The 72,089-nt window shown below is 32.2% G+C and overlaps 2 protein-coding genes across 3 annotated transcripts; both read left to right on the forward strand.

Annotated features, from left to right (window-relative positions):
• The first annotated feature begins 11,147 nt into the window (after positions 1-11,147).
• Positions 11,148-31,521, forward strand: LOC143047429 (transmembrane protein 272-like). Of its 2 annotated transcripts, XM_076220489.1 has the most exons (7): positions 11,148-11,319; positions 17,099-17,174; positions 18,896-19,012; positions 20,453-20,512; positions 25,286-25,489; positions 26,746-26,979; positions 31,157-31,521. In XM_076220489.1, exons 2-6 carry the CDS (start codon positions 17,102-17,104, stop codon positions 26,937-26,939), a joined length of 648 nt encoding a protein of 215 aa, XP_076076604.1. In that variant the 5' UTR covers positions 11,148-11,319; positions 17,099-17,101; the 3' UTR covers positions 26,940-26,979; positions 31,157-31,521. The 2 variants fall into 2 exon arrangements, with proteins under 2 accessions (XP_076076604.1, XP_076076605.1); XM_076220490.1 differs by lacking the exon at positions 26,746-26,979.
• A 9,386-nt stretch (positions 31,522-40,907) lies between these two features.
• Positions 40,908-44,729, forward strand: LOC143049106 (uncharacterized). The gene is made up of 4 exons (XM_076222874.1): positions 40,908-41,128; positions 42,467-42,547; positions 44,112-44,225; positions 44,624-44,729. The coding sequence occupies exons 1-4, from the start codon at positions 40,942-40,944 to the stop codon at positions 44,629-44,631; spliced, it is 390 nt and encodes a 129-aa protein (XP_076078989.1). The 5' UTR covers positions 40,908-40,941; the 3' UTR covers positions 44,632-44,729.
• Positions 44,730-72,089: the final 27,360 nt, after the last annotated feature.

A 72,089-nucleotide genomic window follows, 5' to 3' on the forward strand; every position in this document is an offset into this window, starting at 1 on the left:
ATTGGCATGTCTCCGAGGAATTATGAAACTTATGTTTAAAAGTTTCAAATAGGAAGTCTTTGGTATGACTAAAAGTCAGTCTGATGACGGAAACATTATCCGGACGCCTTTTTCCTCCTTTTTCTCCCATAATAACTCAAACTGATAAGTCATAAGAATGGATGACAAATGCGACTATGCATGGTACCTATAGGACACAGAGTCATGATGATCAATTTATAACGGGAGAAAGAGAAGCGACACACAAAATTAGATCTTCTCGTTTAATAGTATAGATAGGTTTATTGACATTTTTCGTTGTTTAGAGTTTGGTTGAAAGTATATGTAAACTGTTGTAGGATGAAACTTTGTAAAAGATTCCATGTCTAGAGAATTTCAGAAACGATATCAAAAGTAATAGGTACTCGGAGACAGGACAATTATCTAAAGCCCTCTCCTTTTTTTCCAAAGTCCGTTGGTTTTTTTTTTTGCCTTCTCTTAAATTCGATGAGTTTTCGCGTTTCTGTATATACTATGAACATACGTATATTTATTATAAATAAAGTGTATTTGGTTTTAACTATTAATTCCAAGTTTCTTCTCCACGGCGATGACTGTTATATTATATAGAGTCTCTTTAGGATTATAATCATAGTATACATGGAGAATAATTAGCATGTCTCCGAGGAATTATGAAAATTATGTTTAAAAGTTTCAAATTGGAAGTTTTTGGTATGACTAAAAGTCAGTCTGATGACGGAAACATTATCCGGACGCCTTTTTCCTCCGTTTTTCTCCCATAATAACTCAAACTGAGAAGCCATAAGAATGGATGACAAATGCGACTATGCACAATACCTATAGGACACAGAGGCATGATGATCAATTTATTAAGGGAGGAAGAGAAGCGACACACAAAATGAGGTCTTCTCGTTTAATAGTATAGACGATAGGTTTATTGACATTTTTCGTTGTTTGATGTCATAAAAAAATTGACATTATACATTTTCGACTGTTCTACAAAGGTTTTTCTGGTTTGTAATGTCTTCAACATTGTATATATTTTATTTCCTTTTGTGTCCTTATTGCACTTGATGACAGGTTTTGCAGAAACACGTTTTGAACATACAGTCAAATAATACTTTTTTCCAACAACTCGACATGTGTCGCATGAAGATCAGGTTCTGTTTATCCTTTTCTAGAGCACCTGCTCACTCATTAGTTTTTTATCTCGTGTTTTGTATACTGCCTTTTGTCTTTTGGTCATTTTAAATGTTTGCTGAAGAATTTACTGTTTTGTTTCAATTTGATTATTCTATCGCTCCTCTTGATTCTAAGTTTTTTTCCTGTACTGTAATTTTTGACAGATTTACTATGAACAGTGCAAGATATTACGTCTCCCAATAGTTAACGTTGTCATTCGATATCCACTTCAAAATACAACCGTAGATATTTAAATTAAGGATTTCAAGATTTTAGATAAGCGAATTGTTTTAATGTTGCTTTCGATGTTTAATACGAAATTTTGAATTAATGATTGAACTTGTTTGAGCTTTTTGAACTTGACTTTACGTTATAATTATCTACAAGACTTCTCTTTTGTGTCTGAAACGAAGAAAAGAAGAGCTTATCAAACTGCATTAAGATTGATGATAAAAACCATAAGCAAAACGTTTGCACAAAAATGCATATTATAAGAAAAACTACGAACACTATTAATGACAATAAAATTGAGAATGGAGAGGGTGAATGTGTGAAAGAGACAATAACCCAACCAAAGAACAGAAACAGCCAAGGTCACCAATGGGTCTTCAATGCAGCGAGAAACTCCCGCACCCGGATGTGTTATTCAGCTGGCCCCTGAATAAAAATGTATACTAGTTCAGTGATAATGGACGTCATCATAAACTCCGAAAAATACATAAGAAACTAGAATAAAAAAAACATTCAAGGCCAGAAGCTTCTGATTTGGGACAGGCGCAAAAATTCTGCGAGGCTAAACATGTTTTTTGAGATCTTAAATATGGTCCACAGAAAGCAAGTGAATAAAATCCAACAAGATACCATTTTGTTTTGTTTTATGCAACTTGCTTTTTCTTGTGTGAATTTCTACAAATAAATTCTAAGCGGTTTTATATATTATAATGTTATTTTATGAGAGATCTCTTTGTTTTCGAAACAAAGTAGCCTTATATCTTTGACACAAAACCAACGAAAGGATAATGTTGTTGTACGAGAATGATATGTCCACTCATTAGTACAAAGTCATTTAATTTGTAGTATAAAGATAATAATATATGCTATGAATACCAATGAGACAACTCTCAACCAGAGACCAAAGGCCTTATAGGTTAACACCTAGAGGTCAGCGGACGTCCTTCAACTATAAACAAGATCCATACCGCACAGTACGCTATACAAGGTCCCGAAATGACACTTTTAAAGTTTAAGTTTTAAGTAAGTAAATAGCCAATGACAACTTATAAAATATCAAGGTGGTCTAAGACTGAATATTCTCTGTTTTACAATAGACATATGCGTACATGTTTATCTTATGTCAGGTTCTTAATCGGTTTTGAGTCTATAAAAGTTATGAATGATTGAGAGTCTATAAAAGTTATGAAAAGATTGAAATATAGTCTTCCAAAGATAACACATAAACGCCTACTCATTACAGTGTAAGAAACCACAAGAACATTACTAAACAACGTTAAAGACTTAATTCAGTCATAACATCAAAGGCTTGCATTCCTTCTAAAATCGCAAACAGTTTATTTGATAAAAGAAAAAAAAAAAGCTGCTTTTAATTAATACTCAGAATTATTTAAAGCATTTTGATCCATCTAAATGAGAATAACACTTAATATTTCGTATAAAGGATGCGATTTTCTGGATGAACCTTCTCACAAAGCGAATAAATTAACATATTTGAAAGCTATGTATGGGTTTATAGTGTATAAATGTATAAAAGTTAGGAATTTATGACCAAAATCGGACATAACAGAATAATCGAAAAAATTAAAGTTTTTCTTTGCCTCAAAGTTTGGATTTTCATATAATTTCTCAAGCATCACTAAAGAAATATTGTTGTTTCAATATTGTGCATAACAGTTGTTCCAATGCGTTATTAGTTTCTTCATAAATTAAAACGAAGTATTGAAAACAAAACATACAGACTACTAAGCTGTTGACAACCACGGGAACTTACAAAAACTTGTATCGACCCGGTGTTATTTATTGCAAATGTATTTCGTAGGTCCAAAGCGGTTATATGGAAACCAAAAATCCTTACACTATAATCTCTGTGGCAACACTTTCGAGAACTTTCCCAAATAAAAGGCAAAGTCATGATTTGTGCATGCAAACACGACAATGAGCAATGTTGCAAATAAATGAAATACAATTTAAAGTTGATCGTGAAATATCGTTTAATAAATTGTATTCCTATAAGAGATATTAAATAATGAAGTATTTATATCATGCTTTCTATTTTTTGAAGAAACAAATCGTTGAAATCTTTATTTTTTCAAATCAATATTTTTATCCTGATGCATGTTAATATATAATATTTATGAATAATGGTTATTAATTTCATAATTTTTAGTCTATAATAAAAAAAAAAAAAGTCGACAATTAGGTCTCTTAGTTTTTAAAATTCAAAAGTCCCTAATCAATGTAGAAAATGGTGGATTGCACCTGGTTTTAAAAGCTAGCTAAACCTCTCAATTGTATGTCAGCTGCATCAAATTCCATTATATTGACATTGATTCGTGAACAAAACAAACAGACATAATAGGTAAAAATGTCAAAAATAGGGGTACAGCAGTAAACATTGTGTTATAATCTGTATCACAATAAAAACCAACAAATATTTAACAAAGAAGCACTAAAAGGCATATATCAAATTTAAAAACCTCATTCATTGTTTTTCTTATTTTTGTATAATCTATGTATGCTAAATCCACCTAAAGGATTAAAAGATTTTAATCCTAGAACCGAATGGTTAGTTTACATAACTCTGACGTAGAATCGCGCGTTTGAATAATTATCAAAGGTACCAGGATTATATTTTAATACGCCAGACGCGCGATACGCGATACATAAGACTCATCAGTGACGCTCAGATCGAAATAGTTAAATAGCCAAACAAGTACAAAGTTGAAGTCAGGACAAAAGACATCATGTAATTATTGGCCTCGTTTTCGACATGTTTTCCTCTGAACTATATTAAACACCACCTGGCAATTTGCGTTACATTGACGAATCAACAAACGTTTTGTTCTAACCATTTATGATGAAATCATTTGTTTTGACAACTTTTCTTATAAAAAGATATAAGAAGATGTGGTATAAGTGCCAATGAGACAACTCTCAATCCAAGTCACAATTTGTAAAAATAAACCATACTATACATTTGCAACCCAAATAATGTAAAAAATGGCATCCTGTATCAAGCTTTTATTACTGTATGCACGAACATGTTTGTGGTATTTTATGTGGTATATTTGCCGTTGTTACTTAAAACTCAAAGGGAATTTAAACTCACAGGTCGATTACAAACTGACAACGCTTTGGCGTAAAATGAAAAGACACATATAGCAGTCAAAAACACAAACCGACTAAGCAAATAAATACAACAAATCTCTTGGACATAAAATATAGTTAACTATAGACATCTACTTTATTTGCACTTTCGCGGATAGTTGTCTTATCGGCAATCATATCACACATCTTCTTATTTTTTGTTTATATATACGTAAAAGTGAAAGTAATTTGTGTTTTTTGTTGTTAATTATGCAATTACTTCAAGTGAAAAGACTGGAAAACACGTGTTATGTTTTATTCGTAGTATGTATAGTAAACAACTGAAGTTACCTCCCATTAAAATGTTCATTTCAATTATTTTGAAATATTTAAAAAATAAACATTTTTATTCTATTAAACTTATAAATTCAATAGAGTGATATTTTGTTTATACAAATGAAAGAAACATATTAACGAGTTGCATTCTTTCAGAATGTTAACTGCAAGAATAAGAAATAAAAAATACCGCAACTAGCATTATTTTTATTTTTATAAAATGATTCATTTCAAGTTATTGAGTGCGCCCTTACCTAATGAAGGTATCTGAAGGTAAGTGCGCCAACCTTTTCGATGTTCTGGTAGGCAGTGGTGTTCTCCCCTATGGACTGTCATAATGTACAGCGCCGCCGTAGGAGACTTCATTACTGCTTTAGCCGTGCACCTTTACAAGGGGTATTTTCAGATGGGTTAGCAATGGCCCTAAAGAATTTACTTCGAACGGATCTCTACCTATCTTTTTACTTTTTCAGCCTTTCTCTTTATTATTCTTCCAATCTTCCTTTCAATCTCTATCCTTTTCACTCACTGTATATTTTTCACACGCTCTCTCTCTCTCTCTCTCTTGATTTCAGTTTTTCTTTTCTCTCAATCTTTCTTTTTCTCTCAATCTTTCTTTCTTTCTCTATTTCTAGTGCATGTGAGTGAGAGTGAGAGAAAGAATGTGAGAGTGTGAGAAAGAGTTAAGAGAGAGTGTGTAAGAGAGTGTGTAAGAGGGTGTGTAAGAGAGAGAGAGAGTGTGTAAGGGAGTGAGAATGTGTAAGGGAGTGTGTTGTAAGAGAGTGTGTAAGAGAGTGTTTGAGAGAGAATATTGTGTGAGAGTTAGTGTGAGTGTGAGAGAGGGTAAGAGAGAGGTAGAAAGACAATGTGAGAGGGTGAGAGGGAGATGAGGGTGTGAGAGAGGGTGAAAGAGGGCAAGACAGTGAGAGAGGGCGACACAGTGCGACAAAAGGTGAGAACGCGTGTGAGTGGGAGAAAGTAAAAGAGCGTGAGAGAGTAGGATATATGGAAAATCCGACAGTATGATAGAGATTGTGGCGAGAGAGTGAAGGAATGGAAAACAGAAATGAGTGAAAATGGACGTTTATAGGTGGATGAATTAGTTATCAAAGGTACCAGGACTATAATTTAGTACGCCAGACGCGCGTTTCGTCTACATAAGACAGACGGAGGGAGTAGACGGAATGATCATTTTTTTGTACATATGTTTGTTTATTGGCATTATTTTGGTAACTAATGAAGAGACATTTTATACATCCGAAAAGATCTTCAATTCTTTGACTTGTTTCAAATCGATATCGTCAATCCACTTCTTATCTTCAACCCTGCATTCTGTAATTTTATTCAGCATTTTGTTTTAGATATATAAAATAAAGAGAAACAGGGAGAAAAAGTATAAAAAATGAAAAATACTATTGAACCTAAAAGCTAAACCTTATAGTAGTTGCTCTTGAATGACTGTTTTATTTATTTCTGCGGGTTTTTATTTGCTTTTATATTTTAAATATGTATTACTTGGCATTCTAACTTAAAACAGCTGAAACAATCAGCTAGACATAATCAACATGATATATACAGTCGACTTGTTCTAAGATAATTGCCTTTCTTTTACTATATTTGCATCTTTGGTGAAAAATGTATATATTATAAAAGTAAAAAAAAAAAGAAACTGTACTCGATATGAATCTGTGATGACATTTATCAGTGAGCATCCCAGGTTCAGTTATAACGTTCTTCAGGGACACCTTTTAAAACTTTAGGAATACAAATACTTTAAACTTTAATTAACTCCATTATACAACTATAAGAGAAAGACAGGATCGGCCATGGGTTTTTCTGTATTATTTTCAATAATCCTTTTCTGTTTCTTTTTATATTGTAACTGGATATAAGAAGATGTGGTTGCAGTGTAAATAAAACAACTCTCAATCGAAGTCATAATTTGTATAAATAAATCTTTATAGGTCAAAAGTAAGGTCTTAAGCATGGAGCCTTGACTCACACCTAAAAACAAGCTATTAAGGGCATCGTAATGAATAGTGTAAAACCGTCCAAACGGAAAATTCAACGCTGTATTCATTATAAAAAACGAAAAACAAGAAACAATTACTGATTCACTTAAAAATTGTTGGTTTATTTTAGAAGATATGCTTTTATAATACCATCTTAAAAGACGGGATTCTCACCTTTTTGTCTTATTTAATATTTCAATTTCGGCTAGAAACAGTGTCAATTTAGATTTGCTGGTTCTTGACTTTAAAAAAAAAACCGTGTAAAAGCAACTATTTGTCAAAAACGTGTCAGTGTACTGTTGCCAGGTGCTTTGCATTACTGTAATTTAGTTTTCTTTGAAAATATCTTCTTATAGTAAAAGATCAAAATGGAACTATAGTGATATGATTATATTCGAGAAAAGACAAAATTTACCATGGTAACAAGAAGAAAAATAGAGACCACTAAATCTTCATAAAGATAAAATTTCAAATAATACTATTAATTTAACAATAGCAGACAAATAAACAACAGCATTTGTTTCTGGAGCTGCTGCAGAGTTAACACCTGCTTCTCAGCATACACCATCAGTTTTCAAATTTCCTGTGTCTTTTAATTCCTTTATGTTTGTCTAATCGATTTCTGCAAAACAGCAGTCTCGCAAAGACTAATTCACAAAGACCTTTGTTAAGAAAATTAAGCTCAAAGAATATTCAAAATAGCTGACAAAATTAAAAATAGAATACTGTAGACAGAAAAGGGAAGTATGATTCACCGAAAGTATACATTGATAACATTGAAAATATAATGTATGTTGTATTTGCTTTTGTATCATCATAATGATTTACAGATGTCATGTGACATCAAGTCTTATATGCTTCGGAAAATACATTAAAAAAAAGAAATAAAGATAACAAAGGTATAATCAAGAATCCTAAGTTCACTAGTAAGAATGAAAACAGTCTACAAAACACTACAGAGAAAAATAAAGAATGATAAAAAACAAAGTTGCATTTCAAGCACGGTTTAAGGAGGTAGACCTAGGTTAAGGGAAATAACTCTTAAAATCAACAGTACGTTTGTGTCAACCGTTTTCATAAATATTTTCTAAGCTTCTAGGTTACATAGATTATTTCCAATCTGTTTCAGGTAAATGCTTGAAAAACATTGATGAAACTTGACTTTAAGTAACACATAACTGATTTAAAGAGTTATCTCCCTGAACCAAGGTCTACCACCTTAAATACTGCAAATATGTAGTTATTATGCAAAACAAATCATACTGATATACAAAAGATAACGTATACGAAAGTTCTTTGATGTTTGGATAATGTTTCTTTAGTTCCTTTATCCAAAAGTTTCACCAACCTGTTGCTGGGTATCACTCCAGTGAAGGTTCTGTTCAATCACTAGGATTAACATGTGGTTAAAGTCATGAATTTTGTGACACGACTGTCTGAATTTCTTATTAACTGGAAGAAGTGTCTTCTTTGAACATTTTAACCTATTATGTCTGTTTCCTTTGTTAACACCGTTATCAATTATCATCATAAAGATAAAATTTCAAATAATACTATTAATTTAACAATAGCAGCCCAATAAACAACAATATATAAACATATAGAAGCATATGTTTCTTGACCTGCTGTAGAGTTAACACCTGCCTATCAGCATACATCTTCCTGTGTCTTTTAATTCCTTTATGTTTGTCTAATCGATTTCTGCAAAACAGCAGTGTCGCAAAAACTAATTCACAAAGACCTTTGCCAAGAAAATAAAGCTCAAAGAATATTCAAAATAGCTGACAAAATTAAAAATAGCTGACAAAATTAGAAATAAAATACTGTAGATAGAAAAAGAATGTATGATGCACCGAAAGTATACATTGATAGCATTGAAAATATAATGATACGAAAGTTCTTTGATGTTTGGATAATGTTTCTTTAGTTCCTTTATCCAAAAGTTTCACGAACCTGTTGTTGGGTATCACTCCAGTGAAGGTTCTGTTCAATCACTAGGATTAACATGTGGTTAAAGTCATGAATTTTGTGACACGACTGTCTGAATTTCTTATTAACTGGAAGAAGTGTCTTCTTTTGACATTTTAACCTATTATGTCTGTTTGCTTTGTTAACACTGTTGTCAATATAATGGAATTTTATGCAACTGTCACACAAGTAAGAGGTTTAGTGAGCTATAAAATCAGGTTTAATCCACCATATTCTACATAAGAAAATGCCTGTACCAAGTCAGGAATATGTTTGAGCTTTCAATTTTGCCATTTGATTAAGGACTTTCCGTTTTGATGCGTTTGTGGAAAGGCTGTTTTGACACAACCAACATATTTTAAAGCAACAAACCGAACATTCTAGAATGTATAAACTATTCATACTTTTGCTGGTTATAATGCAAAATACCATAAAATTATTTTTGGTTGCCTTACTGTGAAAATTGGACGAATAAGGATCTGTAGGTAGCATTTGTAGCGTTTTTCTTCACTCGTACGACATTCCCTAGAAGTTCTCCTTACTTCAGCTCGTACCAGCGGGTTCCGCAAAAAAAAAAATTGTTTCCTAAAAGCTATCATGGGCGCTCGAAAAAATCTTGCATAGTTTAGAATTATTTTCAATTGTTTTCAAATGCTCACGAATGACACCGAAGCTGTTTTTGCGATATTGGTGGTGACTAAGAACACATGGAGTCCTTTCTTTTTCCCTTTATCTCTGTATTTTAACCGTTCACTCCTTGGAATAGTGTCTGCTTTCTGAAAACATTTTTTTATAGTTATATGTTTGTACCCTCTTTTCTTCAAGCGGGTTTTGAGTTGACTCCGTCGTTTTTAGTTGTTTCTGTGTAAGAACATATTAGCTTGACTCTGAGCACTAGACAGTACAGTATATTCTTAATACAATGAACAGGATGACAACCTTTAAAGGACATACATTGGTTATTATCAGTAGATTTAGAATATACGTCTGTTGATATAATGATAGAGGAGCTAGAAGGTTATATTAGATTCAGATATCTCATAAGTAAATTTGCTATTTTAATGTATGTTGTTTGTATGAGTGATGCAAGTATCTATGCGGTACGTTTTACCTATTGTTGAAGGACGTAGAGCGACTAATTATTCCTAACATCTGCGTCATCTATTGTTTTTTTTTTTTTTTGGGGGGGGGGGGAGGAGAATTGTTTCATTTGCAATCAAATCACATCTCATTTAAACTACAAAGAAAAGGACTGTCATTGCTCGTTCTTATCGTTTTACTGCAATCGAAATCAAGTACCACAGCGGCTCAGTTAGTTTTATTTGAGCTGCATCTTATCTTATAAAAATAAAAGTTCATTGCCTTTAAAAAATAAAACTATCTTATTTTATAATTTTATAATCAACTTCAAAATGACAAATTTTCAGTTGTCACAGCATATAAATTGATTTCACATAAATTTGCAATGTAAATGTTCCGTCATTACGAACAATTTTCCGCTTCATGTGGACAATATTACTTCAATATCGATGAACGGTGCACTATTATATAATGTCATGTCTGCATGATTATGTCTTATCGCGTTAAAACAGAATTATCTACAAAGGATAGTTCGTTATATCTGATGACAGCTAGACAATAACAGTTTTGTTATATTCAATGATAAGGAAAAAAAGTATAATAGATTATTTGATTGACACTAAATTAAAGCTAACTATTTCATCTGATAAACACATGCAGAATTTCTTTATAATCTATATGGGTAGAATGAAAACAAAATACAAATTAATTATTAATCATGTTAAGTACCTTTTAACCCACAGAAAAAAAATAAAAACACACTATACATGTCCTGTATGTAGCGCTTTTCTAGGTTTAACTTCATCAGGAGCGCTGGTCCACAATCTTGTCCTTTAAATTGTTGTATATAGTTGTCATATATTTCTATGATTAGTTTATATATATGAAATAATAAAAAAGTTGTATTGGAAGTTTTTATCCGATCTTTTTTTTTAAATAAAGACAAACAAATTTATTTTTTTTTCAATTTGAAAAAAAAAATCTGTATTCTATTTTTTTTTTTAAATTCAATCAAACTTATATATACAATATATCCAAACGTTATAATAGTAATTACAGTATTGGAAATTAAAAGAAAAGAAATTCATTTGTATGTAGGAAGTAGAGTCTGTCCTCTTCTCGCCTTTACGTGCCACTACGACACGTATAACTAAGATACTACGTACAACTAATAAAACTATTATTCACCTTTTTATCATATTCGATAAACGGACTTCCTTTTGTGATGAACTAAAATTGAAAGCGTTGTTATATATATATTTTTTTATCTGTAGAATAACAAGTAATTTCATATCAATAATGTGGTCATTTTTATAAATTTCCTGCAAATCTTCATACGCAGTTTATCTGGGTAGCGTTTAGGATAACCAAAACAACACCAAACTAATTGCTTAAACATTCGTTCTAGATTGGAAGTCAGGTAAGCGAGTTTATTTTACATTTAAGTAGTGAATTATTGATCTGATAGATTACTTTGATAATATAGAAGTGTAAGGAACTTATCATTATTTACCTGGGAAAGGGGGGGGGGGGGTCATTTTGAAATCGAGCATATAAAATTTTCTTGATCCCCCCATAATATTTCACTATTTTTATTTGTTCCCCCCCGTAAAAACATTAAAAAATTTGATCCCCCCTCTATTAAACATGCCAAAATTTTAACATGCAAAACACTTATGTTATTTCATGAAAAACATGAAATATTCTCATTGGATTGAGTCCAAAAACATATTTGAGGGAAAATTGCCTTGAAATAGGACTCTTCTATGAATATTAGATGGTAGAGCAAGCTTTTTCTGACTTTTTTGTAATTTCCTATAATGGGCTATTTAAGAAAACGTGATCCTTATAGTTACTCTGTGTAAAAATATATATTAAAAAGTAAAGTTTTTGAAACAGTAACAACACATTAATTACTAGGAGGTGTCTGTTATATCAATCTAATTAAAAACCGATCTCTCATCACTCCCGTTTTCTAAAATGTCGCTCCCACGCGACATATGGTCATATCAGAAACGGGAGCGATGACAGATCGGTTTTTATTTAGATTGCTGTTATATGTCCCTTAAACTTAAGTTTTACGTTAGGCCTTATTGAAACCTCAATTGAGTGGCTAAACTTTTATATATATGGATAGCTCATGCTGCCACCTTTAATACCAATTTAATTACTCATTTATTGACATATATCATTCATAAATGTGTGACAGTAACCTCAAAATTTTGAGGGAATGAGAGATATAAATGAACCCAAAGGAATCTTGTATTTAAAAAAAAAAAAATATATTTATTAATGGTGTTCGTCATCTCAGAATCATCTTTTGTATCAATTTTCAACTGTTTGTATGCAGATTAGATGAGTATCTTATCATTTATTGTAGGATTTATTTCTCTACACCATTTTCTTTCATGATGTGGCGTAATCGAATTTTTGAACAAATTTTGCACAAATTGCTGTAGATTTTGTTTCAACTCATACATAATTTCTCCCAAACTATGAAGATGATTATAACAAAACTTGGCAGTAATGCTTGTTAATTTAGTGATCGAAGTGAGTGAAATATAACGACTGAACTATAAGGGTTATGAAGCACCTGTGTATTTTATATGGGACAATATGACACAAAATGACAGCTAGCTTTCTACATCACCAAAGTCTTGTAATGTCTTACTAATTTAAATTGTATATGATGTTAAAAATATATTTCGATTAGACTTTAGTGATATTCTTTTACACATTAATGATTTTGTCTCTTGAAGTATGTAAACTACATATTTCCATGTGCAAAAAACTATTGATCCCCCCAATTTTAATTTATGAAAAAAATTGAACCCCCCTTTTCCACATAAAGAAGAAAACTTGATCCCCCCTGCATTTTGACCAGCCCACCCTCCCAGATAAAAAATGATCAGTCCCTAAATACACAGGTATTTGTAATAAGAAAATATGATGTGCTAATGAAAGATTATTGTGTGACCGGTCATATACATGTATTAGCCAAAGGCCCGGTTTCGTTTCTTTTAATAGATGAAATTGTATATGTGCATATACAATACTGATAATTGTATTGTAAAGTTATGATAGTATAACCACACGTACGACATGTAGACTTATAAAATGTGTACATGTATGTTCTATTTATAGTTTTTACAGTGAAATTGCGATGTAGACGACGGATCCGGTTTAAAAAAAAAACATTAAAGGGTCATATTATTAACCCATCGATTATATTTTGACGTTCTTTCTTCATGATAATAATATTGAAAATGCAACTTCGCATATGAATATATAGTCCCATTTCAGGGTCTGGGTTGTGTTTTAAAATATAGAAGAATGGGGGGAAATGGAGAAAAATATGGAAAAAGTAAATTATAATAACGGGGAGCTAGATTATAGACGGAACATATAAGAATGGACAAAGTAAATAAAGAAATTAAATAAATAACATTAACAATATAGAATACAGAAATTAAATTCCCACTCTCCAGACCTTCATATGAAATACAGCTATTGTAAATAAACGATCGGCTGTTTTCTGCTCTTTGGTCGGGTTGTTGTCTCTTTGACATATTCCCCATTTCCATTCTCAATTTTATTACTACATATGATATATATATTTTATATCATACATTGTATATGATAGTGAGTTACATGTACACGATTTTGTGAGGGAAGTCGACGTGCATGTTCTCTCTCCAATTTTTGTTCTTTCCCTTATTCATACGATTTTCGGCATAAGATTAAGGAATAAGAGCAAAGTCTGGTCGGATCGGAATAATGTGTACAGGTAAGGTGACATGTCTTCCTGCGGACTGTTACTTTGTGAACTAGCACGACGTCGTAAAAAATTCGGCTCAGTGTGTCGGTCTAGTGCAAAGCAGGGTTAATCACTCTAGATTTTCTGACGTCAGAATATATTTGCATAGTAATTTCCAAAACACAAGGCCAATATGACCTTGAAAAACTGACCAATCGACTCAATGAACTACAATGCATTGTGGGCTACTACGAGTAAAATACTACTTAAAACACGTGAAATTAGTGGGAAAACAGTCAATTAATATATTGTCTGGGACTCTCATTTCCAAAGTTTTTATTCTGCAAATATATTTAATGTAAAATATATAACGTAATCTTCAATTTGCATGCTCAGATTAAAAAAATATTGTTTATTGGCTTCACGATTCGACTTTCTTTTTCGCCTTGCAAAAGCAGTTGAACCGGTTTTGTGCATTGTTATAAATTGAACCTGCATTAATTTCACGACATGACACAGTGAAATATCCAATGAAGTGACCACTGTCCAGTAAGAAAATCATTTGAGCTCTTTTAAACCTGTATAATGTCATTGCAAAATCATTTCTGCCTAGAAAAACTTGAAACTTTCATTGAAACACTTCTTTCTGAATTGAATGTGTATTTTTTTTATCAGGACCTGAACTAATAGTAAGAACATCATAATATTCAGTATGCTAAAAAGAAGTGTTATGAGAGCGGCAGGGGCGGGTCCAGCCATTTTAAAAAGGGGGGGTCCTAACCCTGGACAAAAGGGGAGGGGTTCCAACTACATGTCCCCATCCAAATGCACTGATCGTCCAAAAAAGGGGGTCCATCCCCCGGAACCCCCGCCCCCTGGATCCGTCACTGAGCGGGTACGGTATATAGCTCAATACATTTTTATAGTTTAAATTCATCCATCGATAATATCCGTTTGTTGCTAATTTTATCACAAAATATACCTCAGAGGTTTTTTTTTATCGTTCGGCTGCTGTCCTGTTGACATATGTAAAATATCTCCAATATTAAAAGTCTCTGGATCAAAGTGGGTGCCATATTACCTATTATTTTTTTCTAAAACGTGCTTTGTATATAGAAATAAGAAGATGAGGTATGAGTGCCAAATGAGACATCTTTCCAACAAAGACATAATTTAGTAAAGTAAGCAGTCATAGGTCCAATGCTGAAAAGTAAGCTATTAATGACCCAAAAATTACTTGTGTAAAACAATCCAAAAAAAAAAAAAAAACAAAAAAAAAAAAACCGGCCCAATTAAATACATAAAAGGACAAGAAATCTATCCCATCAAAAAAAATATATATATATTGTATAGGAGCCTGTATTTCAGTGGTTGTCGTTTGTTTATGTGTTACATATTTGTTTTTCGTTCATTTTTTTTTATATAATTAAGGCCGTTAGTTTTCTCGTTTGAATTGTTTTACATTGTCATATCGGAGACTTTTATAGCTGACTATGCTGTATGCTCATTGTTGAAGGCCGTACGGTGATCTATAAATGTTAATTCTGTGTCATTTTGGTCTCTTGTGGACAGATGTCTCATTGGCAATCATACCACATCTTCTTTTTTTATTATAGATCCAACGCTGCAATTTTCACAAGACATATCAAATTTTCCACCTTGTCGCACATACATATTGATAAAATCATTACAGCTTATTTCTTATGCATGTGGAGCAAAACTTTGGTTAGCTTGCTTGCTTGTTTGTATATTGTACAAAATATAAAATATACAAGTTAAACTATGCCTATATATATATTGTTTAAAGATGTCAATCTTATTTTCAAAGCTTGTATAAACAACTATACAAACAAAGCAAGCAAGCCAATCAAAGTTTTACTTTGCAGGTTTAAGAAATCTGCTGTAATGATTTTATTCAGTTTGGCAAATGTCCGAGCCCGTTAAAAAACGAACAAACTGAAACTACAGTTGCTGACTTCACTACCTTAAAAAAAGGGAACAGTTTGGAAGTCCCATATACTGAAATGTGACCAACAAAAATACTTATAAATTTTGTTAACACTGCCATGTATTTAAATATTTCTTCGCCTTTTTTGCGAACACAAAATTCAAGGATCCCACATTTGCCTTTAATTATCTATACAAAATTGCTGTACTCTTGAATATCAGCACCGGTGGTTACCGACGGCTTACTTTACACCAGTAAGTTTGTCTCATGGGTAATTGTGTTTTTTCGCTGTTGTTTCGTTGCTTCTGGTGGACAAATACACGACATCTCTGTGCCATCATCAAACATGTTAATGGCTATATATCGGGTAATTCAAACCCTTTTTTCTTCACATAGAAACAACTCTTCGTTAATCTGAGCATGGAAGTAATACTTTATATCACGAACTATAAATGAGGATACACAAAATGAAAAACTAAGCGAAATTGTGAATCCCGCATTGCACGAAAAAATGTGTTGTTTTTCAGTAAATAACACGTGTTCTTGGTTGATTGTAAACACGTAGTAGTCCATCATGCATTGTGACTCATTTAGTCGATTGGTCAAAAACCTAGGTAAAAATAAATTGCGTCTCATGTAAATAAACAATTACATGTGCGAGAACATAAGTATGCTAATTTATGCATTTCCATATAAGGTAGTGGTCCCGACCTGTTACAGGAAGCAATTCCCCCGACAAATTTTCCGTATGCAAAGTGACCTCAGTGTGACCCATCTTGTAAAAATCCGGTGATCACAATACGCATGGATATCCTTAAAATAAACTATTATCTGAATTTACATGTTAAACACGTGCTCAATTTCCATGCTTTTTTTGTTGATTTGTTGTCGATTGTTGACAAACAGGTGAAAATCGTTAAACTTCGGCTTCAAACACGAACTTTAATTACCTGCCATATTTTTACAACAACACTGACCGATTGAGAAAAAAAAATTAACGATTATACAAAATTTACACGAAAAAAAATGATAAATTCGTGCACAGAAGACTAAGTTTATGATGTTTGTATGCATTGGTTCAAGAATTGGAAAAACATTATTTTTAACCGGTCACTCGTTTCTTATGACTTTAACATGTTCTCGTCCTGAATATGCATATACATTTGCCGCTGGACATTAAACAGCTATCCATCATCAACATTCATACGCTATTCCAATAACAATAGTTAAAACATACTATCTCTTAATGTGTTCCCTAAATAAACTACTTATTTCGTATGGCAAGAACACGTGAAATAAGTGAAAACTGGTTATTCCTTAAAAATAAACACCAAAAAAAAAAGAAGAAAAAGAGAAAAGGGGGCCATACAAAGATCGCAAGAAATATATATGATGACAAGTTGACCTGGACTGGACGATGCTTGTGTAGTAGTAATGCTGTCCTGGAGTGTACGATGTTTGCATTATAAAAAAATCAAATTATTATTATTTCAGACGATGGCATCAGAAGGTGCAGAAATGAAAGCAGCAGAAGCTGGAGCCGCTCCGCCCTCGTATGTCGGACCAACCGGTACACTGATTTAAGTAGGGGTCCATAAAAGAGAGACTGGAGGGGATTCCTTTCTTTGTTTATTCTTTTGATTGTACAGACCATTTTTTTCAATTCTATATATTTTGTCCATTATTATCTACTCTTTATGTCTTAACACCCAATTATTCTCTATTCTTTATTTTATCGATTTTGTTCTCTTTTATTTATTAGTCCCATACCGACGAAGTCGAAGGGAACTTTAGGTTTGCACTCCGTCTATCTGTCTGTCCATCAGTCAGTCCGGCAAATCAGTTTTCCACACTTTTTAGTCCCCTACCGACGAAGTCGAAGGGAACTTTAGGTTTGCACTCTGTCCGTCTGTCTTTCTGTCCGTCTGTCTGTCCGTCCGTCTGTCTGTCCATTTTTATATGTAGTTTACACCATGACAAGTTATAGATCAAGTTAGAATTTCGTTCCATTACAATGAATTTTTAACTGGTAGGGGACTATGTATTGCCATGCAATACTCACAGAATGCTTGTTTTCTTCATGCTTGAAGATATTGATTTAATATTTGGTGTATTGTTTTATCATGACAAGTTACAGATCAAGTTCGAATTTTGATCCGATCTGATTATTTGTACAGAGTTATATGGTCCTTTGACTTAGAAAATTCACTAAAATAATCAGTTTTCCACACTTTTTTTCGTCATGCTTGAACATATTGATTAGAAAATTGGTATATATAGTTTATCATGACAAGTTACAGATTAAATTCGAATTTTGTTCCGGTCTGATGATTTTGTGCAGAGTTATGATCTTGGACTTAGAAAGTTCACTTATATAACCAGTTTTCAACACTTTTTATCATCATGCTTGAAGATATTGATTTGATATTTGTTATATAGTATACACCATGACAAGTTATAGATCAAGTTAGAATTTTGTTCCAATACAATGAATTCTAAACCGCTAGGGGACTATGTATGCCATGTAATACTCACAGAATGCTTGTTTTCTTAAACCTTTAGTCTGCACTTTTTGTCCATTATTCTCTAGTTTGTATGCGAACTCCGAAACAGCGGTTACGTCCTCTTTACTACGCTACGTTGACTTTATGATAGTTTAGCGAAGCAACGTCACCACTGTTTCGGAGTTTGGTTTGTATGTGGTCATTTCTATAAATTTCCTGTTTACAAAACTTTGAATTTTTCGAAAAACTAAGGATTTTCTTATCCCAGGCATAGATTACCTTAGCCGTATTTGGCACAACTTTTTGGAATTTTGGATCCTCATTGCTCTTCAATTTTGTACTTGTTTGACATTTTAACTATTTCGATATGAGCGTCACTTATGAGTCTATTGCAGACGAAACGCGCGTCTGGCGTAGAAAATTATCATCCTGGTATCTTTGATAACTATTGTAAACCCCAACCAGACCCTAATATAAGAGTCATGCCAAACCCAAGTTTTAAAGTTATGAATGTTTATTTTTTGTCAATGAGTTTCAATTTTGTTTTATTAATATGGATGTTGACGAAAAGAATGAGTATTATTTTCCATTTACTACCTGAACAGAACATATTGGCATTTTGTATTTTTCAAAAGAAATCATAGGATATTTTTTTAGTTCTCTCCCTTAAAAGAGTTTTATAATACATTCTATAGACTTTATATCTCTTTATACTGGTATGGGTTCATATGAATCTTAACATTATTTTTATATTCTCAAAACAATAACTTTTGTTATTGTATTTTAGATGTTGCTCCTCCGCCATCTTACGATTCCCTTTTTGGAAAGCTAAAACAAGCGAAGGAAGAATCAGATGGAAATGTTGATTTCGTTAAGACATGCTGTGGAATTCTAGTAGGTTCTGGTAAGTACATGTTTTAAATATGTATCCAATAATATAGCTACATTCTTACTACTCGTATGCTTGTTAGTCTTGTGTGGTTTTTTTTTTTTTTTTTTTTTTTTTTTTTTTGTTCATTTATATGTTTCGAAGTTTAGTGTGGCGTCCATTTTCATTGAACTAGTACATATTTTTGTTTAGGGTCCAACTGAAGCTCGCCTCCAAGTGCGGGATTTTCTCCCTCTGCAAGTGTTGAATACCCATTGGTGGCCTTGGGCTGTTTTCTGCTCTTTGGTCGGGTTGTTGTCTCTTTGACACACTCCTTATATCCATTCTTAATTATTGTCTCGCCCTGACGGAGTCAAAAAGCGAGACATAGGTATACTGTTTCCGGCGTCGGCGCTTTAGTTTGTGATTATGTCTAGTTTATGGTGAACCACTAGTGGTAGGTCAATGATATGTGGTGTACAGTTGTATGAGCATTGACACATCTCATTTCCATGGAGATTATTTGGTCCTACCCCCTCAGTAATGGTCTATTGACTTTGAAACTTTTGCTTGGTTTACATGTATTAGTTTGTGATTAGACAAGTCTAAGATAAACCGCTAATGTTAAGTCAATGATATTTGGTATGCAATTTATTGGCATTTGCATGTCTTGTTTCCATGAAGATTATATAGCCACACCCCCTCATCATGGTTCATTGACTTTGAAACTTTAACATAGTTTACAAGACGTTAATGTTTGTGTTTAGGTTTGTTTAAAGGGAACTACTTATGATAAGTCAATGGTATTTTGTATGCAGTTGTATTAGCATTGGCACATTTCATTTCCATGGAGATTGTTTAGCCACGTACCTTCAGTCATGGTTCATTGACTTTGAATATTTGCATAAATTACATGTTAAAGTATTACTATTTCAATTTCAACACTTGCATTATCAAAATCACAAAAAGGCGAGACATATCTCTGTGTTAACAGATTATTACTATAGAACTGTTGAAAGAAAACGTGTTTGATTTATACAGTTTTACTATAAAACGGTTAGGGAACATATTTCTCCTATACCGTTTAACTGTAGAACTGGTAAAAAAAAAAAAAAAAAAAAACATTTAGTAGTGTTTCGCAAATGACCTACCTGCATTTTGTACCCTTATACACCAAAATGGTAAGTAAATTGGTCAATGGAATATATAACAGTAGATTGCATTAACACACATGTGGACTTCTTGATTGTGTAAGAAAATGGACATTCTAATATAGAGTCGGAACTTCAGGTTGGGGTGAAGAATGTGTTGTCTTTCCTATTTTAAATTCATTGTTAGTTTTATGAAAATATTAACAGAAAAACAGGAATTAACTGAAAAAAACAAGTGCCTATGTTTTTTTCTTTCCCCCATAAATGCTACTGTCTGTGACCAATGTATATGCTAGTGTTGACGAATTATGTTTTGTTTTTTCAGTTGCATGTACTATCTGTTTAGGGATATTCTTGGCGATTCCAATAGCTATGATTGCCGTAGGTAAGTATCTGCTACTTTTTCTGCTTTTTAACTTCATGATTCGCGAATGCTTTACAAAAATAACCCACTAAATTCACCGTGGTCAGTTTTTGTGGTTTCTATTAGGCTCATTGAGAGAATAGTCTCTTGACTAAGTTAAATGATTCTGCAGATAATTTTGATAGGATACTAAATGGATAATGTGTCTATGGGACACAAATGATGCCCCCGCTTGCAAATAACGTTATGACACGGGTTATGTTCTTCTCATATTGTTATGATGGTATGATAATAAACCCCTAACGGGAAGGATTGTGCCTGATGTTCATATGATGAAATCATAATCTTTCAGTCAGTTTAATTGAAGTCTGGACCTGGCATGTCAGTTAACTGCTAATAGTCTGTTGTTATTTATGTATTGTTTATTTTCTTTGGTTACATCTTCTGACATCAGATTGAACTGAATTTTAATGTGCGTATTGTTATGCGTTTACTTTTCTACATTGGCTAGAGGTATAGGGGGAGGGTTGAGATCTCACAAACATGTTTAACCCCGCCGCATTTTTGCGCCTGTCCCAAGTCAGGAGCCTCTGGCCTTTGTTAGTCTTGTATTATTTTAATTTTAGTTTCTTGTGTACAATTTGGAAATTAGTATGGCGTTCATTATCACTGAACTAGTATATATTTGTTTAGGGGCCAGTTGAAGGACGGCTCCGGGTGTGGGAATTTCTCGCTACATAGAAGACCTGTTGGTGACCTTCTGCTGTTGTTTTTTTCTATGGTCGGGTTGTTGTCTCTTTGGCACATTCCCCATTTCCATTCTCAATTTTATTATAAAGGGGCATAACTCGAGAACGGTAAAAGTGAAGCTAACCAAATTCGAACTTGATCTGTGTTTTGTGGTACATTTAATAAGCATTATGTATAGGTTTCATAACATTTGGTTGATGCAAACTAAAGTTATAAAATGGAAACCAAATTCGGGACGTATATACGGACGGGTGAGGGTAACACTTAAAGCCCCAGCCGGTGACGTCGGGGCATACAAATCATTTATTTAACTGTGTGCCAAAATAAATCATTATAAGTAACAAGTAATAATTATAAGTACACAGTATCAAAAACACTTTGTATTTTGGTCATTGTACGGCCTTAATGGTGTGCTTAGGTGAGGTTTAGGAATTTTTGTCAAAAATTAATGTTCGGACTTTTTCCTACGATACAGGATAAAATATACGCCCCATAACACCCATTTTTCATTTCATATAAGACTTCAATAGCTCATAAAAGGTCATTTATCAAAATTTAAGCAGATTCTAGATTTCTTTTCTTTCGATTTGGGACCCAATTATTTCCAATGGGAATATAAGGTAAAAGTCCGAGTTTACCTTTTCCCGTCATTTTATTAAAAATAAAATATCTCGAAAAGGAGCTCCATAACCATAATCATTATTTTTTGGCTTATTTTGTTCCTTAACTTATGCTCTTTTAACTTACAGTATCAATTTTTCACATAAGTACACCCTTAAACAATGAGCTAAACCCATTCCAAGCTATAAAAGCCCCTGAAATGACAATTGTAAAATAATTCAAGCGACAAAACTAACAACTTGATTTATGACGAAACAATAAATGATAAACAAATGTTATATACAGCAGCAAACGACAATCACTGAATAACAGGCGAATGACTATACGTACGTTAATGGTAAGTGGTGTTGGATAAACATATACTTTTAAAGGAGGAAAGATCGCATAATTTTTATTGAAAATTCAATGATTCATACATCTAGCCTTTTCAATAGTCGTTTGGTGCGAAAAGGACGATTATACTCAAGTTTAGAATTTAATATTTTTGGAGACGGTCAATTTCCGGAATTCCATGCTTGATCATCCCGATTTTTTCTTTGACCGTTGACAACAGAATTATTGCTGCATTCTTTGACAATAAGGTATATTTAACAAGGCAGTATTATCAATCATGTATTATCGTGGTATCAATATATGTTAGAAATGTAAGATACCTGAATTATATGTAACTTTGGCAAGGACAATTCATCACGTCCCCTGAAAACATGATTTTGTAAAATATCACTTATCGGCATCTCCAGGCGGCAAGCCAGATTAATTTCCTGATGATTTTTACTACAGCATTCTGATTGTTGTTAATTGCTACATATAACCGCTTTTTTGTAAATCGATGTTTGTTTACATTATCAACAAATGTGAGTAACATTCTAGGTCGAGTTGTCGTTCGTGGTGTATTATAGTTTGTTCCAAACTATTGTTTGTTTCTGGTACAGGTTGGCAGTTGTTTATCAACAATAAAGTTGTTGCAACATAAATACATGTTATTTGCAGTGTGTATGTGTGTTATTCCTTTCTTTCTAATTAGTTATTATTGTTTATAAAAATAAAATGTTTTTAAATTCATTTGGAAGACAGGATAATAAATCCGATTGTCATGTAATTGTTATTTCCCTTGTTTAAAAATAGAAATTGCGTGTTTCTATATTTAACGATTGCATGGCACTATTTAGTACATATTTGTTAAATAATATAGATATTGCTGTTTTGAATTCATTGTTAAAGAGAATTATATATGTTCTAAAATTCAATATTTGCATCGTTGCTTATCATGTATAACCTTTGTTGAAAGACTTAATCATTTTAGATAAGTTGTTTGAAAATGTTGTTGGTTACAAATTTCCATCTGTTGTTTGATTAAAAGCAGTCAATGGAATAAAGATAAAAAAAAAAAAAAAAGCAGTCAATGGCGCTTTACAAGGACTGTCAACGCTAATACTGTATATGGTTGGTAACACCATTGAATGATTGAGATGTTTATGAACTGACATTCAGTCCGACCATGGGAAGCTGTGCTCTGCCGGATGCGTGCTCAATTATTCGAGTCATTCAATGCTACATTTCTCTACTTTAGGTCTTCATAATAAAAATTGTACTTATTGAAAAAAAATATATATTGTTTTCATTTATTTTATTTAGATAGCGCTATCACATTCGGCATCCATCGTATTTTTATTTATCAGTTGTCAAATTAGACCAATCTGTGGTCTGCATCCCCTGCATAATTGATCCTTTTACATACATGTCAGACCCCACTCCTTTATTTCTTTAATGGCTTTCAGTTATTTGGTGGACACAGGGAATTGATTCCCAGTTCCCTCCACAAACTCCTACTTCACTCCATATTCTGTTCCTCTGCACTCTTATTTTTTCATCAACAAGAATTATTCCTGTTTTATCAAACTTTTCTCACGATTAAGACCACCCTGCCTCAAGCTTTCATCCATCAAATTCTCATTTCTAGTCCTCTTATTCCACAGTTCTCATAATTCTGTCCAACCCCTTTAAAGTGTCACAATGACTCGCACCGATTAACAACCCATCATTCGACAAATTATATTAAACAACCTGATTTGTCTCCTATATGCAAAAATTACGAGTCAGGTTTTTTTTGCTTTAATATAAAGGGCCATTTTTTTCACACATCTCGTTTTTGAACTCCCATGCGTATTTGTTACTATCAACTACATGGCATCAATGCACACAATTCAAACTATATTTTCACAAAACCACAAAAATTGCATAGCAAATACATTCTCAGGGTTTTTAATAAAGTTTACTTTGCGAGTACAAAGTGAGGAATTAATTATAAAACAATTTGGTAAAGCAAAATAAATATCTAAAAGATGTTTTAAAAATAGACTATAGTGGATGAGCTACCCCTTCGTGTAACAAGATTTATCTCTCCTGGGATTTAAACACATTGAGATTGAGATTGAATTGTTTCCCTTTGATAACAACCAGTTCCAAAGCAAGATTATTTGTTTGATGATTTTTAATTGATTAACAATATTTTGATAAAGGAAAAGGATAATACTTTCAATTTCAAGGTCTCACAAAGGCTTTTTTACCTTCTATTCTAATTTTACATTAAAAACCCAAATTTAGATGAAAAGGCTAAGACATCACGTTAAAATGCCTGATTTTGATTGGTTCAGACGAGGGAGATAATTTACTCTATCCCAAGGCTCAGCGGGAAACTATTTTTGTAATGTCACCCTCTCGTGCAGACCAATCAAAAATCGACAGTTTATTTATGAGTGAAATGAATTTGCATCAATAATTTAAAAGACAATCCTTAAATTCTACGTTTTTTGTCTACATACAATACATGCATATTGCTTCACTTTTGTTTTCCAAATAACTGTAACGTTGTTATGCTGCAACTTACGCACATCACAACAAAGTGAATTACTTTCAATTTACAATGCGAAAAGACACTAATGACAGAACATTTAGTAAACTAAATGAGATATCACATATCTTAGAGGATGATAAAAACAGATTGTTACCTTTTGAAAAAACATTGTCAACCTTTGCTTCGCCTCGGATGACAAAGTTTTCTCGGGGTAACACTCTGCTCTATCACACTCTCATTTATGTGTTATTTATATAATGGCACATAGTCAAAAATGACTGTGCCTCATTTATGGAGCATGATCTAACATTAATGTGCGCTGTTTTAGTGTCGAAGTTAATGACGTTAAACCGGAAGTTACGGTGAGCAGTCTCAGAGTCCGAAGTTAATGACGTAAATGTAAAGCCAAATATTACGGTGCGTAATCTCAGTATCCTCGTAGCATAGGACGTCTGGGCTAATCAATATGTCAAAATATAACTAAATTCCTATAATGCATCAGCATGAATAAATCCATTTAGCATTGTTTGAAATGTAATTCTTTTTCTTATGTTTTTCCCATTATATAGGAGCAACCTATTTACATGACTGTCCGGCAGAAAAAATGATCCCTATATACCTGATTGTAGCAGGGGTGTTTACCATTATAACTAACATACTTACGATCATCCGAGGACGAGTCAATAATTGGAAGGAGGGAGAGGAAGAGAAACAGTCAGGGGCTGGACCTGAACATTGTATCATCTGTTTTCTATTTGCTTGGTTCGTTGCAGGTAAGCTGTACAGTTATTGAACTTATTTTTATTGAAAATTGTGAGCGATTTTGTTCACCATTTTTCGTGCAATAAAATTATAATTATATGTTAAAACCTTTTCACATTACAAGGAAATGCAATACAAACGTTGACGTGTCATATTGCACTAGTTCAATGCTTGGTAAAAATAATCAACGTGTGGTAGCCGATGATCTCAGAATATGATTGGATGAGTTTACAGGTCATAACCCTTATCAGCTCACTGAATGAATCAATGTGATAACAGGGTTAAGTTCAATATCGTAGCAGCTACGTAGCGGCTACATAGCTGCTATCAATATATATGTAGCAGCTAGTCTATAGCTACACGTTCAATAGTCAAAATCTACGTAGCACTACGTCGCAGCTACGATATTGAACGCGGCCCAGGTGTTAATGAAATTGACAAATTTGCGGAATGTGGAGGGCACTCGAAGGGATTTTCGTTTATCAAAAATGAAAATTTATTTGATAATCATTAGATAAACAGATTCTTACATAGTTACTCGTGGATGATCGGATTTATCCAATCTCGATAGTTGAATCATCAATTTTAAAGTCCTCGCCGAGGCTCAGACTTTAAAATTCGATAATTTAACTATCTCGATTGGATAAATTCGAGAATCCACTGGTACCAATGTAAGAATCCATATGTATACGTTGCTTCGTATTTTTGTTTGTAATTCTTATTTATAACTCAATTAAAAGATGTAAGAACTTACGTGTCACAGTTGTATATTAATATATTAATATAGATGCAAGTCTTGCTGTAAAGAATTTTGTAAGAGGGAAATGTTGACCAAATGAATCGGATAAAATATTACGGAGAGTGTTTGAGGAGATAGCCGACTTGCTTTGTATAGATTGATAAGTACACTATCAAAATAGGCGAAAGATACCAAATTGACTTTTAAACTTATAAGTCAAAGTGCAGCCATGCTTTCCTTTTTCTAAAGATATTGATTAAGATCAAAAGAGCTGTAACTATTGCCATTTTACCGAGTTTACCGGTTTCTTCTAGTAAACTTTAAATTAGTCAAATTAAAACTGGTACTGCAATGAAATAAGTGTCATGGTCAGATGGGAAAAAAACAAATTTTGTTGACCGAGACTGTTGTGCTTACTTCCTTAAACTTCGGGTTTCCTCGGCAAACTTCCTGAAAGCTAATGTAAACTCGAATTCTTATGTTACCTTAACGTCAATGGAATGAAAAATTTGTTTCTTACATTTTTAGGAAATGTATGGGTGTACAGAACTTACGATGACTGGCAAAGCAGTAACTCCATTTTAGATAATTACTGCAATCCAACGCTGTATTACTTTTCATTCTGGATACTAATCTCTCCTTATATCGTGCTTGGAGTGTTGACAGTTATCAGCATTGCTCTTGGTATTTGCACGTGTATCTTTGGAAAGAGGGTATCATAACTCAAAACAGTGTGGATAGCTTCCGGTCACAAGATCAAACGTAACCATCGTTCCCATTTTTATCATTTAGCGGCATTCGGATTCCTTCACTTTCAACGGAAAGGCATTAAATGGGTCATTTTCAAAAAATGTCGAATTTTGAAATTGAAAAAAATATTAAAAGTTACTTATTCAAACAACCCTCTACATAAGCAAATCAAAACAAACAGTACTTTAAGAACAACATATTAAAAGATGCAATCTTAATGATGTCATACAAGAATATGTTGAAACATTTTTTGATCGGTGGTACATTATTTTGTCTATCCTGTTACCATTTTCAAAAGAAATTTTGGGTTATTAAGAAAAGGTTTAGATAAAATGTTAAGCTTGTTTTACGTAGACAATTAGATGGTTTTCAAGAGAATAAACTACTATGTATATTCATTCTGTAATATGATAGAGTATTTGCCAATTTTCCAGGTTGTACTGAAAAATGCCTCTAAAAATTGGTTTTCAAAGGTTGTAAAAATTACCACCAGTAATGCAAGTCTAAGATAGCAATTCATATTGTTCGGCATTTTTTCACCCTTTCAAATAAACCCAACATCAAGTAAATCCCTCATAAGTTAGTTTACTTTTCTCTATATTTCATTGGTAACAGGAACGTACGTTTCTGATATATTACTATATAAAAGTCTATACTGTTACCTTTTTGTCTATCCTGTTACCGATATCAGTATTGCACCTGCGAATGCTTAATTGGGAAGATTAAAACATTATAACCTTAAGATGACTTCAAACAACGAAATATTTCATTCGTTTTGCACCTATATGTTAAGATAAAAAAATTAACGACGTTTTTGTCTACAATTGTCTATCCTGTTACTGTAACCATAGCAACCATAGTAACAGGATAGACATAACAGGATAGACAAATTTCTTCGTTTTTGATTGCTGTTGTGAAATAACTACTCCCTTTGGTGAAGTGATTATGTTTTTCTACTGTGAATTTGGTTTCCAACACGTTATTGCACTTTTTACAAGTATACTGTTGGTGTATTTAATCAAAATTGGTGGTAACAGCATAGACATGAAAAAAAGCACGCTATATTTTTTTCACTAAATGTCTTGAAATTTCTTTTCTCAAGAAACGAGGCGTTTTAAATGTAAAGATTACTTTGTACTTTTGAGATCAACACTGACTGATTCAATATTCATAGGGAGAATAATTTAACGGCTAATTTAAGTAGCGGTAACAGGAAAGACATGAACCTCCTGTACGCAGATTCGATTTAGTTTGTAGATAATATGTTACATACAATGATATAGAAGCTACGATTTTTCGTTAAAGTAATATTTAACGTTCTTAAAAAGTCCCTTTTGCAGATATCAAGCCGATCAGAAAATCGCAAAAAAATCATTTGAAATGTGATTTTCTGACACTGTACGCAGACAAATACCCCCAAAATGGGTCTTAAATGCAGTTTAATCTTATCAAAATAGATGTAAGGTGTGTTTATTATTAATGTTCTGATTCACAAATCTGACAAGCTTTCATTTAAACCATTACAACTGAAATTTCCATTAGAAATAAAAAAGTAAGCATGGGTGTACTGAAAATTCGACATTTTTTGAAAACGACCCAAATAACTATCTGCAACCTTTGTAATGATGTAGTTGCTGAGAAGGATACAACGTAATACAAATGTATTTGTTCTTTCAATAGTGTAGTCTCGTTGTACCTGTTATAGTTCTCACGAGATTTATAATCGACTGTTACTTAGTTTTTTTTTCTTTATAAATATGTATCGTTCATGGATATCTTATACAATTCACTGACAAGGGGCGAGAAAATAGTATTTGAGAACTAAACAAATGCACTAGAACTTCAAGGATAACCCTGACATTTGACCTCAAGTTGCAATTCACGTGCTACAAAGGGACGGTATATATATTTATTGCGTAAACCCCTGAGGGTTTACGCAGTATATATTGGACGATGTCCGTAGTCTTTCGGAACACCGGATATTATTCGGAATACGTCTGTTCTTTCCATGACCGTCTTGCATATACATGCGCCATAGCTTATTAATTGACCTGTTTAATAAGCACGAGCATCTTAAAGTTGTTATAGAGATATGTTACATATGATGCATAATTTATAATGACGAAAGCTAATTTAATTATCATTTGAATACTTCCTTGCACGCAATTACAAGCTGCTAATATTTACTTTCAATATATGCGAAGTTATTTTAATTATTTTAATTAGAGTCAAACGTTGAAATCAGATGTGTTAAGATATGAGATAAGATTTCATGTAAGCAATACGATTTATATTCGAAACGAGATTTGTTAACTAAAATCTATAAAAGAAGTATTAATAATTACTATCATTTCATTTAAGATTACGGGTCTAGGGAATATGTACATGATGTACAAAGCAGGCTATTTTTTTTCATACTGAAATTAAAAGGAATTAAGTCTTTCTTGCACTTTCTTGAAATTTTACGTCTATGATAGACCAAGGACGTGTATACATAATCTAAAATACGTTCCTCGAATAGGTGTAAAAACGAGGATTTTTCAAAATAAAATATCGTTAATTGAAAACAAATTGAATGTTAAAAATTATGAAAGTATTTTTCCGTTTTTATTTTCATTTGAATTGCAAATTTAAGGTTATTTTCATTGTTTAAATATTGCAACATTATTTACTTTTTATTAAAACTATGAGGTCACATAACCTCTGGATCATTTTCGTCATTAAAATGTGACTGATAAGTAGGTATTCAAGATGAAAAAAAAACCAAACTGAAACCTAAATCCAAAATATATTTAAAAAAAATACATTTGACCATGCAGATGCAAGAAATAATACTTCAAGCAATTAAACAATGAATCAAATGTGCCACTTTAATTACGACTGATAACCTTATAATTAATCATGCATGCAATTTTAGCAGACTTAACATGGTCGGCGTCAAGATATCAAATATAAAAAAAGAAGATGTCATGGCTATGATGTCAATGAGACAACTATCTACAAGAAACCAAAATAACACAGAAATAACAATTATTGGTCACCGTACGGCCTTCAACAATGAGAAAAGCGCATACCGCATAGTCGTCTATAAAAGACCCCGAAATTACAATGTAAAACAATCAGTCAAAACAGAAAAAGTCCGTATACATAACTTAGTTGCTCTCCAAAAGGAACGCTAAGCAAGCGTTAAACGCGCGTTGCATAAGTTTGAAGTACGTCGAAATGCAAAGGTATACGCTTGGTGAACGCTTTTACTCAAGGAATTTTTTTATGGAGCATAAAAAAACTCATTCAGCTCAAGCGTGTGTCAAGCGTACAACTGTACGCTACACGCACACAATAAACATGCTACAAGGGCTTTGAAAACGCTATAGATAAGTTTGAGACACGTTAAGGGCACGTTGTATACGCTTCAAAATCGTTAGACTTTTAACTAAAAAACAGACATACGCCAACATTCGTCACCTGAACCCCAGATATACGCTTAGGTACGCTTTTCGCACGCCCAATAAACGCTTTAAGCTCGTTGGTCACACGATACAGATATGATTGACAGGTTGAATGCAAACAAGCATTTGGGTTTACGATTGCATTTCTTTTTTTAAAGAAAGCAACTTGTATGTCATTTAGTAACGTGTTATAGTACATTATTGTTGTCGGTATAACCAAGACAACATGTAAGCGCTTTCCATTGGTCTGTTCCCAACTGTCAATCATAGTACGATATGATATATTTGGGCATTTTTTATTGTCGTTTGGTTTCCGTCTCATTGACGTAAACCCCTCGCTTCATTTTATATATATGCAGCGTAATGATATGCAGTTGAAACCATCAACATCATCATATAATGCAAACTTAATCTATGGTAGTCTTCCAGAGAACCTTTAAAACCTGTACGAGGGTCTGAATTGGGTTTACAGAATAGACGGAATAATATGCAAACATCCCGAATAAAGGGCAAAAAAAAAGAATAAAGAAAAATGTTCAAAATTCAGGATAGAGAAAAACGCGTTAAAATTAAGGTTTAAGAAATAAAAAAAAATGAAGGACCCCATCCCCACCCTCATGTATATAATTATACATTTATTTATACTGTATCTATTATCTATTTGTTTCGTAAATTGATGCATATTTTGTTGTAAAATGTAGAGATATTTTTCATTTTATCTTCCTTGATCTAATTGACAGGTTTTAGACGATGCCAGAGACATAATGTTTTTGATTTCCCATGTCATGTGATGCAATCTTGTGCATGGTTGATTCCGGATAATATGCCATAAAATGGAGTTAATTTATAATCGGGAATACAAAAAATGTATACGATGCTCTTTATACTTCAATTGTAAAAAATAGACATTTGCTAAGTTGATACTTAATATATTATTAATAGTTTTACTAACCATGATAGTTTGTATTTAGCTTTAGTTTTAATGGTAAAAACACGAAAGAAATACTTCGACCACTGAGGTACATATTATACTTGTTAACTTTGTCATTAACATTTTGGATATATATACATGTATAGTTTCAAGACAATAAACTTATTTATTTATCTTTTTAGTTCGTCTTTGATGATCAATTCTTTTTTATGGTTACAGCACTTATATTGTACGGATGTTTTCCAAATCTACAAAATTCCTGCAACAAACCTTTACCTCGTAATTTTTTAATAACATATTAGAATTCGCCATTAAGGATTTTTAAACAATCTGGGATTGGCTTTAACACGTTATAAACAAATGACATGACGTACAATTCGTCGTTTTAGAATCTAAAGCATCATGGGTAATTTCATTGTTCGTACTCCAAAATGAAAATAACGTCACGTCATTGGTTAAATTTCCATTGTTTATGACCTTTCTAACCAATCAGGACGTTTTAGTGTACACTTTTGAAAATATTACCCAGGATGCATTAGATTCTGAAACGGCGAATTATGCTAATTTGGGAATACCAGCAATAAAAAAAATAATCACAAGGCCTCAAGATTCTGAAACGGTAAACTAATTTTTCCAACGCAAATGGAATTTTGAATCAATTATATTGAGGTTCAGTATTTTCAAGTTTCAGATATTTCTATATAGTATACAGTTATTTTTATACGCTCTTTTTACATTAAAGATTATACTGTGAGTATATATAGATTAAATGTTGTAATTAGTTTTCCTTTTGGGCCACAGTATTGTCCGCTTTCTTTAATTTACTTTATCCTGCAATCAGCCAAATATTGTACAAATAACAGGTACACAAATATTGTTTTGCTTTATTTGTACTTGTACAAATAAAGTCTCCTGTTACCCCGCTTTCATGTTGAGCGAGCGGTAATATGGATATTTCTTTTTGCGTAACAGTTCATTTTGGGGTCCTCTTCGCGGTCCGCGTTTTAACTATGTCGATTTCTTTGAAAAATTAAAGACAATGATTTTGATTTTAACAACTAAAGTTTCAGGTGTCGGGTGTAAATTGCAGTATAAAAACAATACATGTATATGTACATTGTCTGAAAATATATAATTTATTTGTTCTCGCTACAAAACAGGAGAAAAGCTCGGCGAGCCTCGCTTTTCGTCCTGTTTCTAAAGCTCATACAAATAAATTATATATTTTCCGACAATGTACATATCTTGTATATATATTGCCCGACCGAAGCAAAATAAAAAATACGTCCCTGACCAATATAAACTTATAAGAATAAATAGCAGTACAAAAATATTTGTTTGAAAAAAAGAGAGACCCCATGGTCTTGAAAAACACACAAACAACAGTCAACTATCCCTATAGGGAAAACCGCCGAATGAGCAACACACACCTCACCAAAACGGGCCGAACTCTGGTGCATCGGACAGATGACACCCCTATTTACACCTGTCAGCATCCTTTGATTTTTATAAATTTAATGATAAACCAACCTGAATACTAGTAATTCAGTCGCTTATTCCGCTGCTCTTCCATGGATTCATTGACCTCTCGAGAGGGAGAATCGATTCGGATTAATGATAGGCCATCACACTTAGTGGATTACGGCACATGTAGGCCATCACACTTAGTGCCAGGATTACGGCACATGTAGATATATCTTATCTAACCATAAGATAAGTAACAAGTTTATAAATCACCAAAACATCTTTATTTTATATCCCGTATACGTGTCCAAATATGAAAGATTACGTGAAACTCACAAATGTACAAATGGCAAGTAATTATAAACGGTACGCATTTTTTGCGTAGCAATACACACAGTTCACAGTTTGTTGGTAACATCGTCAAATCAAGAAGCGTTTCGTACAATGGTTTACTTGTACGACATAGAAGTACTCTTGCGTACGTCAATTTTTAAAGGTGCGTTATTGTTTTTGTCACTTAAAAAAATCTTCCTTTTCATTGCGTTGCACCACACTAGTGGTTTAATCATACAAAATCTAAAAACGTCACCAAAATGGAAATTTAGTGTCATGGTTTTAGTTTAGGACATGATGGTACAGATTTTTTTTTAATTGACCTCATTGGCTTGTTGAACGATAAGTTAAATCCGAAAGAATAATTAATGTATCATTTATTTTCTAAAATATAACAGACGGAACTCTTTCAAAAAAAGGTGAGCATTTGTATAGAAAGCACATTAAATCGGCGAAAAACGATCTCAAATTTGTCCGAAAATCATCAAATCTCCAATAACTAATCTATAGATTTTTTCAAAACAAAATGATATGCTGTTTGACACATTATACGTAACCATGGATACTGATTGAATGCAAGAAGTGGTATCGTCGCCAATATTACAACTACCTGCCATATTCAAAACGACGTAGATGTAAGCAACATCCGATCACCATTTAGACTTCAACAATGTGCAAAACATATACCGTATATATAGGTCCTGTAAAAGGTCCCGAAAGAATAAATCTTATTAAAAAATTAAAAAAGATATTTCTAGAAAATGCTAAAATATATGAACGAGTTTCAATGGAATAAAAAAAAAATCTTGCATCTAACATATGTGTAGGCAAATATACTTAACCAATGTCGTATCTCATAATTCGATTCAGAAGACAATCAAAGTAACAATCCCCCCTCCCCCCCCCAAAAAAAAAACCAAACAAACAAACAAACAAACCCGGAAGGAATCGCGATTACTCCGGATGCGTAGACAGGTAAACGTCTCCTGCAATGTATGGAACGCCCACCATAAGAATCCACACTCAGTCTAGTCCTATAACATATGACCTCGGGGGCATTATTTACTGTACTGATATTTTTTTTTACTATCAATGTGCCACCCGAGTCTTAAAAAAAAAATAAAAAATGAAAATATCAGTATAAAAACGTTAAAAATTGAATAAGAATGCGAAGTTATATGTTAGAGGACTAATCCATTGATAAAGTGCATACCACATAATTTGAACATTAAATGTGACGTTATCAATTCAACTTTCGAACTGACAACTGTATTCCGACAATGGAGTAATGAAGGAAAAGCGTGTGTATTTATTTCATAAGTATTGCTGTTTTGAACACGAGAATTAAAAAGAATTATCTAGTGTTGCTTTTTTAAAGTACGTCAGTGTATTATACCTCTCGTCGAAGTTGAAATATTACTACACATCAAATGAAGTGTTAGTTGTTTTACAAAGAATTTACGTTTCAAAGTCTGGATCATGGATGTGCATAAAAAAAAGAATAAAGAATAGAGATAAATAGGCAGAAAGAGAAGAGAAGACAATTACGGAGTGCAAAAAGATAATTTTTATGTAAAAATAAAGAATACTAGAACACACCCGTGATATCGCGGGTCCTTGACTGAATTAAAGTATATAACTATGCGCAAGCCTTATTTTAGTATTATTTTTTATCTGATAAAGTCATGCCGATTATAAGATACACAGTTTTCTCTGCTTTCAAATCTCTCTGTTTGAACCCGTCGAACTGGAACTTATCAATTATTGGTAATATTAATTATTTGGATAACAAAAGGTCCTGGAATGGAGTATTTTTTAATCAACAGCATTGTCCTATGTTAGTTATAAATAAAGTTGAATTCTTTGATTCACTGTTTTATGTCATGCCCGCTAACAAATTGAAAACGGTTCCTATATACACCTTATTTTTAGTCCAGATTTTTAGTATTCGTATTGTTATCTTAGAAAGTCTTACTGATTAAAATACTACAATAGGTAACAATTTGACAATGATTGAATTTAGTAGTGTCAACCCTGTGATTATGATCCGTGTATATAGCATAATCATAAATACACCGTTTGGTGGTGAACCTGTAAGATGCGGAACGTACAGATAACGTAATAGGTAACAGGTGAATATACTATTGGTATCGGTATCGGACCTGACCCGGAACTTCTTAATTATTGGCAGTATTAATTACGTGGAAAACAAAAGGGCCTGGAGTGGTGTAATTTTTAATCTACACCTTTGTACTATATTAGTTATATATAAAGCTGAATTTTTTGATTCGTTGTTTTTACGTGATGACGGCTGACAAATTGGACCTCGTAATTTTAGTATTATAGATATGGTATACAAATATTGATTACAGAAATGGTTGATATATAGAGATTCTACCACTGCATCGAGTGTGAACCGATATTTATCCACTCGAGACAGTCAAATTTTCAAATTTAAAACGCGAGGCTCGCCCAGCGTTTTTTAAATATTCATGATAATTTAGCTGCTAAGAGTAGATAAATATCGTATTGCACGAGATTTGGTGGTGGAATATGTTTCTCCTAATAATTTTTTGACGATATGCAGACAATCTTAATCCTTCTTTTTGAACGATCTGCAAAAAGATGTGTTCTTTCTACGTGACGTCATCAGACACGGTCGCCTTTTTTCATGACGTCACAATAGAAATTTCAGAGGAAAGCAAGAAAATTTGACGTCATAATTAATTTTGACCAATGAATCCGATACAGTTTCAAGGGAGTTAACTCTTGGCGCGACGTTAAGCGTTCGAATTCCCGCAAAACGTCACTTTCTGCGAGACGTTATGCGTGTAATTTTCCGTAATAAGAACGATAGTTTGTATAATCGATGCTCTATTTCTGTTTCTCACGCATGTTAACTTTTGGTGTTACTAATATAATGCATGTCAATTATCATTTTTATTATCATTCATCATCCATGATCAAATTTTGATTTGGATCCGATTTTCTGACATTTTATTACAGCACAGAATACCAATGATTTTTAAAAACTAACACGGGAAATTTAAGTACACGAAGAAGTAAATTTCCTAACTGAACAATTTTTCCAAGTATTTATGTTAAATATATAATGGTATGCCGCTAATATTAACAATGATACAACTTAAATAAAAGAACAAAAGTTCCAATTTCCTCCGCGTTGCACGTATTTTATCCAGCAAAAGGCAATAACCAACAATATTTTTTTTGTTCTTTTATAAAACGTTTTACAAATATGTTATAGAAATGACGGAATGACAGCAAATACAATGCAATTTCCAATATAATTATTTCCAAATGGCATAACTCTTTTAAAAAATAGTAGATAGGCACTGATTTTCTGAACATGTTCATACGATATTAGTTTTATAAAAATTAGCAAGGTTTAAAAAAAATCTGGCAAGAATTGTATACTTGAAAAATCTAATAAAGCGGAAGGACCGGAATGACCGAAAGGACAGATGGAGGAACGGACGTGCGATATTTTATGTACCCCACAATGCGTCGCGCGGTGGACAAAAATATATATAGTTATTTACTAATAAAATTACGCTATAAGAGAAGTGTTTGGATTTTAATCGCACCTTGCCCCCCCCCCCCCCCCTTCCCCCAAACAGCATTAACTTCTGAGGAGAAAGTATATAATAGTACAAGATTGTAAATGCTTTAAAAAGTGACTTGCTTTAAAATCGTATACATATATAATTTGGGAGGGTAAAGTGTTGACAGTTTGGAGAGGAATAAAAAGGAACAAAAACAAACCCCAAGTTATGTGGGATGTATAGGTAACATGTCAAGTCTTCTAGATATCTATTCAATCGTTTTTGCCAAATCAAAAGTTATGAAAAATTTCAAAATTATGGTATAGTTACTCTGATTGTAAAAGCCGCCTTTAGCAAATTGAGGATTCTGCTTATTATTTAAGAATTGAATGCTTCTTTTTGTAACTTTATTGGGGTGTAAAAGCGTTGACCGAAGTACATTTTGTATGAAGCGCGGAAGCGCTTCATTCTAAAAATGTGCACACGGTCAACGCTTTTACAACCCTATGAAGTTACAAAAAGAAGCATTCAATACTTATAATTACATTTTTTAGCTAGGATCATGAAAACACGATTTACATCAAGTTTTTATTTCAATTTACCTGTGCACTTTATTATGGGACCTCGTGTCATCATGAATGATAAGTTTTATTGTGTGATACAACTGCTTAAGGAATAACACGTGATGTGCAGTTAGCCAATCAGAATAACGTATTAAAATGAAACATACATCTAATGTAATTATAATGTAATGAGTTTTTTTTTGTTTCCTGACAAGTTTCGTTTGCCGGAAAAGACCCGTTGAAGTTATGTAAGTAACCTTTGTGTTGTGATCCAGTGGAAATAAGTATATACAAGTGATCTTTATAAAAACTGGTTAGGAGCCTCCAAATTTTATTCAACTGTAATCATTGACCCGAATAAAAGTTTGATTTGATGAATAAATGTGAAATTCTTAAAAGTGATTAAAACGTGAATAAAAGGATTTTAAGGGGTATTTTAATGAAACAGCAGCCTACCAAACAAAACACAAAAAAACAACATCTAGAGGTCAACATATGGGATAAAACAATACACAATTGTGTACAGAACATATCGACAAGTCAAGTTCTAAATTACCGCGAGTCTTTAAATTTTAAAAGCCGTAAAAATATCAACAGTCCGTAATAACTTTTCTTGAGATGTTTCTCACTTGGACCACAAACAGAGGTAGGTATACATGTAATTTATGATTCACATGATTTTATTTCCGAAAACAATTACCAATTTATAGGTACAAAATATAGCTCTTTATAAGCAATATTTATACATCTGAAAAATGTCGCCGATAATTTGCAGAGATACATGTAATTGGAGAGAGACGTCGAAATTGTCTGCCAGTGACGTCATGCATTTTAGCACTAACGTTGAGGTTACCAAGGGGGATCGCAATTTTTAGGATAAATCGCGTTTATCTTCGAATCCAGAACGGTGACATATATTTTTATTTGAAATTTGGAGAAAGCATGAAAAAATGCAGTTAATGTAGAAAAATGATAAAAATGACATTTTCAGAACCAATCTATTTCCATATTTTTAGGTTTAAAAAAATACCACTTTGAGCATCTGGTCCGCAATGTCAAGCAATGCTTGAATAATTATAATAGTAATTCTTGTAGGGATTTATTTTTTTCCTTATTGTCACTTATCACAGCTTCAGATTGAACCCGATCTTATTTATAAACGACGAAGAATATCTACTCCAAAAATTTTATAACATTGCTTAACTTTTTTACAAAAGTGCACAAATCCCCAATTTTCTCGAAAACAAGCACGGTGACCTATGTTTTATTTTGTGTTTTATTTTATAACTCGCCAATGCCTACAACATATTTCAAAATTATAAAAATGACATTTAATATATCAAAAAAACTGATGCTCTTAAGGTGGTACCTAACACTACAGGGAGATAACTCTGTAAAATCAGCAGAACGTTTTAATGACGTTGTGTTGTTAAGGGAATATTAAGCATCTCAATGATCAAAATAAGTGTTTGTCAAACTGCTATATAACCAGTGTAATTTTTCTGATTAAACGGTTGGTTCAAATTTTTTGAATTTTTTATATTTTTGTTAAATGGTCAAAGTAAATACTGTGTCAAAATTTTATGAAAATTAAACGAGCCAAATTAATTTTAGTGAAAGTGTTGGGTACCACCTTAAATAAAAATAAATAACAGGTCAGGAAAAGGATAAACCGTGTAAGAATTAGAGAAACAGAATAACAATATCGTTACATTTCTGTATTTACAATTAATAATTATAGAATCAAAACATTTTGAAATGAAATGTAACGAATTACTTAAAAATAAAACAAAAACAAAAAAGTACCAAAAACTGAACATACCCCAATCAAGACCCTCATCCTTGTTGCACTATAACTGTAAAAGTCCACTGTGAGATGATACTTGTTTTGAACAGTAAACTTTAGTACATGGACGAATTACACCAAAATAGCTTAAAGGAAAATGTACCAGATACTAACATCCGTTTAAGACGGTGCATATTAGCAATTTTACAAGAATTATGCATTTGTCACTTCCAATTTGGTATCCCTCTAATTGAAAGGATTGAATTCCATGACTTAAGTCGAATCTATAAGGAAAACTTTAATTAGTGCAAAGGTTGTAGAATCATGGAATTTAAATCCAAGGTAAGGTTTGTCTGGTTTGCGAAACATGTAATTGTTTATGAAGACACCATGCTTATTCTGATTCGATTTCGTTCAAACATCTAACGGATAGAGGAGCGGATTCACCCGAAGATGACCGATTGCTGACCTTTAAGTGTACAAGTGTTTGAAAGATTAGAATTTTACAACTTCTGAAATGTAACACAATAGAGATAACTTTATCTATGAATCATGCTATTTACACGCGGTATTTCACAAAAAATAAGCTTCGTGATTTTGATGACGCTAATTCTATACAAGTGATAAAAAACAGATTCGAAGGGTTCATTGGATGTTTCAAGGACAGTGCCAAATATTACATGCATATCAGGACGAGAACATGGTATGTGATCATTCGGCAATCCTCGTTATAATCCGCTACTCTCCTTCTGAGGGTACGGAATCGGCCGAGTTGAGACGAATGGGTATCATATGTGATAGGAATGAGAATCCTGCTTTGTACTAAAATCGATGGTTCGCTTCTCTGTTTAAAAAAAAACGAACAAAAAAAAATAAGCTGTTTAAACGACTGTTATAAATTGATATTCTATAAATAACTGAACTTAAAAAGCCGAAAGAAAGAAAGGTCGGTGTTCTTGTTTTTGAGATAATTATTATATTCAATTGAAAATTTGGCGGGAAATGACTATAAAAAAATATCAAGGATTTTATAAGCATTTCAAAAAATGACTTTTTAAACCACATGTGAAAAAATTATATGAAAATAAAATAGAGGTAGGCGGGCAAAAAATTTATTGGCACAATATGGATGAAACTAGATGATTCTGAATAACTGCCCTCGCTATCGCTCTGGCAAAAATAATCACGAATATAATGCCAACCCATGTTTAAACTACAATAAAGTATAGATGGCATCAATTATTTCTTAAGTATGCTTAAGTCAGAGGATTTCATTGCAGATCGACTATTAATTTTCATCTGTTTCCAAACATGCTTTTTGTTATTCGCGGAAATTCATTGTCACTTTTGTACCAACCGTAAATTTGCTTAAAATGAAACAAGACCATGTTAAACCTTTGCATCGATGGTTGCACTTCATCAGTTTTCGTAAGGTCAAGAAGGAATTATTTATATTCTAATAGGACAAAGACGGTATTTTTATAGGTCAAAGTGTATGAAAAATTAGAAATGTTTAGCTGTTCCTGTTTCCTCCCCATCGAGTATTTACATTGCATTTTCATATTTAATAAGTTTAAAAACTAATAATTTAATTTTGGATGTAACACGTCTTGTGATTGGCTGACGTTATTTTGTTATGAGCCCATAGACATAATTTAGTCATGTGACCGTGATGTCATCAACGTTTTTTTATGGTTTTCTACGGTTTAAAATGGAATTTAGAATTAAATTATAAGAAATTACTGTAATATTTTTTCTGTCTATTAAATATATGTTGTTTTAAAATCAGAAGTTAAAGAAATGTAATTTTTCTATTGTTAAAATATTTTCTTTTCTTTAATTTAAGGTTGCGTTAACTTATGTGATCTTTTATGTTGTGGTTGTCATGACGACATATGGAGAAGGTTACTCTCGTAGTCAAAAAAATATCGACTTAAAACCCAGAACTCCCACTAGACTTGTACCAATTCCATACTTTTATCCGTATCGCGTTCCAGGAACCAGAACTAAAAGTCCCACAATTCTTTTACTTCAAAATGAAACAGCGCAACCAAACTTCTTATTTCTGATCGGTAAGTTTTTTAAACGCTCACTGCTTCTTATAAGATAAATAATCTCTATGTCGCTTGGAGATCTTCCATTACCTTTTACATGTTCTATAAAACAAAGTAATGTGGATTCATTTATTTTCGTAGATAACAATTTTTTTGCATGAAAGAAAAACATGTCTTCGTTAATAATCAATTTCGTGGTTTTGCAAAAATCTGCATGCACGCTAATAGAAAATGGACACTTGGCTAAAAATTTAAATCCATGCTTAATCAATCGGCAATCCTCGGGTGACTCCGCTTCTCTCGTTAGATGAGGTACGGAATCGGCCGAGTTGAGACGATTGCATGCTTAATCTATAACCAAGAAATCAACGTTAATTTTCACTCCACGAATAGTAATGAATTCACATTCACATGTAGAGAGTTATTGAATTATTTGAAATGTAATATTCCGTGCAGTTTTATATGATTACATAATTGAGGATGTGGATGGGAGCTTACAGAATAGAGAAAAATGGACCAAAAAAGTAAAAGATAGAGAATGATGATGTGCTAAAATATAAAGAATAGAGAATAACAGGCAAAATTTATAAAGAAAAGAGAAAAAATGGCCTTAAAAATTAATGAATACATAAATTCAGACCATCATAGTTTGATAGTGATCGATAGAGAACAAAATTGATATTACCTAGATCTATTTGCCAATAGACTATTCTCATATTACCGACTTATGACTTTATTTATTTTTTCGACAAGTCACCTTCTCTGTGATAGAACATTCTATCACTCAGTCAAGTAAAATCAACTTAAATAAGTAAAATAAAGCTTACAATTTGTGGTATTTGGGGGAAAAATTAACTGTGTAATGTCCTCCAGTCCCCCCCCCCCCCCCAAATTGCACCGATTGTAAGCTAGAATTTTCTTCTTGTAGATGCTCTTATTTGACCGAGTACCAGTATGTCCTACCACAGAACAAATAATATGTACTCCAGAGTCAAAAGTCGGTAATATAAAAATGGTCTATTTACCTGATAGTAGGTTCCTAATATGTAGCTTCGTAATGAATAGTTTTATAAATAGAACTACACATGTAGTTTGCAAAAAAGTATGCACTCTTGGCTCAAGTCGTAAAGCAGGCACCGTTCACTCTTTCTCAGTTTCTGAGTTAACTCCGATTGTTGATGATGTTTGATTTATTTGATATTAACCACGTGGTAATGTTCCTGAACCATGTTTGTGTTTTCGAATTTTTGCAATTGGGTTTTCTGTTCTGCTTCAAGTTCGATTTCTATAGCACCGTAGTACGATCTCGATGTTGTTTGTATAATAAATATAATCTAAAACTTTAACCCTTTTCAGTTCTGATAGCACTATTGCCAAGGATTATGGCACCAATTATGCAACCATTAATTACTACAGCACCAGTTACCATGGTGACAAGTACGTATAATTCAATGTGATTAGGACGCATACAATTTGTATAGTGTTAACTTCATTATTTTATTGCACATGGTCGATACCGCTGCTGGTGAGTTATCAATCCCCGAGGTTATCATCATCTCAATAGGCGTTGCTACAAACTGCCATCTAAACCCCAAAAATAAATAATAATAATAATAATAAAAAAAAACACAAAAGAAAAAAAGTATGACAAAATCACCCACTTATATTAGAACTATTGAATACAATTATTAAGTACGCTTTGAGGGCTTCGAACAGTAAATTAGTAAATAAATCATTTTATAATTGACTACAAATTACAGAGACAAAGCCAGCTTCCTCTGCATGAGGGTCCATATGTGGTTAACAGAAGAGAGAGCAATGGGCAACACGTGCAAAGAAGGAGAAATATTAAGAATAGAGAAAAAACAGGCAAAAAAATAGACAGTAACGGGGTACTGAAATATAAGAATAGGGAATAATTCATGTTATTGGGAAAAAAAATTACAGAGTAGAGACAAACGGCACTAAAAATTTAAAAAGTACATACATTGAGGACCCTCATCCATACCCTAATGCAAGTGTCTATATATAAGGAAAAAATGCAGGACATAAAAAGCGGTCATTGTGTGAAATTGGTTCAAATTGGACGAAAAATACACAAAAATATTGTTTTAAACTAAAAGTACACACCAAGTCTTTAGGGAAAACATGCAGGCATACGAAAAAGGACATGATGTGAACTATATTCAGGGGAAATTGAAATCCTACTTCTTATACATTTACAGATATTTTTTGTTGATTTTAGACAAAAGCAAAATTAATCTACTTTATTTTTACATATATTTCATTTTGGAAATTGAAACATATTCCTATATTTTGTAAATATTAAAGTTTAAAACAAAACAGATAAAACAAAACCAAAAGGAATGAATTGATATCAGGTTACTGCGTTATACTGTATGCGTTTGCTACACACAGGAGTTGCTAGAAATTATTCTGTAGTACTAGTGCTCTATATTATGTACATGTAGGTTTGCGTGTTTCCTTATTTATTAACACATTTGATTTCCTGCAGATTCTTGGCCTTACGTTTTTTTTCTGTTTCCATATACTACACTATAATTTCCCATCAGATTTTTGAAGACTGATCAACTTGTATTAATCAAATAAGACAAATTAGCCCAAACATGCTCAGTATTACTGCCGAAGGCCTTTGATTTTTTTCCAACGAAAACTTTAAAATAAACGATTGATTAGTTTACAAATTCCTTGAATTAAGTCAGTTTATCTTTCAAAAAAATCTGAATTATTTCAGGGATTCTGTATAATACCTATTCAAAATCAGGGATTTTATAAAATCACTAATCAGCTCGTTCATCTTACAAAACTCCTTAAATTTCAGGGATTTCACAAATTCACTGTAACATATAACTGTTGATAAACTTATTGACTTATTTAATCACACATTTGAATAGTGCCAAACCCTTGTACTGTATATTATGTACATGCGCATGTTGGTTTACTTTTTGACTAATTTAATCACACATTTGATTACTTACAGACCCCTGTATTCCAAACCCTTGTTTGAATGGTGGAGTTTGCCAGTCGATTGGAACTACTTTCATGTGTAACTGTCGTCCTACTTTTTCTGGAATAATATGCAATATAGGCCCAGGTGAGATGGTCTCTTTTCTATTTAGTTTAATGAAGATGCCTCGGTGGCCGAGCGGTCCAAGTAGTCCAACTGTATCAATAGTCATTTTGCAATAAAAATTGGTTAACACGCCTCTATATTATCTTGCAAAGTACCATGATTTGTATGGGTAGCAGACATTTTGTCCGATATAGAACCAGTATTAATTCGCAAAAAGAAACAACCTGTGTAAAATATGTGTAATTACAGAATTCAAAAGAAACAAATTTCGATTTTTATTGATATTTTTCTGTATTTTTATGTGGTAGGTCGCATAGATGATTTTTTTCTCCATATTCGTACGCGTGCTTTAGCAACAGTAAACCAGTGCTTTTCCTGATTTAAAATTTAAACGACTAGCTATCGTTTATATTTTGCAGGTAAATGAGGAAAGATGTCTGGATAATGATGCAAAAAACCAAACAGTTTTGATTATGAATGAAAACTACAAAGTCTCGTAGATAACTACAAAGTCTCGTAGATCAAAATATGTCCATTTTGACTCCTTGTGATTTGTTATCTTTAACATCTTCTGATGAACCTGATATTTTTAACAAGAAACGACAGACTTTTTTTTATGAATGCGCAAAGCTGCATGCAACGGTAAAGTATATGTTTACTCGGTGGCTATTCCGAAACAGAATATGTTGCAACTGGATGCGGTTTACATAATTGAGTAAAATGGCCGAACACAAAATTAAGAATACATTAACGAAGACTATCCCATCTCTTGCCCAAACCAGAGCCTTTTATATATTTTATTAGGGTCAAATTAACCATAAAATCGATTTATTCTAAATTCAAAATTTATCCAATTTTCAGAGTGCAATCTACATGTATAATTAGTAACATTTATGAAACAGCCCTTTCGGTATAACATATTTCACTCTGATGGATCAAACAATCCACCACATGCTGTATGGCTCCGTGTCCTAAGACTCAATATAGATATAAGAAGATGTTGTATGAGTGCCAATGAGACAACTCTCCTTCCAAATAACAATTTGTAAAAGTAAACCATTATAGGTCAATGTACGACCTTCAACACGGAGCTTTGGCTCACACCGAACAGCAAGCTATAAAGAGCCCCAAATTGGCTAGTGTAAAACAATTCAAACAAGAAAACCAACGGCCTAATCTATATAAAACACGAGAAACACTTATGAACCATATTAACAAACGACAACCACTGAACTCCAGGTTCCTGGCATAGGACAGGTGCAAAAAAAATGCAGCGGGTTTAAACGTTTTAAAAGGCGCCAACCTACACTCGACCTGAAACAATAGTGTAACATCACAACATAGAAAGACACACTATAAAATATCAATTGAAATGGCTTAGCTTAATCTAAAGACATATTAACAAAAACAAGTGAAAATACACTGAAGGAATACATTTGATCTATGACACAATGTATACAAAATTAATAAAACAAGGTGGTTAGATGTAAAACAATATCAGAAAAACAACCATAACCTTGAACAAAATGCAGCCAAATAAAATCACGTACACAAGTAAATAATAACAATTTTGTTGTAGGGTATACATGAAGAACGAAAACATTTTTTTTTTTCAAAATAAATAATTTTGTTGTTCATAGTACGAGAACAGAAGTGACAAATTATCGTCATACTAAACACTTATCAAAGGTGGTATATATTAGAAATAGTGAGACGAGATATAAAATGAAGTCTGTAATTCAGTAGTCGTCGTTTGTGGCAATTATTATATATCATATTTTTTGTTCGTTCATTGATTTGTATAAATCAGGCTGTTAATTTTCTCGATGAAGTTGTTTTACTTTTTTCATTTTGGGGACTGTTATAGCTTTCTATGCGGTATGATTATTGTTCTTTGTTCAAAGCTGTCTCATTGGCAGTCAAACCACATATTCCTATTATAACAAATAATTCAACAAATGTAATGCTACGAAATATCTGTTTACCTCATGTTAAACAATAGTAAAGCATATTTCCCCTACCACAAAAAAGAGATATCCATACAAAAAGTAAATTTCTTATCTATCCTTTGGCAAATCTCCTCAAAAAATAAAAAGAGATACATTTGGTCTGTTGAGGCTATTAAAAGTTTTTTAAATTTGCTTTTTGTGCGAAAAAAAGACACATCTTTCCTATGACGTCCAATTTTCTAAAGCTTTCCTTTTAAAGTTGAAAAAAAATGTCAATATCAAAGGAACATGCAAAGCACAATGATCTCCAAATATACCTTTCCTATGGGAACGTAAAGCTAGGAGAATTTTTATTGAAAGATTAAATGCTAAATTTACTCTTCAGTTGTATTTAAAACGGTTTTGTAAGATGGCCTGGACGGGGGTCCTTGTTTTTCGTATTCTTTCATTCTTTAGTTGATTTTTCTCCTTTCCTTATATTTGATGCCCATTGTTCTCCTTTTTTTATATTATAGCATTCTCTTTTTCTCTATTCTTTTTTTTTTGTCTTACTTTCTCTATTCTTAAAGTTTTCTTTGGCCATTTATTCTGGACATTTCGACCATTATTCTCTATTCTGTAAACCTCATCCAGACTCTCTTGTAAGATACAAAACAAGAACACCAAAGACATGAAAGACGAAAATCTGTTTCATCAAATGTACTTTACCTGCATTTGACGAGATGCACTTTACATTGCAGATATCTCTTGCAGGTTCTTGCACTTTACCTGTTAAGGGTAAACAGGAACATATAACATACAAGTAGTATATGCACTACAACCTTTCCAAACATATGTATCTGTGTCATTAAGTGGTGTTTTCCAGGTTTAATCCACTATTTTCTACATAAGAAAATGTCTGTACCAAGTCAGGAATATGACAGTTGTTTTTCATTCTTTTGATGTGTTTGAGCTTTTGATTTCGCCATTTGATTAGGGACTTTCCGTATTTAATTTTCCTTGAAGTTTTTTTGGTTATTTTACTTTTTTTCTTGTTTGCCGAACAGAAATGCTAATCCTAGAGAAACTGTAGTCAGATTATCCTCGTACAATAATAATAATAATAATGATTTATTTTATTATAGTGTCACATATTTGATCAGACATATATATACACAATTTCATAAACAACACAAAATAAAAAGATCAAATACCCAGCCTTATGTAGACTTACGAGACACTTATGTACAAACATTTCTAAAATCAAAAAGTTAAAAGGTTTCATTAAACAAGTCATTGTAGTCTAAATGTTCAAAAATTCAAATTCTAAAAATTTTAAAAAAGATTTAAAAAGATAAACTTATCTTCATACTGAGCTTTAAAAATAAGAAATAACAATAGAAAAATATTAATTATCACAGATAAACTTACAAAAAAGTAAAAGTTTTTCCAAAATGACTAAATAATTTGAGTTAAAATCACTGTTTATAAATATAAATAGAAAAACATTAAATATTTTTGCATGATAAATTCTCATGTGCTAAATAGTTTTCGTCTCTGAAAAGATTTAAAAATTGCATATGACAAAGAAGTTTGTATATCTTCACAAGACATTATTTCGATAAATTTACTGTCCATATCCAAAGTATCGAAGCTATCAATTAAAGTTCTAGCTTTAGCAAACAATTCAAATCTAATATCGTCATATAATGGGCAAAACAACAAAAAATGTTTTTCACTTTCAACATCGTTGCTATTACATAGTCGGCATAGTCTTTCATCTACTGGTGTTCGCGGTCGGGCATATCGTCCTGTCTCGATCGCCAACGGCAAAGACCCGCTACGGAACAGGGTAACAGTTCGACGCACATTTTTGGGGAGTTGTAGCTTAAGGTATCGCTCAGTTTTAACGTTTGTTTTGTATAAACGGTATGTCCTTAATTTATTTCCGTTTACATTGTTCGAATCGTCAAATAACGCTTGTTTGAATTCATCGTTATCAACCACATCAAAGCGTTCCTTTATTGTTCGCATAACAGTTTTTGTAGAAATTAATGTATCATTAAGAATAGCAGTGGCATCAACGGTTTCCGCAAAACGTTTCACTTTAACGTACCATACTTTACGTCGATTTTTAGTCCACTCGGTAATCTTTCGAGTTAAACGCGTATCATCAGATCGCAATATCCGACTTAATAATCGTATACATGCAGTTCTTTGTTTCGTAAAACACGAGGTCCAACCCATATCTCCTCGAATCGCAGTATTTGCAGTGTACCTTCCAACAGACATGAAAAATTTAGCTGCTTTGTTCTGAATAGAGTTTATTACTGAATGCACTTTTGTGCCCCATATTCCCGAACAATAAAATAACACTGGTTCAACCATAGTAGAGTACAACTTGGAGTATACAGAGTGTGTCATTCCACCTGCGCTTATAAATTTGCCATATAACGCACCGAGTGCTCTGCTCGCTGATTTTGATAGTTCACGTACGGCTTTGTCGAACGTTAAATGTTCATCTAACCACATGCCTAAATATTTATATGATGTAGCATAGGCAATGTTTTGTCTGGAACAAGTAAAGTTAAAGTTACTACGATCGATAGATGGATTTCGGAAATGCACTACGTTACTCTTGGACGGATTAACATCAAGCTTCCACTGACTACACCAATCGGAGACAACATCCAACATTTTTTGCAGACTATCTTCATCGGGTGCAATAAGCGCTATATCATCGGCGTAAAGAAGGATACTTAAAAGATCATCTCCTATACGAATGCCGCACTGTAGATTGTTAATGCGTTCGGCCAAGTCATTAATATAGATCGCAAACATTGCCGGTGATAACAAACACCCTTGTTTCACACCACAGTCAACATCAAACCATGGAGTGTATCTATCATTCACGCGGACTGTACATTTGACATTCTCGTAAAGTGACTGTATGGCGGATAGGAATTTTCCTTGAATACCTGCACGTCGTAGTTTATACCATAAAAGGCTTCTAGATACAGAATCAAACGCCTTCCTCATATCTATAAAACTGACGAATGTAGACTGTTTTGATATTTTTCTGTTTGTTATAACTGAAGTAAGGCTATATATATGCTCTTCACAGCTGCGTTTTGGACGAAAGCCATTTTGTTCCTCACACAGGATATCGTTGTCCTCTAACTGCTTACATAAACGGAAATTCAAGACACTACAGTAGATTTTGCTCGGTACGGATGTAATCGTGATTCCCCTGTAGTTTGTTGGGAGGCGTTTATCGTTTGTTCCCGGTTTTAATATGGGATTTACAACTCCAGATGTCCACTGTTCAGGCACTTTACCTAGTTCAAAACAACCGTTGCATATAACATGCAGTAAGTCGATCGCACTTTCATTCTTTAGCACCTCTGATGGAATTTCATCATATCCAGCTGCTTTGCGTAATTTCGTATGTTCAACGGCTTTAACTATTTCATCACGAGTTATGTTATTATTAAGATCAGGTAAATCAGTTGTGTTTCCCTCATTGACTAAATTATCGAGATCGTCGTTGTCATCATTTCTTGCGTACAATGTTTCAAAATCGGACTTCCAAGTATTGAGAACGTCATCCCTGTCTGTATTTACCGTACCATCCGGGTTCACGATTTCCCATGGTATATTTTCCGTTCTTTCGTTTGCAATACCCAGTTTTCCTATACTTCTCCAGAAATCACGCTTACAATTCGAATTCAGCTGCTCTTGTAAATCTCTTTCTTTCTGAATGTTGAATTTTCTTTTAAATTTCCGGTTAAGTTTATCGAAAGTTTTCCTTTCGTAGCAGTATCTATCTTTCATGAGTTTTTTACGTTGTGGAGATCCATGAAATTTCAGCCATTGTTTTTCATATTCGCAAGCAGTATTCCACTGTTTCTGTAGTGTTTCGTTCCAATACGGTTTATAAAAGGATTTCGACCTTTTGTTTTGTATTTGTTTCACCACTGGTAATCTATTGCTCATTTCACGTTGGACAAGCTCTTGAAATTCATTATAAGCACTTTGGATATCCTGGTCGACGTGAATAAAATTTTCTATTTTCGTAATTGTGTCTCGAACCATTTGTTGCACACTTTCGTCGGTAAGAATATCATTTGGAACGTTTTTGGTATTGCGTTTGATCCTTTTACTGACTTTACAATCGTAGTTTTCACTATTTTGTTTCATAACACATTTAATATCACATAGTAGGATGGAATGATCTGGGATACTTTCCGGGTGATAATTCACAGAATCAATTACATCTGACATTCGTAATACTTTAAAATCTAAAATACGGTTTAATTGCTCATACGGCACACAAAAATAATCCACAACAGACTTTCCGGCTGGTGATATATATGTATAATCGTTAACGCCTAAACGACCATTTAGCATAGCAAAATTGACATCTGATAAAAAATCGCTAAATAGATCTCCGTTATGGTTTTCGATAGAATCAATAACCGATCTAGGTATAACATCGTCAATACCTTCAATATAATCCGTGTTAAATCCACATCTAGCATTAAAATCACCACAAATAATCGTATTTCCTTTCAATTGATTACAGTAGACTTGGTGTAAAAGATTTTCAAAGAATTTTTCTTGATCATTCAGTCGTGTCGATATACTTGGTGGTAAATAGCATATTCCAAGAGAAAAAGTAAGATCACTATATTTACAATTAAAATATATCCATAATATTCCTTCAACACTTTTATCTATGATTTCAATATCAAATGAGTTAAACAACTCTGAACGAAAAAAAGCACCCACTCCACCAGATCCTCGTACTGCGTTTCTATGCAGATTCGTACGGTTATGACCTAACCATTTATATCCTGGGACACAAAGTTGCTCTTCCTCTCGTAGAAACGATTCACAAATCGCAAGAATATCACAATTAGAGTGTTCGAGAACTAACTTTCTGAACGTCGAATTGTCGTTTCTGCGCGTTGACCATCCTCGACAGTTCCACACACCTAACCGCAATCTCTCCTAGTGCCGTTTATGTACCAATCTGTTACCGACAAATACCATATCTTGTTCCTTTCCCATTTCTTTGATGATTGTTCTCATGTTGTTTTGGACAATTCTTGTTTCTAGAGGCAAGTCATTGTCAATATAAACTTTCTTATAGCCGGTATTGTTCTTTAGTTTACGTTTCTGGCTAAATATTGTTTTCTTCTGAGCTGCATCATCTAATTCAACAATGATTATGCCATTGTGATTTTCCCTTCCTTGCTTTCTAGAGGCGGACTTTATCTTAACGTCGGGAATTGCCATACCATCTCTAAAAAGTGCTTGTACTTTGTGTACAGTTATTTCATTGTCATCTTTCTCGCGGGCATCATATTCTAAATTCTTAATCACAATGTTGGCTGCTCTTGAAGAGTTTATGGTTCCATTGTCTTTATTCTTGGCAAGATCGTCGTATGATTTCTGTACATTGTCGATTTTTTCATTAATACGATCAAAATCTTGTTGTATGTCTTTTTTAAATTTCCCAACTTCTTCTTTGACCTTAGTTTCCAATGCAGACTCGATTTTGGCAGATATTTTCGCTTCAATACTCGATTCCATTTGGATCATCCTATCACTCAGCATATTAAAACTAACTGTTATGTTGGTTGCCAAATTCTGGATTGCAGAAAAAAGAAACTTCTCGGACTCTCCCATTACAGGGATTTGTAGTTGTTCAGTTACTTTCAGCTTTTTATTTTCGATATCGTCCTTTTCCGAGTTTTGCCTTTTTCTAGACGTACCTGGTTGTGTATTGCCGTCACTGTTTGAAGTATTATAATCCAGTTGATCATGAGTAGGATTTACTTGGCTGATCATGTTTATTTTATTGACGTCGCTGACCTGCATTGTGTATTTTCAACTCACTTTATATCGCACAAAGACAAAATATTTCTACAAACTTCTTTTGCTAAATTGTCTCCAAAACTAAAATAATCCTTCAGAGCAGAAAATAATCCACAGAAATAGCACGAAATTACTTTAAAACTAATTTTTTTAAGACTAATATTTCTATGACTTTCACTTCTTGCACATGCGTACAATGTAATAGATTTTCGCTTTAAACTTTGCAATACTGTCAAATGAACACTCTTTAAATTTGATCAGTAAGCAATACTAGTAATTAAACCTGGACGATACTGGCTTTTAATACAAGGGAAAGTTATGTCCTTTTTGTATGTTCACAGATTTAGGTCATCTAGTTTTTGCCCAATATATTTAAAAGATATTGCGGTGATAATTTACTGATATATTTAAAATCAAATCAAATTCATTTTCAAAAAGTTAACGTCGCTGAGTTAATAGATAAAAGACAACAGTAGTTTACCGATGTTCGAATCTCTATAATTCATTTTGAATTCAATAATCAAATCATTTATTATAAATGATAATAGCCAAATCATTAAAGCACCCAACTGGATTTTTATAATATAATATAAACTGTGTTCTATATTCCTGAATCTGAATAAATCGGGTGACTGATCTGCTTCAGACATTTTAGTATGTTTTAAAAAAAACTATATGACAGAATCCTACAACTCCAAAAATAATGAGACTGTTTGCGTCGAACATTTTCGAAAGGGTTAGCGTCTCCTGCTATATGAACTCACCATCCGCCATACGAACACAAACTATAAATATAACGATCAGGAATAACACATATCAGTATATATTGCATAGCAATATAATATTTCCCACAGAAAGTAACCAAAAGTTAGCGTGCATTAAATTCTAATATTGCATTAGTGCAATAAATCTTCAAAATTCATGACGTTATCAACGACAAAATCCTAGTTTAAACCATTTTTTACTTTTAAATATTATATTGCTATACAATAAAAGGGTTATTGCATGAATATTGGGGAATATTGTCCCTCGTGGAACATATATTGCACTCGCAAGCTCGTGCAATATAAAATTTAACTCGGGACAATATTCCCCAATATTCATGCAATAACCCTATAGTATTAACAGATAAGACGACATAACATCTTTAGAAGACCACTAATAACATTGACGGTACCAATTTTTCTGCACCAGATGCGCATTTCGACAATAAATATAAGTTAAACCTTATGGTAGTTGCTCTACGACCGTTTTTTTTTTAAAATTTCTGCGAGATTTTATTAAGCTTTATATTTGAAAATCTAACTTAAAGCACCTGAAATAGTCAGCTAGACTTAATCGACAAATAAGTCAACATGATCAAAGCAGTCAGTAGACTCCTTAAACGAATAATTGGTTTTCCTTTACAATATTAACATTTTGGCAAAAACTGTCTGTATAATAATACAAGTAGAAAATCGATAGAAACTGTACTCAATATGAATCCGTGATTGTGCGCATATTAAGTTCATAAATAACGTTCATCGGGTAAACTTTACAAAATATTTTGGTCTCTTGTAGACATTTGTCTCATTGGCAATCATACCACATCTTCTTTTTTATAGTTACAATTAGTTACATATTTTTTATGTATTATTTTCACTGCTCATTTTCTTTCTTTTTATTGTAACTATAAAAAAGAAGATGTGGTATGATTGCCAATGAGACAACTGTCTACAAGAGACCAAAATGACACAGAAATTAACAACTTTAGGTCACCGTATGGCCTTCAACAATGAGCAAAGCCCATACCGCACAGTCAGCTATAAAAGTCCCCGAAATGAGAATGTAAAACAGTTTAAACGAGAAAACTAACGGCCTTATTTATATAAAAAAAAATGAGCGAAAAACAAATATGTAACACATACACAAACGACAACCACTGAATCACAGGCTCCTGACTTGAGACAGGCACATAACAACTAGTTCATTAAAAATTTGTTGGCTAATTCTAGAAGAGATGATCATATAACACTATCTTAAAAGACGGAATGGTTTACTTTTTTGTGCTGTGTTGGACGAAGTATTGTTCTCGTTGGATCTCGTTGTTCGTACACAAAAAATGAAAAAAGCTTTACCTAATTGTTGGAAATTCCCTTATTGAGAACGTTCAAACCAATAACAAATGTTTTGTGTATTGTTATTCAAAAATTACCCAGAATACATTCGATTCAAAAGCGGCGAACTATGTTGTTTGCATCAAAACTAAAATGTTTCTGTTCTACAACATCGGATTTATGCAACTGGTCCTACCTAAAGTTCCTGTAGTGGTTTTTTTTTCTCTGTAAAATACAACAAATTCTTTTGGGTAGATTGATATGTTTTTGTTCTTTGAAAATCCTTAAATTTATTTTATTAGGTCTTATGTAGAAACAACAATTAAGTTACACTTTTTATTGCTTTTTAGGACATACATCTGGATTTTTTTTCATTATTCATTTTCTACCAGAAAGACTTTCAATTAATTTTTGCTTGTTCTTCACTTCTCAGAGCAAGTCCACAAATATAATTGTCATGCAAGTGTTGATGTATATTTACCAGGTGCTATGCATTACTGTAATTTGTTTTGTTTTGAAAACATCGGCTTATAGTTAAAGATTTAAAGGTAACTATGGTGATATAGTTATATTCAAAGAAAGACTGAAAATACCATGGTAACAAGAAAAAAAAATGGAGATGTCTAAATCATAATAAAGATTAAATTTCACATAAAACTATTAATTTAACAAAAGCAGCCCACTAGACATCGATATTTGTCTTTGGCACTGCTGCAGAGTTAATACCTGCTACTCAACTTACATCATCAATTTTCATATTTCCTGTGTCTTGGTCTTTACGTTTTCCTTGATGTGAAAAATAACAATCTAAGTATTACAAAGACTAATTTACACAGACCAACACCATTAAAATTAATCTCAAAGAACATTCAAATCAACTGACAAAGTAAAAAGACGGAATGTGATATTGTAGAGGAAAAATATGATATATGATGTTCCGAAAGTGTACATGTATAACAATGAAAATATTGAGATCTGTAAAAAAGGAAAAATCTCAAAATTACTTAATTCCAAAGGAAAATATCAACGGAAAGTCCTTAATCAAATGAGGAAATCAAAAGCTAAAACACATCACACGAATGGACAACATCTGTCATATTCCTGACTTGGTACAGGCATTTTCTAATGCAGAAAATGATGGATTAATGCTAACTAAACCTCTCACCTATATGAACGTACAAACTTATTGTTTTGTATTATCATTATGCATTACAGATGTCCTTTTGACATCACGTCTCAAATGCTTTGAAAAATTCATTACAAAAAAAAGAAAAAAAGATAACAGAGGGATAATCAAAGATCACAAATCCACTAACAAGAATGATAACAGTCCACAAAACAATTCAGAGAAAAATCAAGAGTGATCAACCCGTATCCAACAAAGAAAGGGGATACACTTTACGAACTTTGTATTTTCAGACAAAAATGTTCATTGTGTGCAAATCTCATCTTCATAATATATTATTGATTTTCAAGTGGAACGAAACTGCTTTCGTCTGACAAGACACTTTCTGCTGACGTCTTGTGTCTTAAATCTTTTTTCAAATTCAAAATCTGAAAAACATAGTTGCACTTCAAGCAAGGTTTGAATACTGCAAACATGTAGTTATGATGCAAAAAAGCCATACTGATACACAAAAGATTACTTCTACGAAAGTTCTTTGCTGTAACACATCGTTTGGACGGGAAGTGAGTGGGAATGTTTTTTTTCCTATATAATTTGCTTTAATTAAAATACCTTGAATATAAGTTTTTTTTTCGGAATGGAGATAAGCAAGATAGTCTTATGTCCTTGAAATCATTGTAATATTCTTCTCCTTGTACAATATTTGTTGCCTTACTGTGAAATTGGATGCATCTGTAGGTAGCATTTGCAGCGTTTTTCATTACTGGAATGACATTCTCTAGAAGTACTTCTCATATCAGTCATTTCAGTAGGTTCCGCTAAACATTGGTTTCCTAAAAGTTATCATTGGGGCCCGAGACAAATCTCGGATAGTTAAGAAGTATTTTCATTTGTTTCAATATATCTATGTGGTCGGTTTGACTCGTTGTTAAAGGACGTCTGACCACCCATAAAGGCATGCTAATATCAGCGTCATTTGTTGTTTTTTTTTTTGGTAGAGAGCTGTTTTATATGCAATCGAATCACATCTCATTTTTGCAACAAACAAAGTCTTTTTACTGCAATCAAGATTAATTATTGCAGCGGCTGAGTTAGTTTTACTTGATTTGCATCTTATCCCATGAATAAAAGTTCATTGCCTTCAAAAAAATAAAAATATCTTACTTTATTATCAACTTCAAAAAGGCAAGTTTTCAGTTATCAAAGCATATAAATTGATTCCACATAAATTTGCAGTGTTAATTTTCCATAATTATTAACAATTTTCCGCTTCAAGTGCACACCATTTCTTCAATATCGATGAAGTGCATTATTATATAATGTCATGTCTGCATGATTATGTATTATTGCGTTAAAACAGAATTATCAAAGGATATTTCGTTTAATCGCATGACAACTAGACAATAACAGTTTTGTAATATTCAATGATAAGGAAAAAAGTCTACTACATTATTTGATTGACACTAAATTGATGCTTTCTAATTCATCTGATAAACAATTGTAGAATTTCTTTATAATCTATATGGGTAGAATGAGAAGAAAAGATCAATCAATTATTAATCATGTTTAGTACCTTGATACGATGAAAACAACACTGTATAAATGTCCAGCATACGTAGCGCTATACTAAATATAACTTCATCAGGGACGTGCAATGCCTAATATTTGACAGCCAAAGAGGTATAAGAACCGAAATATAAGTGACGTGTTCTATTCTTAGCGCGTCGATCAACGTTTCTACTTCAGTTTATTAAAAATGCATAACGATGGTCCATCAAAATACAGGGCATCACATTAAAAAAAAGGAAAAGAAAACAATACACAAACGAACTTCTTTAAATTAATCTAAATTAGTAACAGTTGTCATCAATACCCATCTCTAAAGTTTAACACTTTAGCTGTTTTTTGTTCTGTGAGGGTGTCTATTTTTTGCATTGCACTATACAGATTTTCTCAGACTTCTTATGACTAAATTGACAATATATTATTTGAAAGCTTTACAGTTCGTTTTTATGTTTTGTCATACAGTTTATGGTAATTTGTCACATTATTTGTCAATTGGTATTTGTGGATAACTTTCTGAAAGGCAATTGTGCAACAAATCCGTATTTCATCTGATTCATCTGTTGTCACCCAGCGGCATTTTACAGCTTACTATGCGAAATTATTTTGCTCATTGTTGAAGATCAGATAGTGACCAGTAGTTGTCCTTTAATGTGTTGTCTATAGTTGTCGTTTATTGCTATGATTAGTTTATATATATGAAATAATAAAAAAAAAAGTTGTATTCAAGGACTTTATCAGATCTTTTTTAAATTAATGGCAAACAAGATTTAAATTTTTCCATTTAAAAAAAATCTATTTTCTATATTTTTTTCAAAGTTCAATCATACTTGTTTATTTAATATATCTAAACGTAATAATAGTAATTAAAGCATTGAAAATTAAAAGAAAAGATGTCAAAACTATGCACTTTAATGTAACCTTGGAAATTCTCTTGTATGTAGGAAGTAGAGTGTATGTACTCTTCTCACCTTAACGAGCCGCTTCGATACATCTACAAGTAAGATATTACGTTACAATTAATAAATGATTCATCTTTACAAGTTATTTGATATACCTCCGGGTGCGGGAATTTCTCGCTGCATTGAAGACCTGTTGGTGACCTTCTGCTGTTGTCTGTTCAATGGTCGGGTTATTGTCTCTTTGACACATTCCCTATTTCCATTCTCAATTTAAACTTCCTTTTGAAATAAACTGAAATGATAAGCGTTGTCATATATTATTATTATCTTTTAAAATTCGATATAATAATCTGTAGAATAACAAGTAAATTCATTGTGTTACAACAAAATGGCTTTAACGTTTTTTTGTTTTTCGAACAGATATTTTTATGACACTGTATGAAAATCACAACACCATTGATGCAGACTATAGAAGATATTATCAAGAATTAAATAGATTTTGAAATTAAGAATAACACGTTTCAGTTTTGAAATTAATTTTGCAATCATACATCATATCCATGTTTTTATCTGATTCGCCTGTTGTCACTCACATACATTTTATAGCTTACTATTTTATATTGATTTTCTAATTGGTGAAGGTCTGGAGGTGATCTTCATAAATAAGTCTGTTCTTATATTAGTCGGATATGGTATGTAATTTAAGGTCATTATTTTATTGAATCTTGGAAATCCTTTTTTATGGGTATCATCCTAAAATAAAATGTAAATTAAATGCGGGCCTGGATGGAGATTCTTCATTTCTGTATGCTGTAGTTTGTAATGCAAGCTGATACATTTCCCTTTTTGAATAATTGCTCTTCATATATCAAATTTTAGCAGCCTATTACATTTATTATAGACTTTCCGTTTGAATTTTCCCCAGAGTTCGGTATTTTTGACAATTGCCTTTTTACTAATATTCTAATATTATCCCATTTTCACTAAAAAAATATCATTTCGAACTTTATTTTCGTTTTCTTGTCCATTTTTGTCTTTCCTGTGAAGCTTTTCTAGACCCCTTTGAATGATACTCAATTAAATTCACCAATAAATGAAATAGCAAAAATACCGAAGTCCGTAATCAAATGGCAAAATCAAAAGCTAAAACACATCAAACGAAAGGATAACAACTGTTATTTTTCTGACTTGGTACAGGCATTTTAGAATGTAGAAAATCATAACTAGCTAAATCTCTCACTTTAATGACAGTCGCATAAAAATCCATTAAATTCGCAATGATGTGTGAACAAAATAAATAGACTTAATGTGTTAAACAGTAAAAAAAGGGAAACCCAAGAAGGTATATAGACAAAACACGTTAGCAAAAATGAAAGTCAAGATTAAAAAATTTACTATTCCACAATAACACAATAACAGGATGTGTAAGTACAGAGCAACTACACTTGTCCACAAAATTGGCAATTTCTATGCATGGTGGAAGAGCACATGTCATATGAGACAAATGCAAAAGAAGTTAGTGACTGATAAATCTTTACGTAATCAGCTTGAAAAAGACTTCATTTAAAAATGTCCACAAATTTTTAAATTGTCAGAAACAGATGGATTACTACTATTTTTGTTTTCATTTGATACTATGCAAATTACTGTTTCATTCATTTAGAGTCATTTTGCGAATATTGGACAAAACACTATATATGGTGTTTAATATGGTATAGTTTTTGCTACTATCAAATGTTTCTCAAATTGAACCAAAAGTACATATTTTATTATGTGATTTTATCAAGAAAGCAAAACAATTTACAACCTTATAAGAAATATCTTGAAATCACGAATGAGTGCATCATTGGTCAATGTGTTTAGACCAAATCTGCTTTAATAGGAAAAACAGAATCTAAAAATAATATGTGAAAGTTTATTTGTAGAAAGTACATTTTGATTATCTAAGCGAATAACAGGAAACAATTCAAGTTTCACAAAAGGAACACAGTTAAAAATATCAATAAAAGAGAGACGAAAGATACCTTAGGGTATTCATTATCATAATAAATCAAATATAATAATATGTTGTATGATTGTCAGTGAGACAAATTTAGTGACCAAATGACAAAGGAATCAGAAACGCTAGGTCATCGCACGGCCTTCGACCATTAGTGAAATCCAAAGCACATAAAGCTTTTAAAATTAGGTTATGACCAATGCAAATCAGGGCAAAGAAGAAAACAAACGACTTGTTTGTATGCCACAATACACGACAAACAAATATGATATACAGCAAGAAATCACAACCATTAATTTAACAATCATAACTTCGGACTGACACATACAGAACGTGGCAGTGAGGTTATAAGTCGAATACAAACTGATAACGTCATCAAAAAGATCGAAAAATAATTAAAGAAAAGAATAACTCTCTAAAACTTAAAATTGAACAATATTATATCCCCAAAATCCTGTGAAAATCTCATGTGCTCTAGAAGGGCAAGCAAATTCAGAACCACATCTGACACCCGTTGTGTAATTCTTGTAAAATTACTTGATAAACAATATCAAGTGATTGGGCAACACATTTCAGCCTTATTTTACACTTAACCATTATCAAACTCATAAACAATCCATATTTTATTATACCTAAAGACTGATTCTATGTTATATTTTAAACATATCCGTCATAATCTGTGAAATAGATATTTCATTATGCGCATCCAACTCGTGATGGTGTCAATTACATTCAGCAGGTCATAGTTGTAGTAAATACACCCAAAATTGCAAAAGAGCAACTACACAAACCCAAATCACTTACCATTATTAAATACATTTGTATGAAATATTAGTTTGAAAATAATGCGGACGAAAACAGCATGTATACCTTATCACGTGCACTTATGTAATGATATTTCGTTTGATTTTGCTTAATATGTATTCTGAAGTGCTGTTTGTCTGTTCCTCTTTTCTTAAAGTCAAGATTGTCTCCGTCTTTAGATCAATATAAGGTTTTTGAAGCAATCACGATATTCGTTTGATTGACATTTAAGGTTGTTGGTGTAGAAATAGATAGATGTATTATTATCTGCTATAAAACATACTGAAACAAATTTTAATAAAATTACAGATTTCAGTGATTAAATTGTAAGCCAAGATTTGGAATTTTGTATTCTAAATAAGTCGAACTGTAACAGATCTCTATTATACTTTTTAATTAGAATATCATTTACCAACAAATCTACATTGATACTTTGATAAGGTGCAGGGGCGTGTCCAGGATATTTGAAAGAGGGGGCGTAGAATAAAATATTTCGCCGAGCGAAGCGAGGTGAAAATTTTTTTGGACCTTTTTTTGGCTTAAAAACATAAAATAATAGAGAATTGCACTAATGTAACGGTTCCTGACTTGGAGCATGTATATTTTATAGTTAAAGTGTCAGGGTGTGACATTTTTTATGCCGAGTTTTCTCCATTAATTGTCTATGGTATATTAAAATGATTGGATGGATCTTAACAGCAGTAGACCAATAACGAGAAATTCCAAACTCAAGGGTATAAGGAGTAACTTAACATTTCAATACCTAGGCCAGGATTTTATGAACGAGAGGCGTGATTACGGTTGAGGGTCCATGGGGAGGCTCAGAAGCTCGAAGTTAGTGTCACACAAAACAACCAAAATTCATGTATTATACTGATTTACTTACCGTTTTGGTTGTTTAAAAAAGGTGTCCAAGACACCTTGATACGATTTTAAGGTCTTTTGACGTTTTGTTTTTGACATCGACATCTTTGCGAATTCTTTATCACATCAACAACAATGGATACTAATCGCAGAGTCGAACACGCCGGACTCCGAGAAACGAAATTTTACGGTTGATGATGACCCATCAAATTGGGGAATCAGTTTAAAAAGAAATCAGAGTATGTGTTTAATTAATGAATATGATAAATTGCCATCATTCAATACAATACTAGCAGATTATAACGATAATTTTTTTTTTTTTTTTTTTTTTTTTTTTTTTTTTTTTTAAAGGGGGGGCGTACGCCCATTACGCCCTTACCTGGACCCGCCCCTGAGGTGTTTGTAATTAAGTAACAATAACCACCTTGTGAATACATGTATGTATATATGTAATCCACTGTTTGAAAATAATGGTCATGTTTTATTGCTTGTTAATATTTTGATTCCATCATTATTTCCATCTTAGACAATAAGAGTTCATATGAACTTGACTTTGGAATAATTTATTCCTTCAATGTTTGTAATTTTGTTTTATTTAATCCTGGAATTTGTCTTGCTCACAAAAATTAAGACGAGATATTTGATAGCTGAAATTTGCTTGAACTCGTTTTCATTTATATGGATTTTTCTACAATTCCTTTATCGCAATATGTCTTTGCGTACTGATGACCTTATCTTAGATAGAAGTACTTAACAATAGAAACCAAACGACAATTCTAGCATTATCAGCTTACCGAAATGTCACAATTGACAAAGAAAAATTATTGTATTACATGGACAATTTTTAAATATTTAATCTGTAGCGTAAAGTACATAAAAGGTCTTACAATCTTAACGGTCATTTGCGGGTCATCATCATATATAATTGTCTCTGAATAGCGATAGAACAACATATCTGCCAAAGTGCCAGTACCATATAAATTACTGCAGCTTAAAACAAAATCATTAAATACTCTACAACTTTATTCTTTTCTCATTTAAACGATTATATTTATATTTTTTAACCTTATTATTTTGATGCCTTTGCATCATTTCTAGTTGCAAAATAGTTTAGCCTTTTAATTATTTCTTGAAAATCAAACACATTCACTGCATGTAGAAAATACATCAGCAATATAGCCTACGATAGCTATTAATTGGGGGCTAGCTTCTGTTTGTGTGGTTTTTGTTAACGCCATGGCCAAAATGAATATTGATAAAAAAAAAAAAAAAAAGAAAGTAGTCAATATACATCTACAAAGACGGAAACAGACAAATCGTATGGTTAATTGACTACTTAATGCTTTGTTAATGACAATAGCCATTCTGTTGTACTATCAGTTGTTTTTGTGTAAATATGTACAATTAAAAACTAGTTTTTTAACCTACAAATTTGTGGATTTTCATAGTTATTTCTTTCTCTATGCTTTTTAACTAATACGAAAATAATCATCCTTCATTTTTTATAATAAGTAGTAATATAAACTTTCAAACATAATTATTAAACAATTCAAATAATTCAAAGAAGTAAGATTTATATTTATTTTCTCCCCTATTATGAAAAATATTTAACACACTTTTCGTAACTAGACATATAAGTTTACCTGCTGAAACGTATAATGAACTTGAATAGAGATGTGTGATTTATGATATGTCGTTTTAGACCAAGTGCCTTCCGTGACATATAGGTGTCATACCACCAATTAAAAGTCCCTATCTGTTCAACCAAATTTTGCATTTTCACAGCTTTCTAAATATTTTACCATAAGTTTAACTTCGTAGAAACTAGGTATATCCTGAATTGTACAGGTGTCACCTTTCTACATGTCAATTTTCAACATACATTCAAAATCATATAAGAAAGAAGAGAACTCCCGAAAGGAGATACCACTAGAAATAGCCCCTGGTTTTCTGGAAATCTTAAATTAGTATACCATGGAGCGCATTAATCCTCAATTTTAAATCCAAACTCCTAGACGAGTAAAATTTGGCTCAAAACGGTCTTAATATATTTCTCTTTCAACAAAAGTTTCATTTCTGCAAATTTGTTGGTTAGTTAAGGTGAACAATGACATCAAATGCACTATTTTTTGTCCGAGTAGGCCTACGTTTACATACGTTCTAAATTTGAGGGAGTAATTGGTGGTATGACACCTTTATAAAGAGACAAAAAAAATGATTGGAAATCTTTTGTTTTGCATTATTCTTAATCCTTAGTCGATTTGTAGTTAAAAACAGCCTATCTGAGCATAATGCGACTTATATTAAACATTTCACAGCTCAATTTAAACTGACTGTAATGTATGACTTTGATAGAAAATACTTGAAAATTTCATTTTGGCTACAGGAACATAAACTTTCAATATCAAGATCAGTTTTTTTCTGATTTTTCCTTGTTTGTTCTACTTCTTTAAAGACTTTCCACAATTTTTGCAATGAATTAAGTAAAAAATACAAGGTATTGAAGTGTCAAGGAATATTGACCCCCCTTTTTTTCATCTGGTGTCAGTAAAGTACTACAAATGGATCAAAAGTACAGTCATGGTCATTTAACTGTTTTTATTTACATCAGTTAATAAAATATAAGATATAAATATTTCATTTGGAATAATAAATGGTATTTTTGTGAGTTTCTGCAGTGTTTACATTAGGCTATGCTATCTGCCAAGTACATAGTATGACGCAATGATATAAGGGGTAAAAATCAAATAATTTCATCAAATCTGCATGACAAAATTTGGTTGGGGGTAGTAAACAACCTATGTTTTAATGTTTATCTGTACAATACACAAGAAGTCAAGTAGTCCATAATCTAGACAATTTGTGAATACATGTAATAGTCAGTAATTGCGATTTCCAACAAATTCCTCAAAAAGCCAACATCTGTACAAGAACAATATTCTACTGAAAAAATAATTTCGTGTTCATTTTATTCGATCATGAAGCTGGGTTTCAATATTGTATCCCATTGTTCTTTGTATGATATTTTTATTATTATTGATTTCTAATCCCTAGTTTATTTTACGACAGCAGGCAATTTTTTTTGGAAACTATTTTAATTTTGTGTATAAAGAAAAAAAAAGTTATGCTTAAAGTAAAAACATCTATTGAAGACCCAATATGACAATTCATTCAACAGTTTTCTGATTTGTATTTCTTGTCAGATTATATCAAAAGGAAAATGGATGAAAGGGATGAAAGTGTGAATTTTCATTTTTTTTCTTTCATTTTATCAACATAAATCTAGGATGTCACACGTGTTTCTAGAATAACCTTCATTAAGAAGGCCCGTTATCAAAAGTTATGAAATCAAAATATAAAAGGAGTGTTAGATGTCACTAGTGTCATTGCATATATTTTGCATATTATGAATACGTTTGAGTAAATACTGTGCTAAATTAAAATGTTATGGTGACGTATTTGATCCCTATAATACAGGAATAAGAAAATAGAATAAAAGGCGATAGTATTAATATATTCTATTACAAAAATTACACGATAGCCTATTCCATATGACTTGTTGGTATGTAGATGAAAGAGCACGTACGCCAATTGAATAACATTTCATACAATAATATAACCATGTAAAACAGTAACATTACGAAGAAAATTGTAACAGTATAATCCTCAAGATTATGAAAATGTCAATATGTTGTTTGACAAGAAACATATCTGGAAGACAACTTTGATTCTATTTAAATGGTATTAGTTTTAATCTTGTTAGTGGTAAAGACGTACAAGGTCATTTCCTTGATATTATTCAATGTCTAATATATTATTTTTATTTTAATAATCTTTCTTCTTTCATTGTGGATTACTCGTATATATTTGTAAATTTGCCTTTTTTTCTTTTTTATCTTAAAAGGTAATTTGTGCTTTAGAGATATGAATAAAATATCAATAATAACAAAGAAATAAGTGTTCAAATGTCCGTTCGCACCCAAAAGACGAAAAGCCAAATTATGAATTAAAAAAATCACTCATGCTAAGGATTTCTTTATTTGAAACAAAGATTAGCTCTGGACAAATTTTCAAAAATGTAAAATTTAACAAAGATTAATAGTAAAGATCAATGGTGGTATTATACCTTGTATGCAGGCGTCGTCTCTGTAAGATGAAATGTGAATGTTATACACAACTTCAAGCCTACGTAAATATCATAGACAGTTTTATATTATCCAGAATAAAAAAGGGATTATTTTTACAAAGCATCCTTTTCTATAAAATACACCAAAAATAGTAAATTAATATATAAACAGTAATAGAGGAAACTTATTGATTTAACAAAAAAAAGTATGTTATCATTAACACAAACTGCAAACACTTCGAAAACCTGCATTATGTTTTTCAAATAATTTTGAAGGAATAAAAAAGAAACAAAAAGTTTGGGTAAAAAAGTGTACGTTACAGACCCTCGTGTCATTGTAATGTTATTAAGAAATAATTTTACTGTTATGATGGTGGTGTTTTGTTTTAATAATTTAGAGCTGTTGAAAATTAACGGTGCTTCTAAAGTTTGATTTAAAACACATCTTTTTTTTAGTGAATCGAATTTTATGAATATATATTTGGCGAGTTTAAAATAAACTCAATTATTAACAGATCATTTCATACTGTTTCTACACCCTAACATGAAACTGTTCAAATGTTTGTTTTGTCATTGCTTTAAATAGCTGAATCTCAGTGACAAAATACATTTTCTATTACACCTGAGGTTCTGTTTATATCAGATCCTTGTTATTAAGTAAGTCGAACTTTTCATCAGACGCGTGAAATTGTTTGATCTTATCAAATCTAATAGTTTATTCAGCAAAAATGATATTAATCATTCATTCAGATTTGGAGCAGTGACAACTGCACAAGAAATAAGACATTTTTCTGCTTATCACAAGAAATCAGACTTGGAGACCACTTGAGTAAGGCAGCCGGTCTTCTGATTGTTATACTCGGCTCATTAAATCTAGTCCTTGTTATTCAACAAGCTCCATCAATTAACTGTTTTTGCAGTTGTCACCAGTTTATGTATCTTGATAGAAAAACTGTCAAGAAAAGGGGGATTAATACTTAGGTCTTCAGTTATGCATTTGTATTTTTTTATATACAAAATGTATACTGTTTTCACACTTTTAATCTGACCCTTTGTTTTTTGGATTTTAATTCCAATGTATCTGTAAAAAGTTTGATAACTCTTGTTGATTCTTTATCATGTGTATTCAGCTATTAGTTCACAGATTTTCCAATGCAATAATTTAAATAATATTTAACACAGTTATTTCTCATAATTTAATCCTCAATTTCATTTTAAACCAGAGTAAATCATGAAAAAACGTTGACGACTTCAAGGTCATATGACAAAATTGTGTCTATGATCTGATGAACAAAACACTGACAGGCAATCAGAATCAGCGTAACATCTTAAACTAAATTATTGTAATGTGAAAAGAAAATATAAACATTCTTTTTAGTGCTGAATGCTTATGAACTAGTCTCTCTAGTTTTCCATGATACCATAAATCAACCTAAGAAAAAATCACGACTACAGAATCATATAAATTATAATCTCGTGTTTCTCCTGAAATTGTTAAATAAACATCTTTTGCATTTCTTTTGACTACCCTGGTAGCAGGTTGACACTCTGTAGGAGTATTTCCATGTCCGTATGAGCATTCACTATAGCTATTTATATATGTAATGTTTACCTCGTTTATACCATTGTCTTGATTTATCAACGCTTGTTTTTTTATATATCTCTATCATACATTCCTTAGTCTACGATAACTCTTAAAGACTTGATTGATTTGATTCTGTACTCGATTTACCAGCCAATCTCGCCAGTCACATTTTCAAACTAAAAAATCGTAAAGCTGTTTTGAGAAATTTTGATTGCTGAGAATACTTCTAGATGGATATTTCATTGAAAATGAAAGGACATCGTTCTCATCTTGATTATGATACTAGTTTTTATTATTTCATTTTATGTTATTTATTTTGTAGGTGACATTATAAAGACGAATTTCCCATTGTGTTTTTTTTTTTTTTTTTTGTATACACGTAATATGCATCGCCAAACTTCAGTTTTGTAAATGCAATCTCGTTATTTAGTCCTAGTTCGAGTAGTTTGCATAAGACTCTTCAGTGTAGCTCATATAAAAATTGTTCAAAAGTTTGCATTTGAGGTCGGTTATGTTGTTACGAGGTTATCGCAGTTTATAAAATGTCATCAGATAGACCTTTATTAACTCCCATGGTCCCCTGATATAGATCTAAATCTAATGCACAATTAATGCAGGTGTTTTCAAATGAATGTATGAAAAATTCATTCGTTTATTTTGTTTAGGCTTCTGATTTTTACCATTTGATAAGGAACTTTCCGTGTGGAATTTTCATTGGAGTTATTTTTTGTCTTTTTGCAAAAATGTTGGAAAAATTCCATGACGTTACACATTTCTGTTGAAAACTCTCTTTCGCTACTGATTATTACTATTCTTTGATGGATAATTTCTTTTTTTTTACATTTTTAACGGCATAGGTAAATCAGAAATTGGCACATCGAGCAGCTTAATCAATAATTGATCTTTTTTTTCTATTTTGTGTTTGATACTGTTTGTATATCTGTCGTCTTTCGTTATTTGTCATGGCATTGCTAGTTTGTTTTTGTCTTTTTTTGATACCTTTCACTTCTGTTTTTTAAAAAGACTCAACAAAATTTCTAGGGGAGTTAAAACATGATATATATATAATATTCGTACAACCGATGTTTCTGGAATAACCTCTATCAGGTATGCATGTGATCATTACTTAAAAGATTGGAAATTCCAAAGAATGAAATGTTTAAGAACATAAAACCAAAACCCTAAAAAACAGAACAGCCAATCGCCTTATACAAATCTTGAGAATGGATGTCAGGCGAGCGATGTGATTTTTTGGGGCATTTACTTACTTCAATTTTAGTTCGAAACAAAACTTTGGTTCTTAGCTATCTTGCAATGGAAAGATAGTTATGTATTTATCAATACGTGAAAAGAAAAAAATATGTATTGTTAGAAGTTTATTGAATATCGATTTCATTCATATATCATAGCTTCATTTTTACTATGCCCTCTTATATGTGAGATTTTTTTTTTCAAAGAACACATTAACGTGCTATCGGAAAAAATAAATTGAATACGAATTTGATCCAGATGTTTCCTGATGGACAAGTCTTTCCGGTTTGCCATGGTAACACGATTCATACCCCGAATCGATAACACCAACAGACGCATATATCTTACAATTTTTGGTTTCTCCTGGAAAGTAATAGTATATAGTTTCAGCGGATAATCTATGATGTTGGCATGTAGTTTCGGTACCATAGAGGTAATGGTAGTGTGTGTCGCAACTGCCTGTATATGTTGTTTTAACACCATTTATGATTGTTTTTAAATATGTTGTATTAATTGGTGGTCTCGATTGATCAACGCTAGCGACTACTATATTTCGATCGTACGTTCTGTATTTAACAAAACCATTACAGACATGATTGGAATGATATTTGTTTGCCGATACTGGTTTGTAAACTATTACCAACCAGTCAAGCCAGTCAAATTTTTGAACTAGAAAATCATACAGTTTTTTTGAAAAAAAGTTGATTGCTAAGACGATCACTTCTAGGATAGTTTCTTGAAAATGAAGCAATATCGTTCTCAGACTGATGCTTGTAATTAGATATTATCATCTGATTTATGTTTTTCATTTTCTCGGTAACATTAAAAATATAATGTTTCCACTGTTGTTTTGTATACCCGTAATCGGCATCGCCAAACTTAAGTTTTCTATACGCCAACTCGTTATTTAGTCCAAGCACGAGAAGTTTAAAAATTCCAAGCATAAAAGTTTGCATTTGAGGTCGGTTATTTTGTAACGAGGTCATCGCAGTTTGTAAAATGTCATCTGATAGACCTTTATTGACTCCCATGATACCATGATATAGATCTAATGCACAATTTGTGCAGGTGTTTTCAAATGAATGTATAAAATAACTTTTCTCACTACTCCTAATAGCTAATGGACCTTCATAGATATTCTTGAAAAGTCTAGTTACCGTAGTTATGTCTCTTTCGGTTTTACTAAACTGGTTTGAAACCCTGGTCCAATTAAGTTGCCTCTTAATGTCTAATAACTCATTATCAATGACATCAAAACGCCTATTCATTTCAGTGTATAGTTGTTTTATTGCTAACAGCTCTTGCGATTCGTTGTTACCAAGAAAAGAAAATATCAGACTAACAAAGTTTATCGTTGTTGATATAAATGATAAGGCGATTGTGGCCGCGGATCCCAAAAATCCAGAGAACGCCACCGGTTTCATTGCAGTAGTTAAGTCATCAGTAAATTTCAATCCTTCTTTTATCTGATTCAATTGGTCAGTATTTACAGTGTCTGCAGAATCAAGTTTGGATAAAGTCAGAAGCAGAAGAGGCAGGAACAATTTAGTCCACATTGTCATCCTTTAAAAGAAATATAATATATGTGATATACATGTAGCACTTATTATTATGTCTTTCCACTTATCTGTCGAAAGACCTATTGATTTTGTTCAGATTAATTTTTTTTCTTCGATGTTAAGTGGTTTCGCAAAATATCGCTTAAAATTTTAAATATGAAATCGAACAGTTACATGTATAGCGCTTTTGAAACTGAACTTGTTTAGCCGAACACTTTTTAATGTAAGAGTTATCTCTCCAAACTCTTTTCGTGTAAACGGATCCCCTTCGCAACCGTAAAAGATTGCAAAAAAAATATTTCACCAATTTGCTTGTTATATCCTCGGGATCTTAAGAATACATTTTACCAAAGCGGATCAGATACTCCATATGAGAGTTAGTTACCCTTCTATTTAAAAAAAAAGTGAAATGCAATTGTAACTTATAAAGCATAAGTGATAGAGACCTAGGATCCCTTAAATTGGGGACTTGATCCACCAAAAAGAAAAAGGCTCAAGGTCGCATTCTAAATTGGTGATTTGGCTTAATATTACTTCTTTTCAGAAGCTGTATAAGATATCGACAAAATACTTCACTAAAGTGACATTTGCGACATGTCATAGCATACATATTTTTGGTAAACAGAGTCAGCACTGCTGTGCTGACATGAACTATCATTGATATGGGCTTATTATAAATATCTGTTTACAAAACTGTAATTTTTTTAAATACCAAGGCTTATCTTCCTCAGGAATACATTATCTTTGATGTATTTGGCAAAACTTTTAGGAATTTTTGGTCCTCAAATGCTTTTTAACTTCGTACTCTATTTGGCCTTTTTAACATTTTTTTTATTTGAGCGTCACTAGTGAGTCTTTTTTTAGACAAAACGCGTGTCTGGCGCAAATATACAACTTCAATTCTGGTATCTTTGAGGGGTTTATTGACATCTGATGGGAGTTTCCTCCTCTCTTATACTAAAAAAAAAGCTGTATTGGGATATGAATCATTTCCTTTACATAGTAGAGTCTAAGGGTCATTTAATTTGAGTTTTTTTTATGACCTTGAAACTTAGTCCAAGGTCAAAGATAAAATTGGCGTGCTACATTTTGACCTTTGCTCTAGATTCATATTTATAAATGATGCAGTCTTGGAATGGTTTGCATTAGGTTAGTAGACGTATGACCTTGAAAATATCAACCAAATATGACATTTTTAAATCGGATGTAGCAATTTGTCTCCCTTTTTTAAAGCAACAGTATATAAAAAATATATTTTTTTAGGATCAGATTACAGTGAGCCATTATTTGACACCATAAGTGATTTTGATTTAACCGGAAGTGGCATATCACCTCCGTTAATTGCATAAAACATTGTGTTTCCAAAATCAGAGTGTTAAAAGCTATCACTTAACATTTCTTTGAACAATTGGTTTTTAAATATTTATTTGAAGTTGTTACTCTTTCTATCACAGCTAAGATCTACAGGACAATTATTTGTCATATAACGTATTAACAAAATGAGATAGGCATTATAGATATTTAATGATTTTTTTTTCATTTCAAGACATTAGTTTCGTACAAGGCATACCTTGGTCTGATTTTCTATTGTGTTTTGTGTGACTATCATTGTTTCAAACTAGTACGATTTCAATCATTTATTATTCATGTACATGTATATGTGCGAAACTGAATTCAAATTAACTTCAGATTTCTTTTACATCTTTTTATTTGGAGATTTTGTCTGATCAAAAAAAAAGATACTCCTCAGGCAATTTTATCTAAATCATTGCTGAATGAGATAATTGTTGTTAAATTTAAAATATCTCTTTTCAAAACATATCATTTTTTTTTTTAATAATGAGCATTCGAACTTATCTTTTTTATTGGCACATGAGACTCCCGTATAGTCTATTGGTGTAATACCATCAAATCATGGTACGTCACATCCGGTTGCATACGAAAATAGGTCGAAAAAAATATTCCCTTGAATTTGACAGTTGTAAGTAATTAATCCTACATTTTATTGAAGTAAAATATTTCTGTTTCATAAAGATATGTCTTTGGTATTTCAAATCACAATTATTTTTCTTATTTGGGGATTCTATAGAATATTTTGTAAACTTGTGGTTACATGGTTCCTAAACCTTGTACACAGGTTAGATAAGGGGAGTAATTTGATTTTTTTAACTTCAAGTGATGGTTAATTTCTTATATGCA

Source organism: Mytilus galloprovincialis, chromosome 10, assembly GCF_965363235.1.
Source record: "Mytilus galloprovincialis chromosome 10, xbMytGall1.hap1.1, whole genome shotgun sequence".
Taxonomy (NCBI): domain Eukaryota; kingdom Metazoa; phylum Mollusca; class Bivalvia; order Mytilida; family Mytilidae; genus Mytilus; species Mytilus galloprovincialis.

What these genes read in the sequence shown, in the direction of transcription:
- LOC143047429 (XM_076220489.1), top strand. Translation starts at nt 17,102, where the DNA reads ATGGCATCAGAAGGTGCAGAAATGAAAGCAGCAGAAGCTGGAGCCGCT. An exon ending in TGGAATTCTAGTAGGTTCTG is followed by an intron (nt 19,013 to 20,452) that starts GTAAGTACATGT and finishes TTGTTTTTTCAG; the next exon opens with TTGCATGTACTATCTGTTTA. An exon ending in AATAGCTATGATTGCCGTAG is followed by an intron (nt 20,513 to 25,285) that starts GTAAGTATCTGC and finishes CCCATTATATAG; the next exon opens with GAGCAACCTATTTACATGAC.
- LOC143049106 (XM_076222874.1), top strand. Translation starts at nt 40,942, where the DNA reads ATGACGACATATGGAGAAGGTTACTCTCGTAGTCAAAAAAATATCGAC. An exon ending in AAACTTCTTATTTCTGATCG is followed by an intron (nt 41,129 to 42,466) that starts GTAAGTTTTTTA and finishes AACCCTTTTCAG; the next exon opens with TTCTGATAGCACTATTGCCA. An exon ending in ACCAGTTACCATGGTGACAA is followed by an intron (nt 42,548 to 44,111) that starts GTACGTATAATT and finishes GATTACTTACAG; the next exon opens with ACCCCTGTATTCCAAACCCT.